This window comes from Balearica regulorum, chromosome 25, assembly GCF_011004875.1.
Source record: "Balearica regulorum gibbericeps isolate bBalReg1 chromosome 25, bBalReg1.pri, whole genome shotgun sequence".
Taxonomy (NCBI): Eukaryota; Metazoa; Chordata; class Aves; order Gruiformes; family Gruidae; genus Balearica; species Balearica regulorum.
This window is the reverse complement of record NC_046208.1, coordinates 5726635-5794837: the sequence shown is the minus strand read 5'-3', so window position 1 is coordinate 5794837 and position 68203 is coordinate 5726635. Positions and strand designations below refer to the sequence as shown.

At 56.3% G+C, this 68203-nt stretch overlaps 2 protein-coding genes across 4 annotated transcripts; both read left to right on the top strand.

Moving 5' to 3' along the window:
• Positions 1-21670: 21670 nt before the first annotated feature.
• PIM1 (Pim-1 proto-oncogene, serine/threonine kinase) lies at positions 21671-25662 on the top strand. The gene is made up of 6 exons (XM_075775718.1): positions 21671-22008; positions 22104-22210; positions 22300-22350; positions 22760-23126; positions 23768-23944; positions 24200-25662. Exons 1-6 carry the CDS (start codon positions 21927-21929, stop codon positions 24355-24357), a joined length of 942 nt encoding a protein of 313 aa, XP_075631833.1. The 5' UTR covers positions 21671-21926; the 3' UTR covers positions 24358-25662.
• Positions 25663-31947: 6285 nt separating this feature from the next.
• On the top strand, positions 31948-53328 carry TBC1D22B (TBC1 domain family member 22B). Of its 3 annotated transcripts, XM_075775680.1 has the most exons (13): positions 31948-32220; positions 36870-36926; positions 37884-38197; positions 39116-39295; positions 39795-39865; positions 40302-40430; positions 40878-40943; positions 41787-41901; positions 49681-49787; positions 50132-50207; positions 50533-50660; positions 50904-50999; positions 51533-53328. In XM_075775680.1, the coding sequence occupies exons 1-13, from the start codon at positions 32165-32167 to the stop codon at positions 51659-51661; spliced, it is 1524 nt and encodes a 507-aa protein (XP_075631795.1). In that variant the 5' UTR covers positions 31948-32164; the 3' UTR covers positions 51662-53328. The 3 variants fall into 3 exon arrangements, with proteins under 3 accessions (XP_075631795.1, XP_075631797.1, XP_075631796.1); XM_075775682.1 differs by lacking the exon at positions 50533-50660; XM_075775681.1 differs by lacking the exons at positions 31948-32220; positions 36870-36926 and adding an exon at positions 37257-37369.
• The last annotated feature ends 14875 nt before the right edge of the window (positions 53329-68203 follow it).

Genomic DNA, 68203 nt, shown 5'->3' with positions numbered 1-68203 from the left:
CACACACACACGCACACCCCCCTCTGCGCTCGTGTCACTCTAAGTCACATCCGTCTGCATCAGACCCGTCCCTTTGCAGCAGCTCCATCCCCCTGCAGCAGAACCAGCCTCCCGCATCCGACCCGTCCCTCTGCGCTGCACCTGTCCCTTCGCACCAGCTCCATCCTGCTGCCTTGGATCTGTCCCCCTCCATCGATTCCAGCCCCAGGACTGCCCTTCTCTTCCCGTACCACCCTCTGCAAGGTGGGGGACAAGCTCTGGGGACCGGCCCTGGGGATCTGCCCCCTTGGCTCCCACCTCTCCATCCCACGGGGCCCCGCTTCTGCCTCTGATCCGTGCACTGAGCTGGGGCAGTTCTCATGCCTGTGCACTTTGGGCAGCTCCACGTCATGGCCAGCTTCCTCCACGGCTGCAGGGAACGGGCTGCAGGGGGGCCATCCCGCGCAGGAAGGGGGGCTCGGCTTGGCCCGTTTGGGCCAAGCGTCCCCGGGGACCCCCCTCCCGCCCTCCGTCCTTCCTCGCTCCTGTTCTCACCACATCCCAGCCCACCCCGGCGGAGCTGCCAAAGCACAGGGCAAACGGGGACAAGCCAGGAGAGAGAGTGATTCTTGCAAGCATTTATTTTCCTCCATCAAAATCCACCAGCCAGAGAAAGCAGCGGCGGGGCGGGGGGGGAGGATGGGGAAACCCATCGGGTTTCACGGGGGATGCTGCCGCCCCCCGCACCGGCGCTGTATTTATTTCACCTCTCCCTGCACCACATGTCATGTCGGTCCCATAACGAAGCTAGGTAATAAATATTGTCGGCGCGCTGGTAAGCGGTGAATCACCACCCGCTCCTGGCACTGACACGCTGTCACCGCCGCCGCGGCACATGGCGTTTCCGTCCCCAACCCTGGCCCTCTGCCAGCCTGCCGGGTGCCTGGGCAGCAAAGCCCCCACCATCCCCGGCTCCACGCCGCAGCCAGGCCACTGGGCAGTTTTGGCCACAGTGCAAACATGTTTGGCCACATTCCCCTGGCTCCCACCCCAGGCCGGTGCCGGGAATCAGCTCCAAAAAACATGTTTTGTGGAAGGCACCCGCTAGGTAGTAACATTTCGCTGGCTGATGGGAGGCTGCGGGACACCCAGGGATGCTGCTGCCCCCCTGATGCTGGGGGCATCCCCGCGCCGAACCCCACGGTCACCCCATCCCTGCGTTGCCCTCGCTGCGCCTAACTGGTCCCAGTGGCTTCATCTGACTCTGGGGTAGAGCTCCCCAGTTTTCCAGCTCCACGTCCCCCTGCAAACGCCCCAACACCCACCAGCCCTAGGTCCTGCACCCTCCCCGCTGCCTGCACCCATCCTGCACCCTTGGGCCTTGGCCAGCCGGTCCCTGTGGGGTGGAGGGGGACCCCGACCCCGCTGCAGTTTCCCTCCCCACCGGGTCAGCACATCCCCAGTTGAAGAGCCAAAGCAACATGTCTGTAAAGTGCAACTGCTGGTAGGATGCCCCGGGCTCGGGGAGCACCTCCCACCCAGCCCCCTCCAAAGCGTCTCCCCGGGGACCCCAAATCCACCCCAGACCCCAAAATCAGCCTGGGTCCTGTTACTATAATGGGGCCAACACATCTGGGAGGCACATCTGGGGCCGTGCATCCCCTCCAGCTTGGGGTCACCAGTGGTGATGGCTGACACAGTCCATCCCAAGTGCCACTGAAGTCTCGTGGTCCCTGGGACCTGGGGGGGGGTGGCAGCAGCAGAAGCTGGAGTTCAAAGTCCCCCCGAGCGGCTGATCCCCTCCACAAGTTACAGAAGGTCCTTGGACCTCGTGAGCAGCTGGTGTGAAGCTGTAATTACCTTAATTAGCTCTGGGATTGCATTCCCTCCCTGTGCTAATTTCGTTTCTACAGTAACCAGCCCGAGAGGTGTGCGTGCGCTCAGAGCGAGACGGAGTCAGGAGCCCCAGCAGCCAAACTGGGCACCCCGAAACCAACCCCGAAACCAGGGGCCACCCCCAAAATTCCCATGCCTCAGGGGCTCAGCCAGCCCCGCTCTCCCTGTGCAGAGGTTCACGAGTCTCCACGGTGTTTTCCACCATCCCAACAGGGGTGATTTGCTGCCGGCAGCATCTGTCCAGCTCCAGGGAAGCGACAGTCGGGGGCAGCAGGACCACAGGCTCACAGTGCCAAATGCACCAGTGGGTTGAGGAGCAGGCAGAGCCGGGGCTCGTTCCTCGCTGCTGATATTTGCTGTAACCCAATATCCCCCTGATGTAAGAGCCATTTGGGAGGAAACCATAAAAGCTTCAGGAAATGGGTATTAATTCACATCACGGCAATAAAAGGAGAGGAGGGCTCCTGGGCAGCACAGCCGCCTCGGGGGAGCAAAGGCAAACGGGGCTGGGAGCACAACCTCTGCCGGGCAGCAGCCGGGCAGTCTTGGAGCGGACCTGCCCCCGTAATTGGGAATTAACCACCCCCTCTGAGTCTTTTTGGCTGGAAAGCAGGGGTCTGGAAGGTGGGAGCACTGAGGTCTTGCCCAGCTGTGGGTGAAGCATTGCCGGCCCCTTGAGTTGAGCATTTGTTTGGAGCTGGAGCGTGGCTTGGGGCAACTTTCTCGTCCTGGAAATTTGGAGTGGGTCCAGCTCTTCCCCTGCAAACGCCAAACCCTCCTCTGACCGCATCGCTCCCCAGCGCCGGCATGGAGAGCACAACCCCCCAGCCCAGGCTGCTCCTGACCCATAGACCAAGCAGGAGGGAGCAAGGGTGGGGGAGCCCCCACCCCGCACGATGGCAAGGACTGGGTGATCCCACTGCTGTGCCAGTTGGGTCCCTGCACTGCAGCCAGCACCGCAGCAGGCGTCATCCTGCAGTAAAAAAGGCCCCTGGGCAGGATCCATCCTCCTGCTTGTGGAGGGAGCAGGGCGATGCTTCAGAGAGCCCTGGGGGGGGGGTGGGGAGGCATGCGGGGTGCCCTCCCCTCCGCCGTGCCAGGATCCCTGGGCTCACCACGCGCATGGGGCTATAAATAGTGCTGGAAAACAGGTTGCGATGCTCCCATCGCTCCGTGGAGGATTTGACAGCCCAAAAAACCAGCGGAGCCCAGGGAGCGGGGCCGGGAGGGTGCGGGGCAGGGACCACGCTCCTGCCCTCTGTTTCAGCCGTGTTTCCCGGGATGGATTTCTCCCCAGCGGCGGGCACTGGCAGCAGGACGGGCGGCGGAGGCAAATTTTGCTGAGTGGTTGCTTTTTAAAAATAACTCTGCCTTTGTCAGCAGGTCAGGGTTGCTCCAGATTGAATAATCGCAGCCATCCGTCCCTCCCCTGCTCCCGGGCGCTCGCTGGCAGCCCCAGCCCGGGATGCATCGGGCGGCTGCTGGACCATGGCCTCTTCGCTGGCATTGCTGTCCCCAGGGTTCAAACATCTCCCAGGGGACATGATGCTCCGCATCCCCCGCCCCGCTTCCCCCAAAACCCAACCGCTGCCACCAGTGGTGATGCCCCAGGCTTGCATCCCCAGGGCTGGGGGGGGAACGGGGGGAGCTGTGGGAGGAATCGGGGTTGCTTGAGGATGGAGCCATCGGGCGTTTGCCGAAATGGCTGACTCACGCAGTAATTACACTTTAAATGTGAGCATGTTTGTGCAGGGATGAAAGATGCTCACATGAGCCGAGGCAGGGACCTGGCCTGCTCTCCCCCCCTGCACCGAAGGCTCTGCCCCAGCTGCTGCCGCAGAAGGGGTAGAACAGATCCAGCTGCCTTCCATCGGGAGCAGGGAAATGTCCCAGCTGTGGGGCAGCAGCTGAAGGAAGGACAGGAGGGAGCACGGGGGTGATGGGGGGAACCTGGGGAGAAATGACGAGCGGCAGGGGAGGGAAGGTGAAACCCAGCAGAGCCAGCTGCGACAGCGAGCAGCAGCGCCTTCAGCTGAATTGCAGTGAAGCCAGCGATGCTCGGACCAGGCATGGCACGGGGACGCCTGCGCGGCATGGTTTGAGGGCTGGGCTGGCTTCCAGGCGGGCAACGTTTGGAAAAAGATGAAGCAATTCGGCAGCACCAGCCTCGCCGGGCACCTGCGGCATTGCGGGGGGGGCGGGGGGGGATAAAGCACATGGGAAGGAAAAGCTCGAGTGTGAACGGCAGTGAGCTCAGCCCAGGGCCGGCTCCAGGTGGTCGAAAATGATTCCTTAAATTCTTGCAATCAGAGAAATACTGCCTGATGTGGGGAAAATGGAAACGGTCTCTGTCTCGGTGGCCAAAGGAGGGGTTCAGGGCAGGGAAGCAGCTCCCTGGGTTTGTCCTTGCTGCCGTGGGAACCGGGGATGCTGTGCTACCCAGGGCTCTGCCGCACCGAAAGGCTGCCAAGGAAAAGGCTGCTAAGGAAAGCCCCCAGCCAGGGACGTCCCCTGTCCTGTCCCAGCAGGATGGGGACAAGGGGACAGGCCACCCAAACCGCAGGTGCCTTATTGCTCCCTGCAAAGACCTGCAGGGCCACGACAGGTGGGAGACATGTGCTTGACTTGGACTCCATCGGCGGGACACAGGAGGGTGTAAAACAGAGGAGATGCTGAAAAGGAGTTCAGAATGCCAGGACCTGCTCTTTGGGCTCCTCCAGGCCATTTTCCCCCAATAACAGAGCGCTGGCATGCTCAGCATCCTCACACAGATGTCCTCACATGCCCTTCACCGAGCTGGCGGGGACGTCAGGTCTCCCCGTCGCAACGCTGTTGCCAGAGCAAATGCCAACGGCAAGGCCAGATCTCGCAGAGAAATCCTCAGCCTTGTTCAGGTCTGATTTACACCCCGGAGATGCTTCTGCGCTCGGTAAAGCCGCTGCTGATTGATAGCAGCGTGACAGCATCCCACCCCGCACCATCTGCATCCTCCCCCGGTGCCCGGGGACAGCCCCACACCACCCACCCTCCCACAGCCCCATCTGCCTGTGATGGCATCACCCCACAGAGCTGCCCCCATCACCGGGATGCGGGGAGCACGCTCCCTAGCACCCCACAGCATCCATCCCCATCGGACCACAGTGGGACTGTGTATCCCGCTGCAACCCTTGCCTGGGGGGAAGTATCACTGGGGTCCACCAAGCCCCTCGCCACAGCGCCTGGTGGGTACCAGCACTGCTGGAGGCTGATCCAGCGATGAAGCAACGGAGCCCTTCCCATATCCCCATCGCACATCTGCAGTTGCTCCCTCCCTCATTGCAAAATGCCTCCCCAAGCCCTTCCTGTTAAAATCAAACCCTTCCGCACATTTGGGTTTGGGGTGAACACCAGGGATGGGGTGACATTGGCCTCCCACCCCTCCTCCTCACCCCCCCCCATGCTATTTCAGAGCTGAGAAAGGAAATCGCAGCCTTGGGGTTCCTCCTTTTTAAAAAAAAAAAAAATAAATAAAGGCAGGGAGCAATTTGGGATTGTGCTGCTTGCGGAGGGGCTGGCGGCGTGCCGGCACTCTCCGGGCTGGCAGGGAAAAACGGGGAGGGGGGATATAAAAGGTTTCATGCGGTGAGCTGGGCACTCAGGGAAGAGGCTGAAAGGGGGCGGTGAGCGCTTTGTGTTTCATGCTTGAAGGCACCGAGGCTTTTACCAGCCTTCCCGCGATGCTTTAAGACCAGCTCTGCAGTTCAGGAGGGGATTGGCACTGCGGCTGGCAGCTCAGCGGGACCCCCCAGGTTTGCACGGGGTGAAGCCTGGTCCTGGCTTGGAAATGCCCCACACGGGCAGGTACCAGCCGTGGGCGTTGGTGGGGCACCCACAGTGTTGGTGGGGGCATCTCCGGGGCACGAGCCTGGTTTAGCCATCTGCCCCGGTCCCTGCTGTGTCCCCCCGCCCCGCATCGTTCCCCTCCTGCTCAGCACCTCATCTGCAGCAAGAGGGGTCGCATCCGTCACTGTTGGCAGAGCTCGTCCCTGCTCAGAGGGTTAATTACTGTCAGTGAGGGTGTTAATCCTACGGAGGAAGGTGGACATGGGTTGGGGGGTCTTCTCTCACCCCCAGGTCCTCCTGAGCTGGGACCCCAGAGGCAGAGCCCCCCAAAGTGGGTTATTGCCTCCTGGGGGGGGCTGCGCAAATGTGCATGGGGGGGGTGGGTGGTCACAGCCGGCTGCTCCTTGGCACAGGGATTGGGGGGCACCGGCCGCATCTCCCGAACTCATTCACTCTGGAGCACAGGGCGCAGCCCACGTTTTGGGGAGCGCATGGGGCTCGGTCGCATGCTCCAGCCACGGCAGTGATGTGTTTGGGACTGAAGTTTTCATCACTCCCACTGGCACAGCCCGTCAGCATGGGCTCCATCAGATCAGTCTGTGCCCTGGCGCTTTGGGTCCCACAGGCGCACCCCAGTTCAAGGATGTCTCCCCCAGACTCCCCCTATTCCCCACTCCCCATCCCAGCCCCCCCCATCCCACCTCCCCAGCTGGCCTGGATCCGGCCCAATCCCCTCACCCCATCCACCCAGGGATATAGAAGCCCTGAGCAGCCCCAGCTGATTTTTTTCTCTCCTTTTTGGCTTTTCTCTTTGTAATTCTACCTTAAACCAGGCTCATGGCTGCTCATTGCCTGTGCCAGGGCTCTTCTGCTTCATCCTGGGCACGATGTGGATGGGAAAAGGGCTGGAAGGCCCAGGGATGCTGCGGGGCAGGATCAGACCCTGGCAAACAAATGAGGTGAGCGGCCACGGAGGCTCCTGCTCCAGCGAGGTGTGCGGCTGCGTGCTGCAAGGGGGTTGAGGGCAGAAAAGCTCGTGAAGAGGCTGCGGGTCTGTCTGCAGCTCGGGGGGGGGACTGGAAAGGAGGAGCAAGGGTGTGAGCAATGGTTGTGCAGCACCCGAGGTCTGCTGCGGAGTGTGTGTGTGTGTGTGGGGGGGGTGAGAGTCCCGAATCCAGGTTTGGGGGTGCGAGTGGCCAAGGATGGGGCTGCAGCAGGGATGCAGGTGGGGGTATTAGCTTGAGCGTGCGGGGGAGCATCAAGGGAGCACCTTGGTTTGGGATGCACCAGGCTGGGGAATGGGAAGAGCTCAGTATCGTGGGGAAACCAGCCCCACGAGCCACCCCCAGCACTGCTGGCTCCTCCTAGCAGCCTGGAAAAGGGCACGGGTGCTCTGGGGCAGGCGTGCAGCCGTGCCTGGGGTGGCACCAGCTGAGCATGGAACCCTGTTTCCCATGGCCGTACCGAGGTCTCTGCTGCAGAAACCCCAAGGGAACGAAACGTCAGGTCACTCCCGGCCAGCAGCGCAGTGGGTGGGAGACCCCCAGGTGCTCGCCTCCAGCCCAGCCCCCCAGGGTGGCTCGGCAGGGTGGGGATGCAGGGACGCCTCGCCAGGGGGAATGGGGCCTTGCCAGGGGATGGGCAGAGCCGATAACCCCCCCCCCGGGCTGCCTTTCCCGAGCAGAGGGAGCCGCAGATAAAAGCACTGTGGGCAGAGCAAAGCTCAGCTCCAGGCCTGGCTTGGGCTGATACCGGCCCCAAAGGGCAACCTCTCCCTTGGGCTTGGCTCAGCCCAGCAGACCGGCTGCTTCCCCCACTTCACCCCAAATTTCTCCCTCTGTCCCTGGATAAGCAGCTTGTGTCACTCTGATTGACCCGGGTGATAACCCAGGCCTGCCCTTCCCCTGCTCTGTCAGGTTTGACAACACTTTTTTTTTGGGGGGGAAAGAAATCTTGCTTATTCTAAACCAGGGACCTGCAGCGATGCCCAGATCTGCTTGCAAACCCCTGCGAAAGCCTCCGGCATCGCAGGTCGAGCCAGGGAGGCCGGGAGGAGCTGGAGGGGGGGAAGCAGCTGCTTTGGGGATTATTAATGAGCAGCGAGTGATGGGAAAGGCGAGGATCAATTGAAACAAAGGAGTTCAATGGTAAAAAGAAACATTTGCGGAGTAATGGGAGTCCATTTCTCCAGCCGACTGTCGGAAATGCATCCTGTTAAACATCCATCAATTATCCCAGCTTGCAAATGCATTAAGATAATGAGGAATTATCCATCAAATACACTTAAAGCCAGTGCCCCCCTCTGCCAGCCGCCCTGCAAAGAGCCACTTCAGGAAGGGAAAATGGCCTGAAGGTGGATGGAGACGCAGGGGAGGGCAGCGAGAAGGCCCCGGGGCTGTGTTCCCCCGGAGCCCGGCCCAGCCTGGAGGATGCTTTCCCAGCTCCAGGGTCAGCTCCCGGGCTTGGCTGCCTCTGTCAGTACCCATGTTTCTCTGAGACCTGTGGTGGCACCGGCCGGTGTCCCGCCGTGGGCATCCCACGTACCTAATCCGTGCCTCGGTTTCTCCATCCCTCCTGCAGCACTGCCTGGGGCCGCCCATGGGTGCCGCTAATGTCTGCGCTGTGTCCCCCATCACCTCTTTTCCCAGGAACAGAAGTAGTGGTGAGCATGGTGTGCAGTCTGGCAGATAAGTTCCCCAAAATCCATCCTCTGTTGCTGCCTCCCCCCGCACCACCTGCGCCCCTTGCACCCAGGACAGCCCCGTGCTGGTGGCCGGATGGGGGGGGCACTGGGAAGGGGCCTTGCAGCCCCTTGGGATGCCGAACCCTGGGCTGGATGCACGGAGCAAAACCCAGAGGCGTCTGGCTGGAAGGATGCTGCTCTGCCCTCAGCGGGAAGCGGCTCTTGGAGCCTCTGTCACCCCGATGGGGGCTGGGGGGCTGCAGGTCCGGTCCCTGCGTGGGTCAGGATGAGCCCATCCCCACGTTTGGAAAGCCGCTGGAGCGCTGCCATGGGGCAGCAAATAGGAAAATGAGGGATGTGTCCCGGTGCAGGAGGCTGGGGGGGTCTGGGGTCGGCGGTTCCAGGTAATTAAAAGGGTTCAACCCCTCCAGTGCTGGATTCAGGGCCACTCCGGGAGTTTTCCAGCCCAGGTGATGCAACCTTGTGGCGAGCCCTCGGCCGACGTTTTGGTGCTGCGATGTGAGGGGACGTGTCCTCCTCCCCAGGGATGGGGCTGGGTTTATCAGGGCATTCCCCTGGCAGCAGGATTTGGGGAGTCGGGGCCACTCTGTGCTGCTTTGGTGTGGATTCTCTGATGTCTGATGCTGTGGTTGTGGGCAGGGTCCTGCTTCTCCCTTTGTGTGGGGGAAGGATTGAAGAGCAAAACTTGGAGTTTCTCCTGTCTGTGCACCTGCCTGGTGGTTCTCAGCTCTGCAAGCACAGCTTGGTTTGGGGTTGGAGATGGCCAGCAGGTTCGGAAGTCCCTGGCAGGAGGCGAGTGGACAACCAGCACAGTTGCAGCCTGCATTTCCGTAAGGAATGGGGAGGAAATCCAGCTCCTGGGCTCCCATCTCCTAAACCCCTCTGGCAGCCCCATCCAGGCTCAGCAGCACCAGCCTGGGCTGGATACCAGAGCATCCCGCCATGTATGGCTCCGTGGCAAGCTGAGCCTTTCCGGGAGAGCACTGGTTCTGATAACAGTAACTGCCATTAGGTGTCACAAGAGCATCAGGTCTTTGCTCTTCCTGGGAAGATGAGTGGTGGCATGAGAAGGAAGGGATGGGATGATGAAGTGGCCCTTGGGGTGGCACCTGGGAGCTGGCAATGCCCTGGGCAGGGGAGATGAGCTCTGGCTGCTGGGAGGGCACTGCATGTCCCTTGTGATGCCACTGCCATCCCTGGAGGTCTCCATCCTTCAGCCGCTGCCCAGCTGTCCCCTTCCCCGTCACCTCCTGGGTCTTCTGCCCTGGTGCTGGTGACAGGCAGGAGGTGGCAACAGGTTCCTGCTGTCCCCACCTTGGCCCTTTGATAACCAGCTGCATTTTACTGCACAAAAGCAAAAGCAGCGGCTGCTCTCGAGGAAGCGGCTGGTGCCTCAGCAACGCAGCTCCCGCCTCCTCCCAGTGTCTGCGAGAAGCCCGGGGCTGAGATATCTGCAAAAACATAGCACCTTCCTCCCTGTTCAGAACATATCCAGCTTGGAGGCTGCGAGGGCCCAGCCAGGCACCTCTGGGTGCTCACCTAGGGAGCGATGCTCTGGGGTTTGTCCCCTCCCGGGATTCCCACTCCATGCTCACTCCCACCACCCTGTGCCAGGGGCAGCTGCCACACTCAGATAATCTTCCAGGAATTTGCAATTCTTCCCCCAAATGCCATTTCCCTCTTTGATTTTGCAACATGACTTGAAACAAAGCAGTGTCCGGGGCTTGGCACCTCGATAAGGCACTTCTGGGAAAAACCTTTCCCTCCTCTCCAATGCTGGGCACGAAGCTGCGGTGAGCTGAAAAAGCCAAAACCGCCGGCTTTGCCGGGGAAAGGACCGGAGCAGGAGCTGCCTCGGGGAGCATCTCTGCCCCTTCCCTCCCGCCGGCCAGAGGGGATGGAGGTGGCCAAGCAGGAGAGCCCTGAGTGCTGGGCTGGGACGGCTTCCCAGCACTGGGTGACCTCCCAGCATCACGTCATCTCTCCCTGCTTCGAGAGGCTGAGTTCATGTCTGGCCTCCCCAGAGCTGGGGACTGTGCCTGGCCTGCCCGCCCCATCCCGCATCCAGACGCCAGGGTGACAGCTGCCTCCGCAGAGCTAGCGTCTCGGCTGGATGTGCATCCCAGGTGGGCTCTGCATCTCCCCTGGGCACCTCTATGGGATGTAACGGAGGTGTCCTGTGGCAGCGCACACCCCCGGCTCACCCCAAAACCCAGGGTCCAGGACTCGCAGCCTCGAGTCACCGTCCCCCTGCATGCTGTGCCGTGGGCCGGGAGGCATGGCGAGGGGCTGGCGGCGTGGGGATGCTTTCCTTGTGACTCATGGCATTCCTCGCAGGTCAGCGGCAGCCGGAGGACACCCCAACAGCCCTCGCCACCCCTCCCCTCTGCCTGAACTCCGCTGGCAAAGCAAACATCCCCCCACGCCAGATGCCGGGGGTCCTCGGCACTGTAGCTGCACTGGGCGGGGGGGGGAGGCAGCGGGGACCCCCCCCCGGGGGAGGATGGGGAGGGGTGATGGAGAGCGTGTGCGGGTATTCGCGCCGGCAAACCAGCCTCTCTGCGACCTGCGGGTTTCCTCCTCTTCTGCCACCAGTTCTGCAGAACCCCAAAGAGGAAAGGGCTTCCTGACGTGGCCCCAGCCCCAGGCACTCCCTGAGCCCTGCCCGGCTCTGTGCCTTGGTTTTGCTGTGCCGCAACAAGGGGAAGCGGTGCCGACCCCTCTGATGTCATGTGCGGAGAGGAGAGGGTTCCCATTGCTTCTCCCCGCCAGCTCTTTTTGGGCATATCCCAGCCCGTTTGCTGCTCAGATTTCCCCCCACCTGAAATATTCCCTTTGTCTTTTCAGCTTGAGCCCACTCCTGGGGACCCGTGGGGTGCTCCCCCGGCACAAGCCTGCATCTCACTGCATCCCACCGTCCCATCTTGTTGCCATCCAGGTTACATGTCACGAGTGGGTCAGTTCTCTTCCCAGCTGGGACCAGGACTGGGGCAGGATGAGTGCGGAGGAGCAGAGCCGGTGGCAGCGAAGTGGCCCCGCAACACATGAGCGCCTGTCGTGGCTGTGGCCCGCCGGCTGCCCTGGCGCTCAGCACGCAGGAATGCCGTGAGTTTGCAAAGTGGTTTCAGCGAGACGTTATCTAATGGAGGAGGAGGAGGAGGGCAGATTAAGCCAAACCCACAGCACCGGCTTTCAATTAAATCCGGCGAATTTACGGCTTCTCCTTCTGAAACGGTAAACACATGTTCTGAGCGGCCAACAGGGTCCCTACCCAGCATTTCCCCTCCATGCCCTGGCAGGCGAAGGGAGCAGCATCTTGTGGGCGCTCACCTCATGGCACTGAGAATCCCTCTGGGCTTTGCGTTATTTATCACGTGCCCCAGAGCCAGGGACCCGGACTGCAGGGACAGAGAAGGGATGGGGGAGAGCTGGAGACCTGGGAGAAGAAACACCTCAGCAGCATCCACTGGATGGGAGAGATGCAGAGAGCCTCCGGGCTTCGGGTAACGAAGCAGCAACCCTGGGATGGAGGATGCTGTGGTCCGACGGATGGGTGATACTTGGTGCAGGCAGCCCTGGTGCCAGGCTCAGTCCTCCCTGGCTGCCGGATGGCCTCCCCCCACAGCAGGTCCCCTCCACGTCCCTGCTTTGGTCCTGCGCAGCCCAGTGCCTCAGTTTCCCCCTCAGAGCAGGGAAGGGTGCAGGCTTTCCGGGGGCAGGGGGAAAAGGGCGAGCCGGGCGATCCAGATGAGCCAAGAAAGGATCTCGCAACCGAGGCTGGGAGCATCCTGCTGGCGCTGTGGACTGGGGCTGGGTGTGAGGTGCACCCGCACGTGTGCCAGGGTACGCCTGGCACCCGCTGCCAGCAGCCCAGCCCTGCCCCACCGCCTCCTCCGCCCAAGATGGGGAGATGGCAGCAGCCCCTCTCCCCTCACTCTGCAGCAAAGGGGTCCAGTGGGACCAGGACAGTGCGCCCTGCCACCCCGACCCAGCACTGCCGGGCACCCAAGGCTCCCCGAGCCCTTTTGGCCACAGTGGAGAAGACCTGGGTGTCATGCTGATCCCTGGCTATGAGAGAGGAGGCAGCGGTACCCCGGTTGGTGGCACGGGGAGCAGCGCAGCCTCCCAGCCCCGCCGTGCCACAGCAGCACCCGTGCCCTGGGTGCAGGAACCCGGCCAGGAAGGTGACAGAGGAGCCCGGCAAGGATACTGGGGTGACGTCCTGGCACCGCTGCTGACGTCCGACGGAGGGAAAAGCCCTCCCTAGAGCAAATAAGCAGCCGGGCTGTGCAAACCCAGCTCAGCGGGTGTCTCCTGGCAGGTATCTGGGTCCCATCTGGCCGCTGTTTACCTGCCCGCTGGAATCCACCCTGCAAACTTCCTCCTCACGCACCCCAGATAAGGTGAAGAACCTGTGCTCGGCCCCGTGCCGGCTTTGCAAGGAGGACGCCGGTACCCCGACCTTGCTGACCCCGAGCCAGGTGTCCTGGGGAGGGGGTGACCCCCCGGGGATGCCTTGGTCCCTGCACAGGGCGGTGCTGCGGGCAACACGGTGGATCCCAAAGGGGTTTTGGGTGATGTGAGCTGCTCAGCACCCAGCCCCTGCCCCGTGCCTGAGCCTGGGGCTGAACCCTGTCAACACCAGCCTGGCTCCGAGCAGCCCCAGGAGCTGCAAACCGGTGTCCAGGGAGCAGGCAGGGCTGCTGGGCCCCTTACAAGAGGGTTCAGATGGGTTACGGCAGCCCTGCTGCTGCCTCAGTTTCCCCCTTGGCTGGATTCGCCTGCCCCGCGCATCACTCCCTGACCCGCGGCGGCGGCTTCTGCGGCGTGCAGGGACCTGCCGCCACGCAGGGAGGGGACCGCGCTGGGTACGCGCCCGGCCATTACGCTGCCTGACTCAGGCAGGACCCTGCCTGTTGTTTCCACTGCCAGCGGCTTCAAAGGCAGCTGGGACTGCTCAGCCCCCCCGGTGCAAGCGGGGCCACTGGCTGCTCTGCCCTGGGCGTGGGGGGACCAAGAAGTCCCCAACCCACTCCCATCCTGCACCTTGCACTGAGGTCCGTACATCCACCTCACGGGCTGGGGGGGGGGGGTGGGTGCCTGGCTGCAAGCGCAACCTCGTGGTTCGGCCCCTGGGACCCCCCCCAGCCCTTTCATGGGTGCTGCCAAGGAGAAGAAGGGACAGCCCTTCTCCTTGTTCCCCCCCTCCAAGTTTTGCAAAGGGGAGATTCGAGCACAGCCCTTGCTACCGGATGAGGGGAAATGAAGCTGAGGCCTGGCACGCTTCATTACACCTTGCAGTGAAACACATCCACGCTCCCGCTCCTCTTGCAAGCACCCAGGGTCTGCGGCGCTCAGGGCTGTGTTTCCATCTCTGGCAGTGGGGGGGAAACTGAGGCAGGGCAAGCAGGTGGCTGCAGGGTGATGCAAGCCAGGAGAGAAGGACAGTGGCAGAGCAGGGGGCGAACCCAGTCCCAGCCCCGCGCTTGCGGGTGCATGTTGTGAAAGCAGCCAGTTATCAGAGCACCAGCGTCATACTCGGAGCGAGTGGCTTCCAGGAAAGGAAGGAAGTGTGGGGTCACCCAGCCCTGCTGCCGCCCTTTTCCAGCAAACAGTCTGGGCGTCCTGATAATGGGGCCGTGCCACCGGCTGCGCAGGAATTCGGGGCCAGTGGCCACACGCACCACCTGAAACGCAAGATTTTTTTCCCCCCCATAAAAGCCGGCTGCGGTGCTGGGGCAGCGATGGCTGGTACCGGTACCGATGCCGCCCGGCTCTTGTGTGGGATGCAGAGCGGCATCACGCTTCAGCAATGCCCCAGTTCCACCCCAGTGCCTCTTACTGGTAGGAACTGGGAATGACTGGGCTGGGTTTGCTCCTGGACTGCACTGGGGTGTGGGAAGGTGCTCGGGGATGCGTTTCCCACCCAGCTGCCCCGGCACAAGGCGCGTAACCCCGGCGCAAGGTTGAACCGGGACGTGGCAGGGCAAGGGGGTGTGATGGGGAGCCGCTTGCTCCCGCACGCCTGGGTCCTCTCCCACCAGACATGGTCCCAGAGGCCGGCAAACCGGCAGGTGCCAGGCAGTCCCACCAAACTAACGGGACCCCGGAGCAGCATTGGGGCAGGATCTGACCCCCTGCCACCATCCTGCCATGAAAATTGCCCCGGGGGGGGAGCAGAGCCTGGAGCCTGCTCCACCTCGATACTGAGAATAATTACATGATTATGCGATTTGGAAGCAAAGTGCAGATTAATCTCTGATCTCGTTAGTCCATGTTTTACCATCTGCTTTGTACAGGCAGGAGAAGCCCTCGCCCTGCTGCGCAACCTGGGAGAGGTGATGGAAACCCCCAGGGAGAGCCGGAGTCTCATGGCACAGCAGGACCCGGGGGCATCAGGCCATGGGTGCTTTAGGAAAGGGGTGCATCAGGACCTGAGAGCATCAGGACAAGCGGATACCACCCAAGGCACCAGCTGTCACCCACAGCTGCCTGCCCCGATTCCTGGAAGCCAAGCTGGATCCGGCTCAGTGCGGGGTAGGGCTGCGCTGGGACTCCTCCTTTGACCAACAAGGGCAAGCAACCGCAGACACGGCCCCGCACTCCCCGGGGGCTGCCGGGAGGGAGATGCCGGGGTTCAAGCCACAGGGAGAGGTTTATTACACTCCAGGTGGGATAAAGGGATGGAGGCCTTGGACGAAAGACATGCGAGGGGGGTCTGTGGCAGAGGAGGGGATGGTCCTGCAGCTCCTGGGTTCCTCGAGGGCTTCCCTCCAGCTCCTCCACTCATGGATTTTTTATTTTTTTTTTTTTTTTGCCAAGCAGGCAGAGGGGGCGAGATCTGTCTTCTATTACACTCTTGCCAAGAGAGCTGTGCCTGCCTCGACAGTCCAGGCGCAGCGTCAGGCCCAGCTTTTGCACCAGGGCTGCTCTGAACCTGCACGCCCAGCATGGGGAGAGCCTGGTCTGCAGGCTGCCCTTCTGGGACAGGGCTGGGTGTCCACCAAGATTTCTCTGGGCTGGGGGCAGCACCCTGACCCAGCTCCCTCCAGTACCCAGGGCCCACTGGGGTGATGCTGGGGCAGCGACTGATACCCAGGGACCTCCGTGTCACCAGTGGCGCTGAGCCACCAGCACCAAGAGCCAGTACCTGCGTGTTGTGGGCATCACGGGACACAGGGGATGGTGCCCCTTCGCCCCCCCTCACCCTGGGGTGTGGGAGGTCCCGGCGTCCTGCTGAGCTGCAGGAAGGGATGAAGGCCAAACCTAATTGCCCACTGCTTGGGGGGGGGGGGTGTGGGGGTGTGGGGGTGTGTCACCACTGTGACCCATCCATCCCTTCTCCACACCGTCTGCTCCATGTGGCAATTCAGCCTCCTCCAGCTTGGAAACAGCATCCGGCCTCCCAGGAGCCTCCCCTTTTCCAGCCACAGACAAAATGCTCTTCTGCTCGCCCCATGCGCTCCCTGGCCGCGTGTCGGCTAAAGGCCCGGGAAAAGATGAAAGGGATTTCCCGGCTGACCTCCTCACCCCCGCACTATTTGCACCTCCTTTCCCGCACGCAGACAGATATTTTTCCCATGCACACGGGGTCAGCACCCTCCCTGCACTCCCAGACAGAGCAATGCCAGGAATGTACCTGGGAATAGGCAGGACTTTGCAGGGCAGAGGGGGAAGAGGATAGCCGGGCACCCTCCGGTCCCCCATCAGCCACCAAAATAATTTTTGTAACCTTTAAAAGGTGCTTTTCTTGTGCAAACCCTCTGCAGAAAGAAACTCGTTCAAGGCAGGCTGGGGTGCCTGGGCACCCTGAGCCTTGGATGTATCTATATTTTGTGTCCTTTCCCCCAGCTGATGCCACCCAGGCTGCCAGCCCACGGTGCTGGTCACCGGGCCGGATCCTGAATCCTCAGGCATGGTCAGGGGGTCTCGTCTGGGTGCAGAGTCTCCCCCAGCACAGCCAACGGTGCAGGTGCACCCACTCAGCCTCCTCTAAACAGCACTCGGGCTGAGCCCATCCACATCTGCCCTGGCTTGCAAACCTTTATTGCCCTTCCATCCCCTTTTTGGGGGGATGCTGGTGTCTCTGCCATCCCAGGACAGGCAGCCGGATCGGATCCTGCAGCATCCCTTGGCCCAGCCTGGGGGCTGCATTTCCACCCTGCACCAGTCCCTTCCCAGCCATTGTATCAGAGACAGAGGATAATAGGGAGTAACACAGGAGAAAAGCATTTCCCTCCCCTCTTTCCCACCTTGACTCTGCATCACCCAAAATAACAATAAAGGGGAAATGAAAAATTAAGTGTTTTGGGACAAAACCTAGTCCCTGGGCTCGGGAGGTAGCGGGGCGATGCCCAGGTCCAGGGGCTACTCCCATCAGCTGGCAGGGCGCAAACCCCATGCCCACACCCAGCACCCAGCCTGTGTCCCCTGCACAGAGCCCTGTGGCTCCAGCTGCCCCCTCCCCGCTGGGCACCCCCTCTCCTTGCTCCTTTCCTGGGACACCCAGCGGGTGGCACAAGCCCTCTCAAAGAAGTGGATTTTTTTTTTTCCTGCCTGTGCATGGGGCCGATCCAGGCATCCCCAACTCAGGGGGACGGGAAGGATGGGAAACCTCCTGGGACCACAGGAGGACACAGCGGGGAAGCCGGGCCGGGCACCCCAAGAACACCCCATGCGTGGAGGGGACCGGCTGCCGGGACCTCGCTGCGGAGGGGCTCTCGGGGAGGAAACCAGGCTGGGGCCGGGGGCAATGGCCCTGCTGTGCTCGCTGGGGAAGGGATGCAGGTGATGCACGGCGCGGGGGCCCCACCGTCACCCCGATGCATCCCTCTTTCCCCTCTTGCTCTGCAAGAGGTTTTGCTTGTAAACAGAAGTCCCCGGGTAACACTTTTAATACCTCACCTCTTGGGTATTATTCATCCCCGGCTAACCTTAAAGCCTCCCCCTTTTTCTCTGCGAGGCACCCCCAGAGCAGAGGAAATTCCTCAGCCCTGACGTGATGTGAAACACGAGCGGCTCGGCCCCAGCCACCCCCTTCCCTGCCCCAACCTCGCCGGGCCATTTCCCAACCCAGGTTTCCCTGTAGCATCCCACTTTCCCCCCCCCCGCCCCCTTTCCCCCCCCCAACCACCCTTTTCTGCTTTAGACATTGTAACCCGAGAGGCTGGAAATGCAGCTCCTTTCATCTTCCATTTCCCACATCCTGAGAGTCTGGGGAGAAGGAGCCCACCCAGATGAAGGAATCTGAAATATGTGGCTCCCTCCACCTCCCCGATCCCCTCCGCCGCCCCCCGTGCGGTTCCATTCACAAAGCAGATTAGCCATGCTGCTGCCTCCATGCACACCTCTCCCAAAAAGCCTGCGTTAAAAGCCAACCTACAAAAAAAAAAATTAAAAAAATAAAATTAATAAGAAGAAATCCCCATGTCTGCTCCTCCTGGGGAGTGGGATCTGCATCTCCTGCCCTTCTCACAGGTCCCATCACCGTCCTAAGCTGGCAGGGATTTGCACCCAAAGGCCGAGGACTGGGTGCTGGCTTAGAGAGGTTTCGGGGTGCTCCAGCACACCAGCGAGGACTTTTCCTCTCCCTATCCTCAGGTGGCTCGAGCCCCAGGATGGGATGTGCGGTTCTCAAGCTGTCACAGCTGCGTTGGGGTCTCCGCTGGGTCTGAGGGAACCCTGAGATAGAGAGGATGAGGGGAAGAAGCAGCACCCAGCTAGCACCCTGTGGCTGTGCCGGATCCCAGCATCCACGATCCTGATCCACACCGGAGGGGGCAGCACCTCTGCAGCCCCCCCGGAGCCTCTGTGCACCCCAGGATCGGCCACATCACGCAGAGTGATGCCCATTGCTCGCGCCATGATGATGATGCTGGGGAACGCGCACACATTTTATTGCACTTCCAAAGTCACCGGTGAGACACCAAGGTGCGTTTTCGCTGCTGTAGAGGTGACTTCAAGCAGGTGACAGCACATTGGGGGTGTCCCAACCACGGCACCCACTGCCTGGCCGAGGGCAGCACCCACTTCCTCGCCGGTGCTGCCAGGGGTTGCTTACTGTGTGCACGTGGGAGCACCTTTGCTGGCCCGATTGAGGAAGGTTTCATGCTTTCCTCGAGGACAGGCAGGTCCGTGCTGCCGCTTCGCCCCACGCCCTGGGCCAGCCGGTTCTGCAGGCGACCGAGCCCGAGCAGAGGGAGCCACGGGCAGACACAGCCAAGGTCACGCAATGACTCAAAGCTCATGCTAGGAAAACCACAACCTTTCTGTGTGTCACAGCTTTAATCGCCCTGCGATCCTCCCCTCCCTCCTCCAGGGATGCTGTCCCCTCCGGAGGGAGATGCTCATGGGGCTAATATGGGGTTGTGCTCCTGGCTTGGCATTGACCTTGCTATTTTGTCGCAGGACACCGGTGGAAACCTCAATTTTAACCCTCCGCGGATTGCAAATCTGCTCCCCTTTCACCCCAGGGACTCCCGGGCAGCAAATTGTCCCTCTCCCCTCCCTGGGTTTCGCCCTAGCCCTCCCCATTTTCACCTATTTGCTAATTGTGCTGGCGGGGAAGGCAAGGGGGAGGAAATACAAAAAGTAAACTGCGAAAACAACACTGCAGTTCCAAGGGCCCAGCACAGCAATCAAGCGATAAAGCAGTAATTAAGCCTGATTATCATGCAAGGCAGCCCCGGTTAGACTGGAATGCCGCTGAAGAGCCCTAAAGCTGCCGGGATTGTTTGCAGGGATGAGAACTGATCTTTTGATGTCTGCTGGGAGCTCCTCTCCCGCAGACCTGTCACCGGCTCCATGTGCCACCCTGGGGTCCTGCTTCTCTCCAGGCGTGGTCCCGCTTGGGTTTTTTTTCCTCCTTGCAAGCCCTGTGCAATTTCTCCGAGCTGCAGGCTGCTCCCCGGGGCCTCACGTCAAGGATGGGGTCTGACCCAGGAGTGGAAAATGGGCAGCCTGGGCCAGGGCTGCTGCTCCCTGGTTGGGGCAGGACCTGCAGTCCTGCTTGGACATCCCCATGTCCACGCGAGTGCAAGACATGCTAAAAGATGGGGGCTACTCTCCTGCACCCGCCGTCTTCGGTGGCTTTCATCCGGGAGGAAGAGGGTTGGGAAAAGAGGTGATCGCTAGGGACGAGAGCAAAGCGGGTAGCAAGCAGGATGGGGTTTGTTTCATGTCAGCCTGAATGTCTGACACATCCCAGTGGCCTCACCCAGGCTGGCAGGGGAAAGGTGAGTATGTGGGATGGGCTTCAGGGGAAAAGGTGGCTCCTTGCCCTGGTTTTGGGGTCATTTGGGGAACGGGGATGAGTCTGGGTGGGTTGCTCTGGAAAGAGATGGATGCGGCTGCGAAACAGGGCTCCACGCAACCGGGGCATGGAGAAATGCCTTTCCATCACCTCCAAGACAGGGGGTTCTCCCCAAGCCCTCTGCGCCCACAGGAAGAAGCAGCTGACTCAGTCTCCCAGGGAAATTAGCAGTTGGGCAAGTTTACACACAAGGATGATTTGGCCCCAGATCATCCGGGTTGCAAGACATGCTGCTCCCTTCGACGCTAATGAAAAGGTTTGGGCAGAGCGAGGAAGAAGGCTGCACCTCCCAAGGAGGTCAGGGGAAGGCAGTCCCCAGGAAAGCCCTGCTGCTCCCGGGGTAAGCTTTGTTTGTCAATAAAGAGCCTGGGTTTCCAGGGCAGCCCCTTCAGCACCTTTCATGATCCCAGCAAAGAATTTGATAATGAGTTTGGGGCCAGATGCTGAGTCACCCCGTCCCCTGGCTGAGATCCGACTGGCAGAACCACTTGTCCCAAATATGCCCAGGCGTTGGGTGGGAATAAGGCAGAAGAAAGGCGCTGCCCGCCCCCCCTCCTCCACCGTCAGCTTGCATCACCCCAAATATAACAATATATTTAAAATTTAAAAAGTAAACGTATGAAGGCTGCTGAGTCGGATTCCCCATACTTTTCTCCAAATAAAAATATCACCTTCTGGGTAAAAAACAATGTAGGTGTTTCAGTTTTCAGTTGTCTCAGCCCCTTGAAAGAGGATGTGCCACATTCTTGGTAAATCTAAAAGAGGCAACGGCAGTGGTGAGCCCTTCCTGGCCAGCGCGAGGGCTGAGCTGCAGCTCCACAACTAATTTTGGGGTTTGCATTTTGGTTGTTTTATTAATTTTTTTAAAGAAGAAATACTAAAGGAGTTGGGAGCTCACCAGCATTTCCAGTAAACCCCATTCGATTTCAAGCGATTCATCCCACAAGTATGTGTGGGATGCTGGGAACTCCTCGGTCTCGCTCGGGCGCGGGAGCCCAGATGGGCTTCGTCTGGAATAATTCAGTTCCCGGTGGCTGGAGCTCTTTGCTCTAAATGCTAATAGAGTGAGTAATCAGAGACCTCCATCCAGTAAATTATTTATCTTATCTCTGGAACTCAGGAAAGCATCTCAGCCAGCAACTTCCGTGGAAAAAAAAAAAAAAAAAAAGGAAAAAATCATAAAAAAGAGTTGTTAGTCAGGACTCCCCAGCTGGGATCACCACTTTTACTAGAAAAGGGAAAAGTTCAGACACCGGTTTGCCCACAATGAAGTAACAGCAGCGAGGGCGAGTGGGCAGGATGGGGCCCGGGGGCTGCCGAGCACCACCGGGAACATGTGAGATTGCAGGAAAAATAATTAAGTGAAGAATAAGCTAAAAAATTTGGGGATTTTCACGTGAATGCAGAAGGAAGAGGAGCTGCGTGACTCCCAGCCGGCAGAGCTCTGCCACCCCAGCCGCGGGGATGCTGCAGCTGGACGGGGAGAGCCACGGCCGCGGGGAGCCCGACCCTGGGGTGGCGGCAGGGCCGGGACGAGCCCCTCGTGTCCCCGCACCGCCGCTCGGGTGGGTTTCCCTCTGCCCCCCACCCCCGCCTGCCTACACGCGCTTAACGAACAATCGCGCGTTCTGTCAAAGCCCTGGCAACCGCGGGACGCGGTGGGACTCCCGCTCAGAACGGGGACGCGAGCAGCCGACTGGCCGCACCGGCGGACGGTCTCAGCGCCTCCCCACATCCCGCTCTCCCTTTTCTCTTTTTATCCCGTACTCCATGTCGTCCCCCCCTCAAACCGCCAAGACGGAGCCCCGAACGCCTTTGGCGCCTTTTCCTTCCCGCCACGGCGCGAGCCGCCGCGGCATTTCCTCGCCGGGGCTCTCTCCCTATTGGCTGTGGCGGCGCTGGGCGGGCCGGCGCGGTTGGGCCTGGCGAGGCAGCGCCGCCCCCCGGCTCTCCCTGGCCCGCCCCTGGCCCCCGCTACTCCCGGGGCCGGCTGGGGGCGGCCCCGCCACACGGGTGCCCGGCAGAGCGCGGAGCAGCCGCGCCGCGGCCGCTCCTTATCCGCCCCGCTGCCGTCAACCTACAGCCTCCGTTTCTCCGGGCTCCCCCGCCCGACCTCTGCCGCTCGGCAGCCCGACCGCCGGAACCGAGCCACCGGTGCCCGGTCCGGTTCGGGAGGTGCCGGGACCGGCCCCGAAATCGGGCGAGGGGGCCGGGATGCTGCTCTCGAAAATTAACCCGTTGGCCCATCTACGTTCCGGGACGGGTGGGGAGCTGCATACTGCTAAACTACAGCCAGGTAAGAGAGGAACGGCCCGGTTCTGCTCGGTCCCGATCGGTTGGGGGACGGTTGGGGCCCCGGGCGGAGCGCTGACGGCCGTGTGTCGCCCGCAGGGAAAGAGAAGGAGCCGCTGGAGAATCTATACCGGGTGGGCCCGCTGCTGGGGAGCGGCGGCTACGGCTCGGTTTATTCGGGTATCCGCATCTCCGACAGCACCCCGGTAAGTGGCGGGGACGGCGGAGGAGGAGGAGGGGGGGGAGTCGGCGGGGCGGGCGGTGTGCTCAGCCCGCCGTTCCCCTTGGCTTGCAGGTGGCCATCAAACACGTGGTCCGGGAACGGATCTCCGACTGGGGCGAGCTGGTGAGTGACCGGGGGCACCGGGGGAAACCGGGACCCCACGGGCGGGAGAAACCGAGGCGGGGGAGGGTGGAAAGGGGGACACCGTGGGGGGGAGCGGGCGTGGGGTCACCGGGGAACGCGGAGCATCCCCTGGGCGGGGTGATGCCCAGGCACCGGTGGGGCCGGGCAGGGGGGCACCGGAGCATCCCCCGGGCGGGGTGATGCCCAGGCACCGGTGGGGCCGGGCAGGGGGGCACCGGCGCATCCCCCAGTGAGACTGGGCAGGGGGGCACCGGAGCATCCCCCGGGCGGGGGGGATGCCCAGGCACCAGTGAGACCAGAGAAGGGAGCACTGGAGCATCCCAGGCAGGGGCTACCGGACCCCCAGCGCAGCATCAGCTCTGCTGACGGCATTTTTGTCCCACCGCAGCCCAGTGGCACCCGTGTGCCAATGGAGATAGTGCTGCTGAACAAGGTGGGCTCTGGCTTCCGTGGCGTCATCCACCTCCTGGACTGGTTTGAGCTGCCAGACAGCTTTGTGCTGGTGCTGGAGCGTCCGGAGCCGTCGCAGGATCTCTTCGACTTCATCACGGAGAGGGGGTCCTTGTCCGAGGAGCTGGCGCGGGGGCTTTTCCGCCAGGTGCTGGAGGCCGTGCGGCACTGCCATAACTGCGGTGTCCTGCACCGTGACATCAAGGATGAGAACATCATCATCGACCTCGCCACCGGAGAGCTCAAGCTCATTGACTTTGGCTCCGGCACCTTCCTCAAGGACACAGTCTACACCGAATTTGACGGTGAGCCTCCACCCCAGGGGATGCTCCTGGTACCGGGCATCGCAGGGCCCAGCCTGGTGGGACACCAGAGGTTCTGCACCCTTTGCTGGGGGTGGTGGTGGTGGGGAGATTAATTATTCAACCGGCTGCCAAGTTGCTTTTTGGCGCGGAGCGGATGTTGTGAAACAGGAGCCGGCTCCCGGCCCTGCTGACACCCTCTGCCACCCACCCTGCCCCGGGCTGGGGCTGGGGGAAGCCAGCCCGACAAAAACAAACACACGGGGGGGGGGGGGGGGGGTTGCAAAACCCGTGCGCTGGCCAGTTTGGTTTGCAGGTGCGGAAGGGCTTGGACTGCTCCGCTCCCCTTGTTTGCCTTGGCTTATTTTTTATTTTTTTGGGGGGCCAAGGCTGAGGGGGGGGAAAGGCGTGGTCTTTCCCCACCGGTGGGGTGTTTGGTTTTTTTTTTTGCATGTAACGGTCGGGCCTTCCCCGGGCCCGTGCTGCCCTCTTCCGGCACCAGCGGCTTTTTTTTACAACCCAAAGTTTGTAAACAAGAGTCACGTGCTGGCGAGGGGGTGGCAGGTCACACATCCCCGGGGATGCTCAGACAAGGATCTGGGAGCAGGCAGCATCCACCTGACAGCTCTGCCTATATCCCGTAGGAACACGGGTGTACAGCCCACCAGAGTGGATCCGCTACCACCGCTACCATGGCCGTTCGGCAACGATCTGGTCCCTGGGCGTTCTGCTCTATGACATGGTCTGCGGGGACGTCCCCTTTGAGCAGGACGAGGACATCATCGGGGGCCAGCTCTTCTTCCGACGGCGGGTCTCTCTAGGTGAGTACCCGGCTTTGCAGGGATAATGGGTTTTGGGAGACAGCACCGAGCACACAAGTATTTCGCTCTTACAGCGGTGAAGGCGGTTGATCTCCCATGGTTAGCTGGAGGAGGTGGCACATCCTGCCAGCCTGCTGTCCTCCAAAACGGATAATCGATTGGGTGCAGCTCTGAGCACACCCAGCATGGCCCAGCAGTACAAGGCAGACAGGAGCCTTCTCTGACTGACCAGCGGTTTCTGGTTTCTCTCCCCAGAGTGCCAGCACCTCATCAGGTGGTGTTTGTCTATGCGCCCCTCGGACAGGCCATCTTTGGATGACCTTTTCAATCATCCGTGGCTGCAAGACATTCACCTGCCCCAGGAGACAGCAGAGATCCACCTGCACAGTTTGATCCAGGAGCCTGGCAAATAACAGCTCCATGTATCTCCTGGCCAGAAGAAGCAAAGACCACCAGACTTCTTCCTTGTCACCATAGCGCTGCTTCCTTGTCACCATAGCGCTGAGCGGGGATCATCAGATGGGAAGGCGCACATCTTGTCCTGGAGCTGGGCTGGAGACCTGGTCTTCCAAGTGATGGTGGTCACCATCCAACCCAGCTGGCCTGGACTCCCATCTGAATGACCCTCTCTCATTGGATGGTTTGCCAGTAAATTTTTTTTGGTTTGGTTTTTTTTTGTTTGTTTGTTTTGGTTCTGGTTTTGGAGGCTCCCAAGTGTCTTCCTGACCTGCTGAATTCGGGACCGCGAGAAGATCGGAGACCTTATTGCGAGAAAGTCTTCAACGGGGGAAAATTGACTGGGGGGGAGGGCAGGTACCGCAGCCGAATGGCTGTCTCTTCTCCGCTGTCACCGTGCTCGAGTGCCTTCAGTTGCGATCTGGGCTGTGCTGGAGGAAATACTTGAATTTTCCTACACTGCTGCTTTTCCAAGACTCACCTGGGTATATAGTTCCTTTTCCCTTTTCAAAAACAAAACGGGTCAGAAGATGCTTAGGAGCCAAGCGGGCAATGCCTCGCCTCCCGTGCCTCCATCTCGCGTGGATTTTCTGGGGTTCTTTGCTTCCCTGTGCCCTCATGAATGCACAAACAATGCAAACCAACAGAGCTGTAAATGTGTAAAAAGTTATACAGGACCGAAGTTTGATGTACAGTTGTTAATAGCGATTACATTTACCTGGTTTTTTTTCCAGTTTTCGTTTTTAATTTATTTTCATGAATTTGTTTTTTGTTTTTTTAAGAGAGTTCTAGCCAGTAGGATAACTTATTTATTTATTTATAATTCATGTGGGTTTCCAACCCACGCCTTGCTTCTACAGCTGCTGATCCCCCCGGTTTTCCATTCGAGTCTTCCCTCTGTGTCTGTCCTGTGTCCATCCCTGGGTCCATAATGTTCCTGTCGGATGTCTGGTGGAGGTGCGGAGCGGCTGCCTGCTTCCCAGCTGTCTGTGTGCATAGTTCTGGTTGATGTTGTTTCCTCGCCACGTGCAGATCTCAGTTTGCAGATGAGTTTTGGTTTTCCCCACGGGTGTCTTGTCGGGCTGGGGAGGGGGGAGCCAGCCCAGGCTGTCCGCGCTGTTGAGTCTTTACATGTAACCAAGTGTGTAGCTGGCAGGTTTGTGGTTTTGGTTTTTTTTGTTAATAGTTAATATTGTACAGGGGAATTCAGAAATCTTATTTTTTTTATGCGGTTTTAAATAAAAACGAACCACTTGACGTGATGGAGACATCCCTTCATTGCGGTGTGGGGTGAAGGATGCTGGGAGTTCGTGGGTAAGGTGACCACACCGTGGCTACTGAGAGGACTGCCAGCTTGTCTCCAGCTGAGACTTAACTCCAAAGTTTTGCTGAGCGGCGTTAACCAGGACCAGCCAGCTGAAAGCACCATGGGGAAGGCTGGATCCAGCCTTCGGTGGGGTGTTTCCAGTGCTGACTGCTTCTGGCAGGTCTCCTGGGAGAGATCAAAGGAGTGTGGAGCCCTTGTCGTTTCCATTCATCCACAGGCTGGTGCGGAGCATGTGCTGGGGATGGTGAGTAAACAAAGATCAAAGCAACCTTATGAAAGGCCGGATGTTGTCAGCCAAATTAAATTTTGGTAAGGCAGATCCTGTTGCTCCGGCTCTGTTGGCGCGGAGCGGGTGTTGCATGCTGGGTGCCGGTGGGTGAAAAAAGCCGCCGGCGGGCTGTCCCCACCTCCAGCTCGGCTGTGGCAAACGCGGAGTGAGAGGAAGTCGATCTTCGGATTACAAGAAGTTGGTCGCTATCAGTCAGCAGTGGTAATGCTTCGCTCAAGCTTTTACCCTCCAAACTGTCAAACCCCATTTCCCAGCTCCACGGTGCTTCAGCTTTAGGGTGTTGGGTTTTGTTTTTTGTTTCTTGGTAATTTTTTTAAAATTAATTTAATATGCTCAGTTTTGAAGCTCTCTTCCTGCTTGACCTCATGGGGCACTTGCTGCTGTGTGCACACAGGGCTGTGTCTCCTACTTCAAGGAAGGCGCACATTTCCCTTTCTGCAAGTTACTTTGCAAGGCCCCCAGCCGGATCTGACACAGATCAGGGCTTTCCTTGGCTTGCCCCATGGCTTTTTTGCTTAAACCCCCCATGCCCAGGGAGTCCCCTCTTTCCCTGGCACACCTTGGGCTTGCCAGCACCGCTCTGAGCTGTGGGGCTGCTGTCGGAGGGAACCAGGGGTGCTGGAGCCATGTCCCAGCCTTGTGGGGTGACCTGGTGTGCTGTGTCACTGCAGTGCCTCTGCCTTCAGCAGAAAGTGTTAACTTGGTCGGTTTGTTTTCCTTTTTTTGCTTCTTTTTCTCTTTTTTTCTTTTTTTCTTTTTTCGTCCTTCTTTCCTTTTTTCGTCCTCTTTCCTTTTTTTGTCCTTCTTTCCTTTTTTTCGTCCTTCTTTCCTTTTTTTCGTCCTTCTTTCCTTTTTTTCGTCCTTCTTTCCTTTTTTTCTGTTTTTCTGTCTTTCTTTCTTTCTTTCCTCAGCTGCATCTCTCATCTCCTCCTCAGGGCTGCTAGAAGCAGGAACCGCAGCTCCAAACGCCTTCAAATTTTAAGCCTATTTTGAGATGTGGTTTGTATTTAACCTCCTGTCTTGCTTTTTCCCCGGACCATCCAGGAAGCTGCTCTTACACAAAAGCAAACTTCCCCAACATGCCACCTGCTACCGTGAGGAGCCCGAGCCCCTTGGGTGGCCTCCGTCGTCCTCCCCCCGCCGGCACCACCAAAATGCTATCGCGGCTGTCCTGGCTGCAGGCTGAGCTCGGCCCACCCTTCCCGTAAATGCTTGCTAACTGCTGTGGTGTTTCTTAGAAAACTTGCCGCAGAAAGGCCGAGCAGGTCCGGCGTGGGGCTGGGGTGCTGATAGTCACTTCATTTCCACTTGTTGCTGATGATTTTGTCCCTGCACGGCTTGTGTTGCAGGAGGGGAACCGTGCCATCGTGTCCCCCAGCAAGATCCTGCTGCCTGGGTACTGTCTTGTCCTGCCAGGGTGCATTTCCAACTGGGTATTGGAAAAGGATGCGTGCATATTTGATCCCCTGTGCACCAGCCTTCCTGCACAGTAATACCTTCACGAGGCTGAGAGCCACCAGATTTGGGTCCCAGACCTCTGCCATGAGGAAAGGACCGTGGTTGATGTGACGGGAGACCTGAAGATGGGCAGCCGCAGCATTGGCTGCTTGCTGCTCCCCTCCACGACGCCCATCACTGTCACAGCATGGCCTGAGGACTGGACACAGGGGCTGGAGGAAGGGAAAAGACCTTTTCACCCCTCATTTCTCCTTGGCAGAGGGTTGTTCGCTGCCCTTCAGGGCTGTCAGCTATGCCAGGAGAGGATGAAACCACCGGAGTTACCCAGTGGGAAGCGATTCGGAGCTAGCACCGCTCTCCCACCTCCCTTTTACAACTTTTTATTGCTCCATGGTGTCAGCAGGGGAAGTATCTGTAATTCAGAAAGTGGGGAAAAAAAGGATGAAGCAGGACCAGGATGAGCTTTCAGGCCGTTAGACCTCCCGTTCTGGGAGCACTGGAGTCTATCCCATGTATGACTGAGGACTTGCAAAGCACCAGCACTCATCACACCTGTGACTTTCTGTACACTAAGGTGCTTGGTTGTGCAGAAAGGACCAGCCAGGGCAGCCTGAAGCCACAGCAAAAGGGACGTTTCTATTTTCCACATCTCTTTCTGGGAATGGGAGATGAGGAACAGCCAAAAGTCTGACACTGCTGGAAAAACACAGTTGAGCACAGAGGAGAAAAGCCACCCGGGGAGCGGAGGTCCGGCTCGCCCCAGGGACCTGAAGAGCAGCAGACTTGGAGGTGGCATCTCACCCCACGTCCCGTTGCAAGGAAAACATCCAGCTGCCCCCGAGGTAGCATCTGAAACCCTTTGGCCCTTCTCGGCATAGTGAGTCAGTCACAGGAGCTATTTTAAACACCTGCCTTAGGACGAGGTGAATTATCAGCAACCAGCTGTCTGGCAGCTCTAGCTCCTCGGTAATGAATCCTTGGGGAAGTCGGTCTCCGAATCCTTTGCCGATGGCCTGTGTGGCAATAGCATTATCTCCATGGGGCATGTGGGGAAACTGAGGCACAGTGCCCCGACTCGCTAGAGATCTTTTTGCGGTGGAGCTTGGGCTTGCCTGCCTTTCCCTGCCCTGTCCCTCCTTGCGCTGGGACCGGCTGCAGAGGAGCTCCCAGCTTCAGAACCCCAATGTCCCCATGTTCCCTGGGCAGGGGATTGAGCCCTCCAGGAGCCGAGAGCAAAACCCTGCGCTCCTCAGCATGAGCTGGGGGTGAAACGTGTCCTTTCCCAGATCTCCTCCAAAAAAACCCCTGCGCTGTGACGGTGAGGGGGGCCAGGTGTTGGTTTCAGGCACATGGAGCCCCACTTGAGACCAGAGTCTTGTGTTTTGGGGTTTACACTGTCCTTCCCGAGAGTGGGATCTGCATTAACCCTGCCTCCATGACACATCGAAACTGCATCGCTCGGCCTGAGAGTTGGTGGGGGGTTTTATGAGGAAAACCAATTTATTCACCGTAAAAAAAACCCCCAAAAACCTGCAAAATCTTTCCAGTGTGTAAAGTTGAGCCAAATTTAGCAGCTTTGGCTAAAGAAATGTATTTTTAAAGGGGGTAATCAGAGTGTTTCTTTCATCCTTTTCCAAGCTTTTGGTCCCTTTCCTCCAGGGTAATATTTTTGTGTCCTTAATCACCATGTTTATAATGGTTAAGAGGGGGTTAAGTGATTTGAAAAATGAAACAACAGCTCCTGTTTCAAATTCAGTTAACCTGAAATGACACACAGGCATGCGTGTGCATTTGAAGGGTGAACAGAGATCTCACCCTGCTGCGAAAGCTGTGAGAAAAACAGAAGCGGCAAAATGTCACTTCAGGTCAACCCCTGCCGAAGTTCTTCATCTTCCTCCCCCAAAATGAGCAGGCAGGGCTGGGCCCCCTGGCACAGGCGCGTGGCCTTGTAAGCCATTGGTACCGACCCCAACGGAAACCGCCTCCGCGCTGCCAACCGCACAGGCACGGATGTGCCACGGCAGCCGTGATCTCAGTGCCAGGCTACTACTCGTAGTAGATTGCTTGCTGTAGCTTCCCTGCGCACATGCATGGTTGCAGAAACACGTGGGTGCATGTAGATCCCCCCAAAGCACAGGGATTTGTCTCAGTTTGGCCCAGGTTGGCTCCTGCCATCGCCTGCTAAGACCTGACAGCCATTGAAGCACAGCCGTGGATGCCAAGGAGTTGGACTTCAGTCCTTTCCCCCACTCTCCGGGTGGGTTTTCTCTGTTTTTGGGAAGAGGAGCAGGATGTGGGCTGAGCAGAGACAATGAGCCACCTTCCCTTGCCAGGGTGGAGTGGTCACTCTCCTGTTGCTCTAGCAGTGTCTTTCTAAACAAAGTCTTTGATAAAGCCAATAAATGAAGCATGAGAAGATGATGTGTGAATTGCTGTGGAAAAGCAGGAGGGGAAACTCCTCCAAGGATGATCTACCCCTCAGGCTGAGAGGGAATGGCAAAGCGAACCCACCCTGCCTAGGTGAGGGGACAGCAGGCTTCCAAAGGAGGCTTTGCAGGGATGCACAAACACCAAAAGTGACTCTAGGACAGATGGACAGACTCTCCAGCGTGCTCAGCCTCTCACTGACACCAAGGGCTCCCGCTTTGATGTGGGATGGTTTGAATTCCTCAGAATTTCCAGTCGTGATTCTATGATTCTGTGAAGTGATTTGTGATAACCCTGTTTATTGTACCTTGCAGCCCAGGGTTTTTAACTCTGGGTGGAAGGAGCGGCCTTTCCACCCTGGATATGTCCCTGTTGGGACCAGCTCCTTTCTGGGAACTTTCCTAGACCAGGAGGGCAGCGATCTCCCTGCAGCTGGGTACTTCAAAATGCTTTATTTTTGCCAGCTCTTAAGTTTCCCTTCTCCGCTTCAGCTTCAGGATGGGAAAAGGAAGTGACTCTTCTCTCTCGGCTTTCGTTCTCGTTCAGAATTGAAAGCTGTTAGAGAGCCTGGGCTCGCTGCCACGTCTTGAGCTCGCTCTGCCCCCGAAACATCTTCTTGGGAGCAGCTGCTGGAGAGAGAAGGAGCAATGGCACGTTGGGTCAGGGCAAGGCCCTGTGGTGAGCCTGTGCTGCCCTCTGCCGTCAGCCCCGGCCTTCCAAAACAGGCAGGTTTTACAGAAATGCACCTGAATTTTTCATTTTTCTTCCCTTTTTTTTTTTTTTTTTTTTTTTTTTTTTGAGCATTCCTGGCCTTCTCGTGTCCCAAAAGGCTCTCCCAGCCTCTCCCTGAGAGGAGGAGCCATGATCCTGTCGAGCCGGGACTCCACTCTGAGGGGATGGTGGGAGCCCCATATGTCTACCCTGGCCTGCAGGCTGAGCTGGGGTGATAATTATCCCTTTTCCAATGTCCCAAACACCCGGGACACCCCGAGGGACGCCCAGCTCCCAGGGAAAACAGGGGAAACAGAGATGCCTCGTGAGGAAATGACTCGTGGGACATGGCCATGCTGGCAGCCTGACCACTGGAGAGGTGGCTGCTAATTCACCAGGGGCCATCACACGTTTTCGCCAGGAGCAGGAGGTCCCCATGTCCCCATGTCCCTGGCAGGACAGTGACAGCACGTCCTGCTCTGCCCACACCTGTCGCCATTAAGGCCTTGATGGCTGCCGGCCACCTCTGTGGCAGTTTCTCTTTAGGGTACAAGGGGGTGGCAACACCTCAGGGGCTGGTGGGGTGCTATGTTGCCCAGAAATCTTGTGTGGTTTTGACATCTGTGGGGTTTTTTTCCCAGTTTAGCCCCGTTTATTCAAGGAGTGACCACTCGCGCCTCATGGCTTGCCCCATCATGGCGGCTCTTCCCTCAGCCTGGTTGTTGTTATGAGGGGACACCCCAGCACTGGGGCTCAGCTGGGGGCTGGATATGGCACCAAATGGCCCTGAATCCTTCAGGGGACCATGGCAGCGGCAGGTGCCAGCAGAGCCACCCCAGGGTGCCACAGGGACCCAGCCAGGCCCTGTCACCACTCAGTGTGTGTCCCCCGCCCCGCGCATGGTTCTGTCCATCGTTTCCCCTCCCCCCCCCGCCCCGGCCGCCCCGTGGGTGGTTTAACCCCCTTCCCCCCGCCCTCTCCCGATGGTTTCGCCCAGGTGCTTTTGCTGAGTGTGTTTCCCCCCCCTTCCCCAGCGTGAATGGTCTCTCCCCTTCCCCAAGGCGCTGTTTAACCCTCCCCGCCCTCCCCTCTGCAGGCTCCTTGCTGTCCCCCGGCCCAGGCAGGCACCGCCGCCTCAGCTCCGCTTTCGCGCCTCTCCCCGTGCCCCTCAGTGCCAGCGGTTCGCTCCACAGTCCCCCCCGCCCGAGGCGGGATGGTTTATCCCCTTCTCCCCCCTTTAGATGGTCTCTCCCGCCTCGCACAACCCCGCCCCGAGCCCTGCCGGCACCGCCCCTTCATCTTACGTCTCTCCCCCTCTCGCTCGCGATTGGCTGATCCGCAACGCCTTGCCCGAAGCGGCCAATGGCGGCGCTCTCCCCGCCCGGACCCAAGATGGCGCCGCCGGAGGCTGCGGGCGGGCGGCCCTGAGGCGGCCTGCGTGGGGCCACCGCCTTCCTCCGCGCTCCGCCGCTGCGCCGCGGGGCCGGCCGGCCGGTGGGCTCGTTCGCTCGCTGGCTGGCCGGCCGGGCCCGCCCCGCCTCTCCCCTCCGCCATGGCAGCTGAGAGCGGTAGGCAGTTCTGGAAGCGGAGCGCCAAGCTACCGGGCAGGTGAGCGCGGGCTCGGCCCGGCCGGTACCGGCTGCTTCCCCCTCCCCTCCCCCGCCCGGGGAAAGGGGTGCCGGGGGGCGGTGGGCATCGTGTCAGGGCCGCGCTGGCGGGGTGGCAGGAACAGCCCCCTGGGGCAGGGGAGGTGGCGGGGCGGCCTGAGGTGCCCCTTTTAGCGGGGGGTGCCGGAGCCGCAGCCCCCCTTCCCCAGCTGGGGGGCGTTGGGTGGGGGAGCCGGAGCAGCCCCTGTGCTTTGGGAAGGGGCTGTCGGGGGTGGGGAGGAGATCCCAGGGGTATCCACCCCAGCTGTGGGGCAGGGGAGCTGGTTGGGGGCCCCGGGGTACCCCCTGCAATAGGGGGGATGGCAGGAGCCCCCCTCCCCCCCCCCCCCGGCTATGGGGCAGGGGAGTTTTGCTGGAGGGAGCCCCCCTGTACAAGGGACAGGGATAGTGCCAGGATTGTCCCCTCATCTGTAGGGCAGGGCAGGCTGTGTGGGGGCTGCAGGGACCCCCGTGTGCACCCTCTCCCCGTGGGAAGCAGGGTGGAGGGGTCAGGGCCTTGAAGGCTCCCTGGGGTGGCCCCAGAGCCAGGGCTGCACCGTGCTCCTTTCCACAGGCGTCACAGAAACCTTGTCCCTGCCCAGAGTCCTTAGAGCTGTCACCTTGGGTGGCAGCAACTCTGTCCTGAACGGGTGCCCCTGCCAACGCGTGTGTCCCCCTATTATCCACCCCCATGCAGGCTGTCAGTGCTGGCCCCCCTCTGCTTGGTATGAGGGGCTGGGACTCTCTGTGTGCACCCCACCTGCTTAGCTGCTTCTGGCCGTGCTGTCCCGGTTCCTGTCGAGGCACCTGCACTCACCTGGGGATGGAAGAAACAAGTGAAACGTCTGATTCAAGTGGGGTTTTGAAGAAGGGGCTGATGGTGATGAAGGAGATGCTCCCTACGAGGTTTTGGGAGCAAAGCTCCCATGGGGAGAGGGCACCCACCTCTCTGGGGAGGCTTTCACAAGTGCTTTTTCAGCTTGGTGCTCCTCACGTTTGCTCTCGTTTGCCTTATCTGAACCCTGCCCTTCCCCTCCTGGTGTGCAGACGCAGTCTGAAATGCTTAGTTGGCTTTAAATCCTGCTAGGCCAGTTAAATCTCTCTTTCTAATGTGCTTTCACTTGGTCTTTGTTGCTGCACCGGCTCTCTCAGGTTGGTGGGACAATCCAGATCTGCAGCAAGCAAAGGAAAAACAAAGAGCACTAGGCATTCCTCCTGTTTCGATCATGGGGAAAGAAAATGCTGTGCTCTCCAGGGGTCATTTTGTCTCCCGATTGCTCCCATCCCTTACCTGGAGGTCACAGCCATGTTTCTAGCCAGTGGTCTTACACAGCATCTCTCTTCTGCAGTGGGTGACTTTGAGCTTTGGCTTGGAAAGCTCAAACCAGGTGAACCGGTCTGGGAGGCAGCTGGTCCTGCTTAGACGATACGCTCCAGCATCAAGTTTTTGGCAAAGTTCTCCTCTGTTCCTAACTGCCTGCTTGGCAAATATCCTGCCGTCCAGGAGGCTTGTTACCACCTCTAAATCCCCTGCATGCCTATCCTTTCCAGCGGTGGTTATCGATGAGTCTCGGGCGATGCAACCACGAAAAGTGGAGGTGGGATGTGCTGCATCTGTGGTCACTGGATGTGAAGGTCCCTTTCTTCTCTTTTGTCTGAGCTTTGAGAGATCTTCCCGTACGGATTCTTGGCTCTCTCCTTTTTTTGCCCTGACAAGCTGGCAGAGGGAGGCTTTTTAAAGATTTGGAGACTGTGTTAGCTTCCTTTTCCATGATACTTTGTGTGTTTGCTCACTTAGTTGTATTAGCTTTCAGCTGGTGTCTTTTCTCCCTGTAGATTTAGGGTGGCAGAACTAGTAAATGTTGTTTCATCTTTCCAGTACTGCTCTGTGACTTTTGCATTGGGAATTCTCGCCCCAGTAATTTTCTGGGGATGCGTTGGCAGGTAGGTCTAGTGTGTTATCCTGTGCGATGGGTTTTTTATTTCCTGTGCTTTAGAGAGATGAGCAGCCAGGCTCTGGGGGAGAGTGTTTAAATGTTCTTTAAAAGGGAAGAAACAGAGTCTACTAGAAATAAATATGTTCTGTGTCCAAAGTGGCACTGGGGTTTCGTGGATGTGCTTTCTGCTGCAACGTCAATAACCCGCACCCTGCGATGATCTTGTGAGTAGTGTAATGCAGATACCACAGCCGTTATATCAGACACTGAACATATGGGTAACAAGAAATGCCTGTCCCAAAGAGCTTAAACCTAAACAGGATAGGTTTGGGAGCATAGCATCAGCTTAGGTCTCAGCTCTTGACCCAGCAGTGTGTTTGTTGAGATGTAGTGCCTGCCCCGAGCTTTCTGTCCATGCAAAAGTCAGGTGAAGGCAGCTTTGAATGGAGAGTTAAGCTTGGAGACAGCAGATGCATCTAGCTGAGCTGCATCAGGGAAAACCAGACAAGAGTGAGTAAATAAAGTTACTGAGCATCGCTTGGCATTATTGCTCCCCTGCCTCTATTTTCTCAGTAGGATGAGCTAATGCACCTTTGTGTGGAGTTGTAGGATCTGCTGGGAGTCAGCTACAGGGATGTGAGCTGAAGGAGTGGGATCAGATGTCAAGGCTACCACAGACACTACGACACAGACTTGCTGTCTGGCAGTTGTGCGTGTGCTCGTGTATCTTAGAAGTCACCTGTTGCACACCTTGGAGCATTTGCACTTCTCCTGTCCAGCCTGTAACACCCTCTGCATGGGTGGATAGGGCAGAGAATCAGCAAAGGTGGGGCAAACATGGGGAGAACCCATTTCATGCAGCGGTTTGAGCTCATCAATGCAGGAGGGTGGTATTCAGCCCTGCCTCCGTAACCTGCTGGAAATGAGACTGTCATCTTCAGCTGCTTGTGTGGGAGCGCAGGCTGATGGGCTGTGCAGTTAGATCAGTTTGGGGGGAGCCTGAATTCAAACTCTTTAAAAAGAGCTGCTTGGGAAGTGGGAGACTCTGCTGTTGTGTCGGCCGTTAGCCAGTGAAGGCATTGGCTGGTTGCTTCAGAGCTCCAGGAAAGGGTTTCCTCACCCAGACCTGGCTGCCACATCCCCTCTTCTATCTCTAACACACGTCATTCGTTTGGCTTGCGAAGTTCAGGCCTTCTCAAGTGAATCGAAGCGGTCACCCGCATGTGGATCCCTGTGCAGGGAGGAGCAGGATTGTGACTGCTGTCATGAGACGGTGCGAGCTTGGTGCTGGGTGTTGGAGAGGCTTTGCTGGCTCCTCTTCTGCAAGGAGTCGTCGTGAGTCATTGGGAAGCAGCGCTGATCTGGAGGGATGGTTTTTCTCACTCCTGATAATCTGCTTGCTATGCCCACCCACGAGAGTGCCTCTGCTTAATAGCTGTCCTGACTCCTAGATGCTAATTAGTCAGCAAACTCTTTCCTAGGCTTGATCGCTGGTGGGTAAACACAGTGAGCCTTTTCAGCACTTCCAGCCACGAGGGACGGCTGCTCCAGCAGCAAGCCCACCCCTCGCCGGGCTTCACCACCAGGATCTCTGTGCTGTGGTTGTTTCCAGCCTCTGCTCTGGATCTCTGCGTCTCTCCCCAGCATCAGCTGGTTCCCAGTGCGCTTTCCAGCTGCACCAGGCTGCTGTCCCCTCCTACACGGCTGGGCTCTGCTCATTTTACTGCCGGACACCATCTGTAGCTCCTGGAAACCAGGCCAGCTCTGTTCACCCAAGAGGAGCCTGTCCCTTGTGTGCCAGCTCTGAATGGGCCCTTGTCCCTGCTGTGGGATGCGGGACCGTGCTGTGTACCAGGGGATGGGGAGGACTTGTTTTCCAGAGATGTTTTTTCAGGGTGGGGTGGCTGTGAATAGTTACCCAAATGGAGGTAATAACTCAGGATCCCTGTCTTGCATCCAGAGCCTGTGAAACTAGTGATGAGAACTTGTCTAGGAGCTCTTCTCTGAGGTGATGCTCCTCATGTAGTGCCTGCAGCCATCGGGCTCCCTGTCCCACTAGTCCCATTCCATGGGGAGGGGAGCCAAGGGACTGAGATGTGGTGACTTCCTTCAGGCCACATAGGAAGTAGTCAATTAAGCTGGGACTTGGATGCAAGTCAAACCGTGTACTGTACCAGATGTGGATTCACTGTAGCATTGGCTACGAGCCTGAGAGCCAGTGTGGTGTTCAAACCCTCAAGTGTGTTGTGGAGGAACCCCAGTGTCGCTGGCTAGAGTCTTTGCCTGTCCCTCAGGGCTTGGAAGGGTGAATTCCCAAACTGGGAAAACCCCTTGATGAAAACGAGAATGAACGTCAGTGTATAAAGCAGGGGACTGAGTGGTCACTCAGAGTGGTGCAGAAAAGCGCAGATCTCAAATCCCATCTCAGGCTGGAGAGAGCCTAAGAGTTTAAACAGGGCTTCTCTTCGCTGCTGCAAAGAACAAATCTTCAGTTGAATGTGGCACTTTGGATCTAAAGCTTTGAAGACAGAAGGTTATTGAAGTTGCTTTTGGTCCGTATTCAGCTCCTGAAAGCAGGCAAGAAGTGTGACCCCAGTTTAGGCTGAGGAGATTATTCGTGTGTGTTCTGTGGCTTTTTGCACTGTCATCTTTTTTTTCTTTCCCCCTCCTGCAGCATTCAACCTGTGTATGGAGCACAGCATCCTCCGCTGGATCCCCGGCTCACTAAAAAGTACGTGTTTATCTCCTGGAAATGCAGGCCACAAGGCTTTGCGGGGTTTTGGCTCAGTCCTGCAGTAGGTGGAGGTCTCCAGCATCCCCTGGCACTGCAGTATTGCAGTGGAGAAGGACAGCAGTGGGGTGCGGTGCTATCTTGAGCTCTGCGAAAGCTTGCAGGGCAAGCTTATCTGCTGGTGCCCTTTATGGCCTGAAATCCATATCGTACCAGCCACATCAAAGGAGACGGGCGTATTTTTTAGCAGTGGTGTCTGAGCCCTCTGTTCTCCTTAGGAGACAGAAGAATTAAGGGAAGGGGAGGTAAAGCAGCCTGGCAGCTGCAAGGCTGCAGAATCGCAGCACCCTTCCCAGCAGGAAAAGGCGGAGCTGATCTGAACTGTCTCCTTGTCGTGATCTCTGTGTAGCGGTGAAGGTTCCCCCTTTTCTGTGACGCTTCAGGTAGTGGACTTTGACTCCTGTAGCTTAAGGGTAAATGCGAAGGTTCCTCCTGTGCCTGAGAAAAGAACCAGGCTGGTCTGTTTGCTGGCAGCGATTGCAGCTGTATTGGGAGCGTCCACAAGCACAGACTGGTTCCATCTAACCTCTGACATGCCTCTCCCCAGGTCACAAAACCTTTTTCGGGTGTTAATCTACCAGTTTTCTATAGAGTGGGGGGAGGCGGAGCTGGAGGAACTAATGCGTCTCTCCACTTTGCCCTTCTGAGCCAGGAAGCCTGGCTCCTCTCCAGCTGTCTGCTGGCACTGTGGCCTCCGTGCCCTGCCGTCGTACCAGCTCAGGCTCTGCCTCCCGGCAGCGGGCAGCCCAGGGAGACTTAACATGTTCCTGGGGTTTAGGGGCATGAACAAGGAAATTGGAAAAAGGGACTGGCTGGTTGGAGCGAGGACTTAGGGAAGGAAAGAAAATGGACTTGTCTAACAGCATGGCTCTGATACTGTTTCTTTCTGGCTCCCAGCTTCATCAAGGACCGCTCCAAGGCCAATGCGCTGCCTATGAAAAGCAAGAAGGCCTCCAGCTTTCACGAGTTTGCCCGCAACACCAGTGATGCCTGGGACATCGGTGATGATGAAGATGAGGACTTCTCTTCATCTTCTTCCTCTTTGCAAACTCTGAACTCTAAAGTGGCCAAGGCCGCAGCAGCTCAGGTTCTGGAGAACCACAGCAAGCTGCGGGCGAAACCTGAGCGGGCTCAGTCTGCCCTCAGCGACATGCCCACCAACTGCAAAGTCATCAAGTCCAGCAGCGAGGCCCAGCTCTCCAGGACATCTGGTAAGAGCTTTGGAAGCAGCCTCCTGCTGCAGAGCTCTCCTGGTTGACCACTGAACTCAGCTGCTTGCTGCTACTCACACGTTATGGGTGAGAGGCTGTGGCGTGGCCTTGTAAGCTCAATGGAGGCTTTTGCCTCCTTGTAGTATCCTGATTCCAAGGAGCCGGTTTTGGAATCCTGACCTTAACTGCTTCAGCCTCCTCTGCTGCTCAATATCCTGCATACAGGCATGTTTGTCCCAGAGGATCCCATGTTCTGGGTGCTAAGGGATTTTGGAGATATGTTAAGTTCTTGCTCAGGATTGCTCACCTTCTGCTTCTTTTGTGGCCCAGTGTACTGCTCTTAGGAAAGGTCTGGATGAGGCCCTGTGGAGCCCAAGTCGGTGCTGCTTGGGCAGGGATCTGGACAGCATCAGCCCTTGCTCACTCTGCCTTGTCGCAGGCAGACGGCTGCCTGTGCTGTGAAAGTCACACAGCAGGTCCCTGCTGCCAGCAGGTGGCATTGGCAGCCCATTGCCTCCTGTCTCTGCACTAGCAATTAGCTTAATCACTATTTAGATCAGAGACGAGCAGGGCAGATCTGAAGGTCAGTTCCTCTGGGATTCTCACAGGCTCCTCCTACCTCATCCCCTGTATCCTTCTTCCCATGGGAAGAGGGAACTCTTATCCACTGGCAGCTAGGTGTCTGGATGAGGAGGAAGAAAGGGAGGGAGGAGGGAGGAGGTGATGGGAGAGCCACCACAGATGCCTGTGACTCAGCTGATCCCTCAGAGTGGGCCAGCTGTGCTCTGTTTGCTGGGGCAGGGGAAGAGAGGGGTGAAGTCTGCAGCGGCAGGTCTCTGACAGTGGCCAGAGGAGCGGGGTAGGGTTGGAGAGGTGCCGTCCCCTTCCCCACCTCACTGCAGTGTCTGCTCCTTGCAGAGGAGGCCTGTGTGCGGAACCCCCTTCAGAAGCAGCAGTCCCTTCCCCTTCGGCCCGTCATTCCACTTGTCGCCCGGATCTCTGACCAAAATGCTTCAGGTGCTCCCCCCATGACAGTGAGGGAGAAAACTCGCCTGGAGAAGTTTCGGCAGCTCCTTTCCAGCCACAACACGGACCTGGGTGAGTGTGGCAAAATGGGGGTGCCTGCGGGTGGGAAGGGGAAGGCAGAGGGGCCCTGCTGCCTGCTTCATGTTGCAATTGGGGCAGCTGCAGGGTGGAAAAAATGACTAGCTGCAGTTGCACTAAGTGGGATAGTTGCACGAACTGCTCTGCTGGGAGATGGTGATGTCCTCCACCAGCTATCTATCTGTTCCCCATCTTTCTCCATCTCGTGAATGATGGTTGTGATCACTGGGGGCTGTTGGGCTCTGCATGAGAACTGAGACTCCGGTGTGTTGGAACCCCTGCAGCCACCAGTCCTGTGCCCAGGCTTAGCTGAAAGCATCTCCACTACCTTTACTGCAGACCCACATCCCCAGTCGTTGCTGATGTGGAGCCTTTCTGGAGGTTCAGTGTCTCCAGAGCCTGCAGGAGCAGACAGGGGTTTCCTCTCCTTCTAGGTGTAGTGGTGCCTGGACGTGCCTAGGATCTAATCCTTGCCACCACTGTCCGTTTGCAGATGAGCTGAGGAAATGCAGCTGGCCTGGTGTGCCCAGAGAGGTCCGGCCCGTGACGTGGCGTCTCCTCTCAGTGAGTACTTGGAGCTGTGACGCAGGAGTTTGGGGGGAATGTGCCAAGCCAGGGATGCACGCTCCTAGACCTTCGTGTGTCCCATAACCAGGTTTGCTCATGTTGTATCTGTGCCTAGCCTATGGGTGAGCTGTGGGATTTTTTTTTTTTGTCGGGGAGTGTAATTGCTACATTCTCTTTGAGCACAAAGCCCAGACTGGTGCTGGCACTATGTGGTTCACGCTTTTTTGGGAAACTGAATCCTGCAAAGTCAGGTTGCCCTGAAATGAGAAAAGGCATCAGTGGCTGGGAAAGCCAAAACCCATTAAAGCTCTTTTCCCAGCTCCAGAGTCTCTGTATCTGATGCTTCCACATGCGCAAGCTGCCTGGCAGGATTTCAGGGGATGGTTTGTGATGAGGGAAGACCCATGCCCTGACAGGGGTTTTTCTGCCATAGGGTTATCTCCCTGCAAACATGGAGCGGCGAAAGTTGACTTTGCAGCGCAAGCGGGAGGAATACTTCGGCTTCATCCAGCAGTATTACGATTCCCGGAACGAGGAGCACCATCAAGACACCTACCGACAGGTACGAGTCCTCTGCCTGTTGCCTGGCTTTCTGCCCGGGTTGTCCCTTTCCTCCCTCTTGCTGCTGCTTGTCCATGCAGTTGGGGTCATGCTATGACTTCCTCTAGCTGTAGCTATTAGGAGTCTTCTCCTTGGGGACAGAGCACCATGTTTCTGTCCATCTTCTTAAGGATATTAGTTTAAGCCTTCCCTAAATTGATCTAATAACTAGATTTCAGACCCCAACTCTTTCCCAGCTCTGCCCACACCTGAGCAGAGGAGACTGGAGATAAAACTCTAGATGATTTTCTCAGTGCAGCTGCCATCTGTAGCCCTCACTCTGCTTTTTGGAAAGTGCAGCTCTCACTTGGGGGGACACTGAAGGGTGGATTCCCCTCTGTCAGCCCGTGATGAGTTATTGTGCCCCTGAAAAGCACAGCTGGTGGATGTAACCCACGCTCTCTTCCAGATCCACATTGACATTCCAAGGACCAACCCGCTCATCCCCCTTTTCCAGCAGCCACTTGTCCAGGAGGTAAGGGGGAAGGATGCTTTGGGGCATGTGTGTGGAGTTAAACCAGCGCTGCCACTAGTGAGTTAGCTTTGCAGGGAAACTTCTCTGGCTGACAGCTGGTGATGCCAGTACTTGCTGAAACTGGTCTTGTCCCATGTTTCTGAAAGACCTCGGACTTAGAGCTCAGGGATTATGAGATCAGCTCTTTTGTGGCGAGATGTAGCCAGTTGGTAAAAGACCTGAAGCTTTTGTTTTGAAACAAATTCAAGGCATCTGAACCAGAACAGATCAGTTCTGGTTTGCTATGAAACCTCGGTGAGCACCTGTCCTCTTTAGAAACAAGCTCAGCGTGTGTATGTGGTGTCTCAGATCGTGGTGTCTGGGGCTGGGGCAGTCTGGAAATAACACATTGATGGTTGCGGGGTGGCTGCTCTGTTGGGAACTCTCCTGCTTGGTGATGTTTTGCTGGGAGTATTGTGCTGATGGCTGATACTCGATGGTATAACAGATCCACGTGATGTTCAGCAAGGTGTGATGCTCTGCTAGTAGGCAGCCCTGCCTTATGGGTGGGAGGGTCTTAAGCCACCTAATCTTGCAAAGCTGGTGTCTGCATTTCTTCAAGGGGAGGCTTTGATGAGGAGGCTGGGCTGCCTTGTTCTGGGAAATGTGGGCTGGCCTTGTGTGGGATCTGTGGATCATACAGGAGTCTCTCCTAGGACTTGTATGCTTCTTATCTTACCCATATTGCTGCAGAAAAGCCTGTCAGTGCATGATCTCTGCTCCCTGAGCTTAGCAGTTATGCTTTTCTGCCTCTCCTTTGTGCACGGCTAATGCAGGTACCTGCTTTCCCTCATTCTTCTCTAGATCTTTGAAAGAATCCTGTTTATCTGGGCCATTCGACACCCAGCCAGCGGCTACGTACAGGGAATCAATGACCTGGTCACTCCGTTCTTTGTTGTGTTCCTCTCTGAGTATGTTGGTAAGTGACGTTTGCTGTTTGAAGCACGGTGCTGTCTCTTGACCATGGTGTTTGAAATGGAGTGAGGTGCTGGCATCAGGAAAGCTTGCCTTGCTGGAGGGGATGATGTGTGCTTCCTTCAGCGCCCATGCCAGGCTGGAGATGCGTCTTGACCTCTTACTGTATCTTCGCTGCCTGGTTGAATTGACTTCCAAGTTTCATAACCTTGCTGAGCTCTAGGAAAGTTGAAGTGCTAAGGGTGGATTTGCATCTGAATAAACTTAACATCCTTGCAGCTTGGAGGACAATGGGGTCTTCTAGGCACTGAGGGAGTTTAGGCAAAGCCCAGAGGTAAAGAGTTGAGGGAGAGGAGGGCCTTACTCTCAAAGCTTGGGCTTGGAGCTAGTCCCTGCTCTAGGAGGAGTGAGTGAACTCTTCCTCATTCTAGGAGGAATGAGTGAAGTATAAAGAGAACCTGCAGAGAATGTAAAATAAACTATTTAAATAAAGATTCCTGTCCCGTGGTGCTAGTATAGGTGTGTTTTTCAAGCTGAGAGTTTCACAAAGCAAATTGACTTCTCCCTGCTGCTTTTAGCTTTCTTGTTTGCTTGTAGCTGGAGATAAGTCATTTCCACCCATAGCATTTTTATTCTTTCTCCAGCTCTAGCTGTTCTGGGGTTGACATTAATGCTGGGATGCCATAATCCCTATTTCTAAAGGCTCTTAGTTTTCATTGTAAACAGAAGGAAAAATGCATTTAGAAGACTCTATTAGTGACAGAGAAATCCTGTTGAACAAATATTTTTAAGGTCTGATCCAAAGCTTGTTGAAGTCAGTGGAAGCCTTCTACTATCTAGCGAAGGCTTTGTAAACTAGTACTGATCTGCGCCTTCTGAGGACGTTGTGAAGAGGTAAGCCACCTCGGTTTCCACTGTGATAGCCGCTGTGGTCAGGATTGATCCCTGGGAAGTGCTGTTGCTCCTCACAGCCTGAAGGAGAAGGCACAAAATGTTTGAGAGGTGGGCCCGTGCGAACCGCATGAAGTTCAACAAGGCCAAGTGCAAGGTCCTGCACGTGGGTCAGCGGAATCCCAAGCACAGCTACAGGCTGGGTGGGGAATGCATTGAGAGCAGCCCTGAGGAGAAGGACTTGGGGGTATTGATTGATGAGAAGCTCAGCGTGAGCTGGCAGTGTGCACTTGCAGCCCAGAAAGCCAACCGTGTCCTGGGTTGCATCAAAAGAGGTGTGACCAGCAGGTTGAGGGAGGGGATCCTGCCCCTCTCCTCTGCTCTGGTGAGACCCCCCTGCAGTGCTGCATCCAGCTCGGGGGTCCCCAGGACAAGAAAAACATTGAGCTGTTGGAGCGAGTCCAGAGGAGGGTCACAAAGTTGATCAAAGGGCTGGAGCACCTCTCCTATGAGGACAGGCTGAGAGAGTTGGGATTGTTCAGCCTGGAGAAGGCTCCGGGGAGATCTAATTGCGGCCTTCCGGTACCTGAAGGGGGCCTACAGGAAAGATGGGGAGGGACTGTTTATCAGGGAGTTGTAGTGACAGGACAAGGGGTAATAGGTTTAAGCTAAAGTAGGGTAGATTTAGATTAGGTGTTAGGAAGAAATTCTTCCCTGTGAGGGTGCTGAGGCCCTGGCACAGGTTGCCCAGAGAAGCTGTGGCTGCCCCTGGCTCCCTGGCAGTGTTCAAGACCAGGTTGGATGGGGCTTTGGGCAGACTAGGCTAGTGGAGGGTGTCCCTGCCCATGGCAGTGGGTGGGACTGGAGGGGCTTTGAGGTCCCTTCCAACCCAAACCATTCTATGATTCTACGAATGTGGCTCTGCTACCAGCTGGAATGAATTCCCATTCCTGGGAGGTCAAGAGCCTTTTGGGTCTGAGCAGGTTCCCTTTGAGTGGCTTCTTCTGTGCCTTATTGCTCGAGAGGCGTTGATGGCACTTAGTCTTGGCGGAGGCTGGTTGCTCAGGATTGATTTATCGAGTCAGAAGCAGAGTTGTGCACAGTGAGTTACTTGTGCAAGAAGGGAGCTGGTCTGAAGCATCGGAGCTGCCTGTGGGTACCTGCTGTGGCTTCTTGCAGTCCTGCACCCTGTTGGGGCTCAACTCTCTCTACATGTGGCTGCAGAGTTCGTGCTGCATTGGACCTGTCCATCTCACTGGAGCTGTGCCTCTCCCCATCTTCCAGGCCTGTTTTCTCCTCCAACTGAAGCTTTCTGTCTGAATGTGGTCTTCCTGTTTCCAGCTATTTCTGAAACGTGTGGGAGGGAAAAAACCACCTCTGCATGAGACCTGTTGAGTTGAATTTGACCGAGCAATATCACATATTGCATTCTGTCCCCAGAGCCTGGGACTCAAAGCCAGCCTTTAGGTCACAAGTTGTCTCGATGGCTACCTGCCCTGGCTATATAAGCAGTCAGAATTTAAGGGCAAGATCAGTAATTGCCTTGAATGTATGTGGGAAAGAACTGGTAGTGCTCAGTGTTGTGTAACCCCTTTTGCAACAGGATTTAAATCGCTGGTTTGTAGCATTGCTCTTCTCTACAGCTGCTTTGGTGACAGCCCCCTGAAGACCTGGTGCTGGGCAGGGCAGGAGGCTCTCCGTGTTGGATCACCAATTCTCAGGATCCCTGGATCAGCCAAATCTGCACTGCATCCGAGTCCTTGCAGCAGGAGAGCCAAAAGAGGCCTTGCACAGTTTGGTAATCCTTGTGCAGCACGTGCCAAGGGACAACTCACCTTTCTGTGGGAAGCCTTTTGCTCAAAGGAAATCCCATTTGTATTCTTCAAGCTGTATCCCCCTTGGGAAAGGGAACAATCTGTATGGTGCAGGCAGCCCCTGCCCACGGAGCCGCTGCGGGCTCATATATCTGTGTGTCATCTGAGGGTACTTCCACATTCAAAGGTGTGTGTACAACGGGCCTGGAAAAGTTTCCCTCACCTTTCCTTGAAAGCTGGCTCTGGGAAGTTGGCACCAGCACTGGCTCCATCCTCAAACCTCTTGGGTTTGCTGCCCCCACTCTCCTTTCAGAGTGGGTGTTTTGTTGACTGCAAGATGCTCGAAGGGACCCGCTGTGCTGCCACCTGGCTCCTCTACTTAGCTGCCCACTGTCTTCCCTGGGATGTTTGTGTTGGAGCTTTTGGAGGACTGTCTCCTGCAGCAGCTGACTCAGCAGGACACTCGCAGGTCTCCAGGGACCATGGGGTGTGCGTGTGTGTGTGATGCGGAGCTGACAGGCAGAGGCGGGGGTTCACAAGCTGTTGACTTTGGTTAGCTGTTCAGCACAAGGTGAGGCTGACACCCTGGTCTTCTGCTGTTCAGTCTAATGGCTTCTCATAAAGCAGGCTCACCTCTAGGAATGGGCTGGTTTGTTGTAGACATCTCGAAGTTTGTTGCAGACTGCTAACCCATCATCCCATGCTTTGCGCAGGCACTGTATTTGCAGGCAACAAGTCAACTTTTCTACAGATCAATTAAAATCTCTCCTTGGTGCTCATCAGCTGATTCATGTGTATGGTTGATAGTGTCTCCATTATGTATCAGTTACTAGAACAAGGCCTAAAACATTCTTCAGGCTTGTCTGGCTTCTCACTGAGGGCTAGAATGTGCCCCTGGGGAAAATGTGGGTGGTTTGTAGTACATCAGGCGCATTCAGAGAAGAGTTTGGCAGCTCCCTTTCATTGAAGTTGACACAAGAACAAACCAACAGTCAGTAGCAACCCAGCAAACTCCCAGGCCCTTGTGTGCAGAGCGATTAAACACAGCTTGCTTGGGGTAGTAGTTAGAGCAGTTTGGCTGGCTGTATTGCTGTGTCTTTGACTTCATGCCTTTGTGTTGTCACTGTAGAAGGTGTGGGGAGGAAGGGCATATGCCTCTCCTGGTCCTGAAGGAGGGAAACAGACCAGTGAGTGAAAAACATTTGCAGGAAGTTATTTCTCCAACTGCCCTGGGATGCTTTGGGAACTGGATGACACTGTTACTGATCTGCACCTCCCTAGCCTGACTGAAAGGGTCCTGTTGATATTGCTTCCCTCTTCTGAGCAGTGCTAGTGTGTGTGCCCCTTTGACCAGCTTCAGAAAATCCCAGCTTGGCTGAAGCAGGGAGAAGCAGCTCTTCCCCAGAGCCTCCCAGTCCCCGTGTCTGAAATCCCCTGCCCCCTTCTCCAGTGCCAGTTGGGACCAGTTACTTTTCCCATACTTGCACCGAGTCTGGATGCAAAACTCATCCTCCTTCCAGGTGCTGGGCAGGCTGCTGTGAGCCCTTGGCAGATGGGATAGGTTTAACTGCTGTGTTTTCCCCTTTCCCCCAGCGTGGCAAGCTGGCTCACCTTCTGTGCTGCTCTACCTGCCTCCTGCGCGAACACGGCTGCCTCAGCTATGTGGCAGCAACTATGGATGCTTTGGGCTCCTGCCACTGACAGATCCATAGCTGGAGCGATTCCTCCTCCCAGCTGATTGATGGCTTCTGCCGCAGACTGCTGAGCGCTGCTTGTTTTCAGCTGGTGCTGCTGTGAGGAAGAGCTTGAGGGAGGTGTTGAGGCTGCAGCAGCAGCTGAGCCTGTTGTTGCTGCCCTCCGGGTGGGATGGGTGCAGGCTGCCAGTGCCACTGGGGAGGCAGAGCTTGAGCAGTGAGGATGGAGAGAGGCAGTCTGGTGTCCGAGGAATTGGAGTAAGGGATGACACCTCAGTATCTGCTGGAGGGAAACCATGTGTCCCTTTTTCCAGGTGATCAGAGAGGGCCCAGAAAGCACAGGGATGCTGAGCTGTCAGTCCTGCTAAAACTGCCTTCCAGCTCAGGTCCCACAGCTCCTCCTGCTGCACTGAGTCGCTCCCAGCTCTCAGGGCTTGTGTATGCATTTACAATGCCAGTAATAGAGCTCAGAAATGAGTTCAGCATCCCCAGGTAGCGTCAGTGCTGGGCCCTGCACCCTCTCCCAGTGCTCTCTGACCATCTCAATGTATGACACCGCTTCCATCCCCCATCCAACACCTTGCATGAGGGATTGTCCCAGCTTTGGGAGCCGTTTGACATTTTATCAAGTCTGTAGAGGGGAGCAGTGCCATGGAAAGTATTGATCTTGCTTGCTCTGATCTGGCTTTGTTACTAAATCCTAATCATGGTTAAATTAAGTCTCTGTTTCCCTGTAAGCAGGAGCAGAAGTGGAGCTTAGATGAAGGGAAGGGAAGCCTTGTACCGGGTGTTACTAGTCACACTGCAACTGACCCAGCTTGTTCTGAACTCCAGTTTTGCCCTAGGCCGGTTGCTCACTGCACGTGGTGCAGACTTGCCCGTTACTGTGCAGAGCTATGAGCTGAGACTGCGTTCAACTGTTCTCCAGGTGTCTAGTCCTGCACTGAGCCCCAGCTGCTGGAATATGGCGTGTCATTAAAGCTCTCCTGCGGAAAGCAGGGATGTGGGAGGCTGGAGCCCTGGCTCCTCTGATCTGCTCTGAGCTATGCCCTGCCTGGCATCTGAGGCAGAGGTTCAAGTGGGACTGTGATGCCCCTTCTCCTGTGTCAGCCCTGTCAACACGTCACTCACAAGAACTTTGCTCTCTCCAAGCCCCAGCTGCCCTTGGGCACCCTGTGACAGTGGCCACGGTGTCCTGGCTGCCCCCAGCCCATCCGCAGGCAGCTGTCACTGTGCCGCTGGCTCCTTTTCAGTGCCTGTCAGAGCCATATGTTGAGTCTCTCTCTCCTTTCCACCGGGCCTCTTTAATGATGCTGCTGAGCAGATGTTTGTGCTAAGCCCCACACTCCAGAGACCTGGGGTTTTTTTTTCAAAGCTTCTCGTTGTGTGTTGGCTTATGCTGGGGATCTCCTACCACAGTTTAGCTTTGGCACCGGGGTGCTGGCAGGGTTGCTCCTCTTCTCCCCGTACTGGTGCAAGCAGCAGGGTGTTCCCCGTCACCTGGGCAGGTCACCACATCCCCTTCTCCATCACAGTCCTCAGGAGCTGCATGGGGAGGTCTTCTGCATGAGGCTCATTGCTGCATGGCTGAGCCTGCCTCTCCCACCAGTCCTGGCCGTATGCATGTCCTGCTCCTTTGCCTGCCCATCCTCCTTCCTCTGTGGGGGAAGTTATCTAGAGAAGGAGATGGGTATTAAACAGATTTTTGCCTGCCTTTCTCATTACCTGGAACATTTGAGAGTGGCTGCAGAGAAACCAGCAAAAGAGTGATAGTTTTGGATGACAATCTGCAGCTGGAAAACAGCTTTGCTGCTCTTTCTGCAGTACAAGATTGCCACATTAATGCAGAGTTAAGCCCTTGCTTGTTCCTAAAGCTCCCAGTGGCAGTTTGCTCTGGAGCTGAGCTCTGCCCTGGAGGAGAAGCAGAGGTGGGAAGAGTGTTGGAGTCAGTGGCTCCGCACTTCTCATCCTCCTGCGAGCAGGATCTGTTAGCATCAGTTTTCACAGTGCTGCCAGCCTGCGACAGCTGCCCTGCGGTGTATCTGAGCCAAGAGGGTGGCCTGGCCCGAGCCCCGAGTCCTGTCTTCTCCCTTTCTTGCTCTTTTCCAAGGAAGATCAAAGAGTGTGTTAGAATTTCTGAGCCTCTGGGTTTGGAAATGGGCCAGTTTAGCCCTGGTATCTGTTGATCCGATTTAGCAGTGTGACAGGCACTCTCCTCCTGAGGAGGAAGGGAGGGAGCTGCTGGGTCGTCTTCCACTACCTTCCCATGCCTGTTGCCTGCCTCAGCCTCTAGGGTAAGGTGGGCCTGGCCTGGAGCAGGTGATCTCTGCTTCCAACTCAGCCAGCGTCACCACCATGCCACCATCTAGGCCTCAGCTTTCTCCCCCTTGCCCTTCCTGGGAGTTCATAAGCTCATTTAAGAATGAGGGCAGCTTTTGCACTCTGTGAATGCCCTTTGGGGACAGAGCTGCCACTAACCCTTGTGCCCTCCGACCCCAGGTTCACAGGGTTTGAAAGCCAAGCTTGTACAAATCTCTTGCTGCTTATGCCGCAGCAAGGCTCTTCTGTGCGTGGGGCTGCTTCTGGTTGCTGGAGCTTTCCTGTCAGCTGGGCTCAAGGAGGAGGAGAGGCTCTGTGAAGCTGAGCAGGCTCTCTGCTGCATGGCTCTGCTGTCAGGCTCATGCTGGATTTAACTTGGAGCCTTTTGCTCTCCAGGAGGATGTTTGTGTGCTTTTTGGGTTCTTGCAACTGTGCCCAAGAGTTCTGCTGTCCTATAGAAGTTTCTGAGGCTTTGGCTGTTCTTCCTCATGGGTTCTCAGAGTTGGCAACTGCTTTTTGGGTGCCTCTGTTGTGCTTCAGTCCTAGGATAATGCTGATGAATCTGACTGGGAGTGGGAACTGAGCTCCCTTGTGCTGCCCCAGGCCAAGGGCAACGTTTGCTTCCCTGGTTTCTGGCTGCAGTGACAGATGCACCTCTCCCGGTTCTCCCTGGGGTGCTGCCAGCTGGCAGAGACCTGCTGTCACCCAGGGCGGGATGTGCTGCAGCAAGAGGTGTCCCACATACTCGGAGCTTTATCCGTGCACAGCCCTCACCCCAAAGGGACAACAACAGTGGCAGTGCTGTGGGATCCCTCCCATGGTCCCCTGGGGCTGCGTTCAGATCATGGCCACTGAGTCTTTTGGGGTCCTTCAGCCCTTTGCCTGGGTTGGAGAAGTTGGTCAGTGCATGGGTGCTGTGCTCTGTGCCAGACAGGCCACCCACGTCATGCAGGGAGCCTTGTAGTGCCTCTTGCCCTGCCTTGGCTTGATAAAGCCCCTTGGTGTGTCCTGTGAGCTGCCTGGTGTCCCCTGTCCTTCTGATGCTCTTCCTTCTCTCTTTTGCAGAGGAGGATGTGGAGAACTTTGATGTGACGAACCTGTCACAGGATGTTTTACGGAGCATCGAAGCCGATAGCTTCTGGTGCATGAGCAAGCTGCTGGATGGGATACAGGTGAGCCTCTGGGGCCACAGAGGTTTCTCCCCTCGCTGGGGTAGCAGTGCAGTCGTCTTCTCTGTGTTTGCACGAGCTCTCTGCATGTCCTAGCATTAGGGAGACTTTGCTACTTCACTAAGCTAAATCTGTGGGTAAAATCCTGGGGAAATAAGATGCTGTGGCTGTCTGACCAGCGCTGTCCTGACTAGGGACTTCACAGCAGGTGGATGATCCTGGTGCTCAAGAGCCATGTCTCCTTGGCTCATGGTGGTCTCAGCTCCCTGTGGAGCTGGGGATCTGGTTTTGGTTCTTTCTAGCCATTGTTAGAGCTGCTGCTTCTGACTTGTGGCCTCTCCCCACAGGATAACTACACCTTTGCACAGCCAGGGATCCAGAAGAAAGTCAAAGCCCTGGAGGAGCTTGTCAGCCGGATCGATGGTAGGTGACAAGGGGATCTGAGCAGGTTAGAGGCTCTTTTGTCACAACAGCAGGAGGCCTCCTTTGCAAGTAATATTCTCAGGGCAGGGGTAGACACTTGCCTACAACACGTATGGAAGCAGGGCAGGGCAGGGTAGGATCAGCCAGAACTCTCCCGGGGACAGGGTTTTTCTGGCCAGGTAGCACAGGGTGAGGAGTGGAGGCATTTGGGAGAGCAAGGTCTCAGCCTGAAAGTGCGTGAAAGCTGGTGTGTTGGGGGCAGTGCCGTGCGTGGGAGCTGGGACACTGTGGTCCCCAGGTGTGTAAGTGAAATGTGCTGTTCCAGAGCAGGTACATAATCACTTTAGGAAGTACGAGGTCGAATACCTGCAGTTTGCCTTTCGCTGGATGAACAATCTGCTTATGAGGGAGCTGCCTCTTCGCTGCACCATCCGCCTCTGGGACACCTACCAGGTACGCAGGCTCCCACTGCCTTCCGTGCTTGGCTGGTCGCTGTGGGACCAATTCTGTGTACATGGTGGGGATGGAGGTCTTCTGCAGCACCGTGCAGCTGGGGACGTGAGGGAAGCAAAGCAGCGTGGCCCCAGGGCATTTATAGCCGGTTGGGTGATGGGTGGCCCAGTAGGACATCTGTGTCTGGGGAAGCCATGCTCCAGCTGAGCTGCAGGAGCTGACCCAGAGTTTTGTTGTCCACAGTCGGAGCCAGAAGGATTCTCACATTTCCACCTGTATGTCTGCGCCGCGTTCTTGATCAAGTGGCGGAAGGAGATCCTAGATGAGGAAGACTTCCAAGTAAGTCCTTGGGGCTGAGGGTGATTCTCTGGGGGTCAAGGGGAGGGAATTGCTCTGGTTGGGATTCCAGACATCAGTGGACACAGTCCACTTGTGGACACAGTCATCCATCGTCTCAGAGCTGGCTCCAAGAGCATCCAGTCTCAGGATCTTTGCTGAAAAGTAACTTCTGAGCTTCAGTGCTCAGGACAGAGAACTGAGCTGTTGGAGGGTTCAAACATCAAATAACCAGCTCTTCCCCAGGCTGGAGCTTTGATCATGGTAAGTCCCTTCGTGTTTGCCTTCTGGTGTCCAGTTGTAACACTGAGGTAGCACCCTTTATCTCAAGAGGTTTGGGGGCATCTGAGGTGCTTCACATATTCAGATCTAGACATGAGCACATCTTAATACTGACTCTGAGCCTTTCAGATCTGCGAGTGTGGTGAGCAAAAGTTACTGAGTGCTGCTGCCTCTGGTCGTGCTGGCCCCAAGCCTGCTCTGGAGCTGTACCCTGCCTTCAACCACCCCAAACTAAGCACCTTCCCCTCTTTCAGGGCCTTCTAATGTTGTTACAAAACCTGCCCACGATACACTGGGGTAACGAAGAGATTGGACTCCTGCTCGCAGAAGCCTACAGACTCAAGTACATGTTTGCAGACGCCCCCAATCATTACCGCCGATAGGTGCCAGGACTCGACTCCCTCCTCTCCCCCATGCCCACCCCCTCGTCCTGGCCCAATCTGATCACTGTGGCATTTTTGTCGTCCCAAGTCCTTGGACACTCTGGCCAGGAGCTGCTTCTCGCTGTACAAAGCTCACATCGACTCCTGTCTTAACTCTTAACGTGTGCCTGTCTGCCACTCCATGCTCCTGGATGTGCCACTCCAATGACTGTCAGTATTTCACTCCGTGCCGGTGGCTTGAGCCAGGGAGAGAGGCTTGAAGGGGCTGGGGGAGGACATGGGGCACAGATAAACTGAGCCGAGGACAAAGCCCTCCTGTCCTCTCCACCCCCTGCCCTGGGCTTGTCCCGCTGGGCCCACCTTGGCTTCGCTGCCTCGTGTTAACCTGCCACCACCTACGCTGACCCATCTGTGCCCTTCCTCTTCCGACACCACTCGCTCCAACTCCCCGATGAAAATGCCTTATCGGAAACCCGCCTGGCCGGAAAATCCTTCCCCTCCCCGAGGACGGCAGGGCAAGAAGTTTCTCTCAGGGCCTAGCTTCGCTCCCAGGGTCCAGAGACCCCCCCCAAGCACTTTCTGGGTTTGCAAGAGAGCCCCTCACACCTGCCCTCTCTCCTCTCCATCCTCTTCGCCTCCCTCTCCCCTAGGGCAGCAGGGCAGGCACAACAGGGGAGACCACTCCATCCACGTGCGGTTCGAATGATGCGCGCCAGCTTGACGGGACTTTTGATGACTGATGTGCTGTCGGTACGGCCCCCTCTGGCCCTGGGGGAGAGGCGTGGGGGGAGGCTGGCAGGGGAGTGGCATCTCCCGAAACCCCCTTACAAAGCCCCTGCTCCTCTGAGGCGTTCTGTGTATATTGTGTTCTTGTGTATATGGGTCAAAGATGTACAATATACGTCTCCTGTTTGTAGCAGATAATGATTTTATATTTATAACGTGCATTCCTTGTTCTCCCCCTCTCTATGCCTGGGAAGGACACCTGGGGACGGCAGCGTAGGGCTTTGGACTCCTCCGGAGATGGGGTGCATTTCAGAGCCACAGGTATTTCTGCCCCAGCGTGGTTTTGCAGTGTTGGATCTGCCAGGAAGAGGTGGATAGAAATACGTCTCTGGAGGCTTCCCCTATAAAGAGGATTTGGGCGTTTAGCGGAGATGGGAGCTCCCAGCAGGAAGCGGGGAGAGCTGTGTTGAGGAAACAGGGTATCTGGGCTTGTGGCTGCTGGCACGTGCCCCTCAGCGCTGCAGGGCAGAGCCGTGCCGTTGCCGCCAGCGGGACTCTCCGGGGATGAACAATCCCAGATCTGGCACTGGCTTCCCTGGGGCTTCTCCCATGAGGAAAGGACCGGGCTGGCCTCGCCACCCTCTGCTTTTAAATCGTGAATGTTTTAACAGGCCATTTTCTTCCTGCGGGCAGGCGCTGGCCACGTCGTGCCAAGGGCTGGATGCGGGAGGGCGTGGGGGGCGGACCCGGGTCACCCTGGGTTTCTCCCAGTGCTCCCGCGGGGCGACGTGGGCTGTCTCAGCAGGGTGTGGAGCCTTCCGGTCCCTCCACTTTCCATTGCTGTTCCCAATGGGAAAAGGCAGTGGGCCGTGAGGCCGGAGCCAAGCATGTGAAAGGCAGAGCCTTGTTGCCAATAAAACTCAAAACAGTGTCTCAAGAAATCGTTTTCCTAACCTGGAATTGTTTTTCTCAGGCATTTGGACTTTTATTTTTATTTTTGTGTGTGCCTTTTGTTGTTTTCTCCGAGAGACAGACCTGGTGGTCCTTAGTTTAACACGATGAATTAAAACAAACAAACAAACAAAAAAACATCCCAAAAAACCAAAACCCACTGTCTGGCAAGTGTTTGCGGTGGGGTTGGGGACGGTGAGTCCTTGTTTGGCCTCATGAGGGGCTTTGGGCAAGTACCCCCCCTTGTGCCTCAGTTTCCCCACCTGCAAAATAAGGAGATTCTCCTCTTTGTATGGTACTGGGAGACTCAGTGTTGTCGTCTGAGCTTGCTGTTGGTCTGCTCAGCCTCCCTCCGTGCTGCTTTAAATGCCCCCCAGTCACCTTCTATCCCTTATTAATTACTTTTTAAAGTTCAGTGGAGAGGAACTAATATCATTACTTCTGGGCAAATCTAATTACCTGCATTTGTTGCCCAGGCTTTGTTTTCATTGATTGCGAAGGGCTGGCTCTCCAGCTTCTTCCCCTGGGTGGCACCGGGGCCGTGCAGCCCCTGTCCCCATCAAAGGTTTGTGTCCCCAGCACCCCAGGACACCTCTCCTGAGCTCTGCTCCCCGTGCCCCCTGCTTTGCAGAGAGGTTAAATAGGGGAGACTTCAGTCTGGTGGGGCAGGAGAGCCCATCAGGGCTGTTTCTGACCTTAGCGCCGGCAGCAGCTGGCCCACGTTTTGGACTGCCTTGCCTGGCCGCAGGTCCTGCAGCCCCTTTTTGCAGTGAGGGTCCTTTGGAAATCAAGGCTGGTACCCCTCATCCTGCAAGGTGCTGAGCATCCCTGTCCTGGGGCAACCCAGGGGGAGGCCCCATCCTGCCTGAGCGGGATTTCTCCTCCCAGCCTGGGAGCATTGGCGTGGCTCTGGATGAAAGTTGGGGTCCCTGTGGGGAGGGGAGTGGGGTGTCCTGGTGGCACTGGAGGGTGGCCAAGGCTGCAGTGCTGCAGCAGGGCCCTCCCCGCTGACCTCTGCATCAGGCACAGCATCGCCTCCAGCCCGGGGGGGGCCGGGGCGCTGGGCACCTGCTAGCAGCTGTGGATAGGGTTTGACCCGGGTTTTGGGAGCTGCAGGTCCTGCCTGGGATGGAGCAAAAGAGGCAGGGAGCCACTGCAGGAAGTTTATTAGCTGCAGGGCTTGTTATGTCTCCCTTTTAATTATCTCTGTTAACACAGCACCATGGGTTCGCACCTCAGCCGAATGTGGTCCAGCAATCAAAACACGATTACCTCCGTCTGGGGCTGCAGATGAGCAAACCAGCAGCTTGGGGAGGGAGTAGGTCCCCAGCATCATCAGGACCAGCCACCAGTGCAGTGCCAAGGTTTGAGTGCTCATGTCCTGGCATGTCTCTACGGCTGATCTGTGTCCCAGCATGGTGCAGCCCTTCTCCTGTCACCCGCTTCCAGCGCAGCCATGTGAAATAAAACACTTTCAGGTGCTAATGGAAGCAAATTCTCCAGTCCTGGGGCTGGCAGCAGCAGCTTTTCTCTGCAGCAAAGCCGGGATATTTGAGGGCTGTAAACACCTCGCGAGGGTTTTGTGGATCCCTCTAACCCAGCAGTGAATTTTTGGCCCCCCCCCCCCCCAAATGAAGCCTTTATGGAATCCCTAGGCAAAATTGCATTTTATTCCTGTGCCATTTGTGACTGTATCTGCAATCCTTTTTCTGTTGGTTGCAACCAGGGCTTTTATTAACTGCAGTAACAGAGCCCTGAGTGATTGCTGTCGGTGCAGGTAAGTGGGCTGAGATACGTCCTGAGCACAAAATAAAATCAGGAGGAGGGTGGAGGAGAGAGGAAGCTGTCATGGTGAGACCACGGCCACTTTGAATTGTGGTCCATGTGGGATGAGAAATGGAAAAGAGCTGTGAAGAGAAGCTGATGGGCTGGAGGAAGGAGGAAGAAGAGAAGGAGGAAGGGCTCCCCAACGCCGTGCTGGGGACATGGGACAGTGGTTCACATCCCTCCCACTCGCAGACTTGCAGGTTTCAAACCAGGCGAGCTGAATGGTCCCCCCGGGAGTGGGGCTGCAGCCAGCCCAGAGCCAGAGAGGGGTTTCCAAGTGGCTTAAAAATCCAAGGACCCCACTGCGTCTCCTCCCAGCCCTTCCTCGGAACCAGACCCCATCCAGGGACGTTCAGCTGGCTGACTGGTTTCCCTGGCCAATGCCGCGTGCACCGGTCCTGCCGCAGCCTCGTCCTCCCAAGCCACCCCCTGCCTCGCTCCCGGCACGCGCTGGCTATGCTGACCAGTTACTGGCTCTTTCGGAGCGTTTTTGGGAAAAGTTTTCCAAAAGCTCAGGATTTTTAGGGCTTCTTCCTGGGAGGTGGAAAGGGCCAGACCAAACACCCAGTGTGGAGATGTGGAGCAGGGACCTCGGCTCTTGGGGACAGCCGTGCCATCCGACTGCTTGAGGACAAGTGGACAGTGGCTCTGGTTTTCTTCCCTTTTTCTGTTTCCAATGGCCCTGGGGTCCAAGGGTGGTGGTGGGGGCGTGTCTGTGCTGCCTCTCCCTGGAGCATCATCCCCATCCCCTGGGACAGGGCAGGAGGGGGCAGCTCCCAGCAAGGGGGAGCAACTGGGGAGTCAGGGGGCAACTGGGGATAGAAATGGGGGTTGGAGGGAGCTGGAGACAGGGATGGGGATGAGGACTGGGACAGGGATGGGGGCACTGGGGATAGAGGAGGGGCTGAGGACCGAGCTCGGGACAAGGCAGGATCCACCCCGAGGGGCTGAGACCGGTGCTGCAGGATGGGGGGCACCTGCCCGGGATGCGGAGGGAGATCTCCACTGGGGGGGGGGGGGGGAACCTGCACAGAAGGGGGGGGAGGCTGCACCTTCTCCCCTGTGCTGGGGGTGCGGTGTGGGAGTGTCCCTCCCTCTCCTCCCTGCGGCCGCATGGAGCGTCCCCTCCAGCGTGGGGCGGCCTCGGGGCCGGGCGGGCCGCAGCGCGGGATGCCGGGCTGGAGGGAGCGCTCCGCCGCCGCCGCCCCCGTTTGCTGCTGCTGCCGCCTCCTCCTCCTCTGCTCTGCCCCCCCCCGCCCCGGAGCAGGTAACGCCGCCGCCCCCGGCCCTCCCCCGGTGCCCCCGCTGCCCGGGGGGAGCCCCCCCCAGAGAACCCCGGGGGGGGAGGGGGGCGCACCCCATTAGCAGCGTGCGGAGCGGGGCACAAACTTCCCGGGGGGCTGAGCCCCACCCCCCCGCTGGGCTGGTGTTTGGGGAGGGATTCAGCTGTGTGCGGGGAGATGCACATGGGAGCTCCCCGGGAGGCTGAGCTGGGCTGGGGGGCTCTGGGCAATGCACCCCTGCTCCCTGCAGGGTCCTCACCCCCCCCAAGAGCTGCTTGTGAGGCTGTGGGGACCCCCAAGGTGTCACTCCAGGGGAGGAGGGACATGCACCAAGCTGGGGGGACATGGAGGGTTGGGGCAGGGACCCCAGCCATTGCAGCCACTTCGAGCCACAGGACCCTTGGGATGGTGCTGACCCCACACCCCAGAGAGAAAAATCCCCAACAGAAGCACCGCAAGCCCCAGAAAACACCACCCTTCTCTCCAACCCAACTGAACTTCACTGCCCTCAAACAGTCCCATGTGCGACTGCAGTCCCCAGTGTCCCAGCAGGACCTGGAAACTGGGAGAAAAGTGGTTTAAATCCATTCCCGTGTGGCCGGGAGGGTGCTGGGCAGTAGGCAGGATTGCCCCAGCCCCAAAAGGTGAGTGATTGGGGAGGGGGGTGTGTGTGTATCCATGACCATTTCTGCCCCAGCAGATCCCACCCCACCCCCACCCTCAGTCCCTTCTCCCCATAAGGTTTGAGAGCAGCAATTTGTGCATAAGAGATCAGTTTAAAAGCAGAAAAAAAATTAACCCAAAAGTTAGCTGAGGAGGAGGTCAACCAACCCGGAGATGACACATGGCATCGTCTTTGCATTGCACAGCCTTTTGCATGTAGCCTAAAAATAACCAAGACTGATTTTGCTGGAAAATTTCACCTAATGGGGTAGTCCCAAGCCCAGCTCCAGGCTGGGTGGAGAATGGATGGAGAGCAGCCCTGAGGAGAAGGACTTGGGGTGCTGGGGGACGAGAAGCTCAACATGACCCAGCAATGCACGCTCACAGCCCAGAAAGTGCCAACCACGTCCTGGGCTGCATCACCAGCAATGTGACCAGCAGGTTGAGGGAGGGGATTCTGCCCCTCTGCTCTGGTGAGACCACCCTGCAGTGCTGCGTCCAGCTTGGGGGTCCCCAGGACAAAAAGGACATGGAGCTGTTGGAGCGAGTCCAGAGGAGGCCACAAAGTTGATCAAAGGGCTGGAGCACCTCTCCTGTAAGGACAGGCTGAGAGTTGGGGTACCCCTAGTGACAGGACAAGGGAGAATGGCCTGAAGCTGCAGGAGGGGAGATGGAGATGAGATCTGAGGCAGAAATTCTTCCCTGCGAGGGTGCTGAGGCCCTGGCACAGGTTGCCCAGAGAAGCTGTGGCTGCCCCTGGCTCCCTGGCAGTGTTCAAGGCCAGGTTGGATGGGGCTTTGGGCAACCTGGGCTAGTGGAGGGTGTCCCTGCCCATGGCAGGGAGGTTGGAACTAGATGGGCTTTGAGGTCCCTTCCAACCCAAACCAGTCTGGGATTCTATGATTCATTTGAAGTTTTCCCTCCTGATTTCCAGGGTTTGCCATTAAACTGCAAACCTTCCCGGATGGGTGGAAGGGGAAAAGGGTTTTCCAGCCCTGGCTAAAGCAGCACATCACAGTGCAGGGGATGGGTGAGCCCCGGCCCCAGGGCACTCATTCCAGCCCCCCTCCGGGTGCACTCAGCACTGTGGGAGCCCTCCTGCCCCTGTCCCCTTGCAGGGCAGGAGCTGCTGGTGGGGATGTGTGAGATCATGGTGCTGGATCAGGACCTGAGCCACCTGTGGCAGACGATCACCCGGCAGACAGCACGCTGCGCCTGCCACCGTGGCCAAGCCGCCAGCACTACCTGGGCCAAGCCAGCCGGCGTGGATGATAACGGCAGTGCCAGGGGGGTCAGTGCTGCTCGGTGGGGCCCCGCAGGACAGGGGGTACAAGGGCCCATGGCTGGAGATGGGTTTTCTTTATCTCCTTGCCTTATTTCATACAAGTTAAATAAATTTTTGGGTTTTTCTACTCCCTTTTGGATTCCATGCAGAATTAGTTCTTGGTATTCCTTTATTACCTGTAATCCTTTCTCTGTATTAGGATCCCACTTTGGATCTTCCCTCAGGAGATACACGTCAGCAGTAGGTACTCCTCCACGCTTCTGGTACAATCCTTCCCTAGCTTTTTCTAAGACTGTCCTCCTTTCCTCATGGGTAAACAAATACTGCATAAGGGCTTGTATATGTCTCCAATTAGGATTATGAGTCGTCCTCATCACAGTCTTAACTGTGCCATACATTCCCTCTGGATTATTCCGCTAAGACCTGAGTCCCTGTTTCCAGTGTAAGAAGGCTGAAATGGTAAACAGGACCCGATGGAGCCCCGGTGTATGTTCACGTACTACAGCCTCTCTAGGAGGGGCATGGAGTACGGTGCTCTGTCTCTGTCCCCTAGTTCTTCCAGGAACAGGACCAGTAATTTCCTTTTCCTCCTCACTTGTGGAATCTGATTCTAATTGTTTCAGGGGGGCTACCAATAGCTGAACATCTTCCTCCACATCTTCTGACCTGGTTTTTCCTGTCTTACAATCGGTACAACACATACCCTCTTTTTCCCTTTTCTTTCTTTTCCTCGGTTAAAGGATATATTCCCTTCCAGTATTCCAAATCCATCAAACCATATTTCTTTCTAACATTCAAATCACTTCTCAACGCAAAGAACAAATCTGCACATGCTATCTCATCCCATTTCTCATTTCTTTGACAAAACAACATTAATTGAAATATAGTATGATATTTCAAAGACCCATTTTTAGGCCATTTTTCACCATTATCCAATTGATATTGTGGCCGCCACTCATTACAATACCATTTGAATTTATCCCTAGTCATGGGGTTCCCCCGAAATTTACTCCAATTCTTTAGGATGCATCCCAAGGGAGAACAAAGAGGAACCTCCTTGGAAGCAGTGGAACCCATTTTGGTACCGAACAAAGAATTTCCTAACCCAATGTTTCATGCACCAAAACTCCAAACAAAAAATGAGGGATATCTCCCCTACGTTACTAAAAACAACATGCAGAAACAAACCAGCGCTGCTGCTGTGTATTTTTCTGATGTGTCTTATGCAGAGCTTAAGCAAAGAACAACTCCCACTGCTCCCTTAAGAAGTCTCACTTCCCCCCCCTCCTTTTCCTCTTAAAGACCTCTTTCAAATAGCGTTGCACTGTTGTGTCACTTACCGCCTGACTGTGGGAGAGGGGCCGCTGGAATCCCTGATCAACAGGTCAGTGCGCGCTGGAGTCCAGTTGGTCTGCTTCTCCTCGTTGGGTACGGCAAGACGATCTGGGCAAGGCTGTCAGCGCGGTCCCATCTGGGTCACCAAAAACTGTTGTCCCAAAAGTGGGATCGTTTACCTGGTGTGCAGTACGCCAACAGACACACAGAGCAGAGGTATTTTATTTATTTCATGTCTGCACAGAGATGGGTGCTAGGTGGTAATTCCCCCAGGCTAGCACACCACCCACAGAATCTACCATGTATTTACCTTGTTACAGGATTAGAAAAACCTGCCTAAATTTACACTAATTGGTTATTTACCACATCATCTACTATTGGTCAAGCATCTTTAAATTAGCAGGCATGCTCCTTGAGAGTGTGGTGGGTGTAATTTGCACAGTCCTTTAATTGGGTAGGTGGTGGTGAACCTGTCCCTCCCCCCCCAGCCACCTTTCCCTTCTGCTATTTACTGCTGATTCCTGTTGACTTCAGGCCTCTCTGGCAGTCACCCAGCTCTGGGCACCTTCTGGGGCAGGATGTTTCCTTTTTATCAGTTTTTCAGCTCTCCTTCAAGGATACTCTTTAGCAAAGCAAGCTTTTTATCAGTCTTTCGGCTCCTCTTCAAAGGTATAGTTGTCAGCAAAACAAGTAGTGCATTTAACCCTAAATTAAACAGTGTCTAAGCACTAACCCAAACACATTCCTGTCCCTGTAAAGTGGAAAATTCTACTTTATGGCTATCAAGGGACCATCGCACAGCCCCACCCACACTGGGGCTGCAGGCTTGCCTAGCCGAGCAAGGGCTCAACATAGCGCCTTACGTCCCTCTCACCCAAAATCAGCTTCCATTCTCAAAACTGTAAACGTCGAGCCCCTGCTCCCAGGCCAAAGGCACCAGCCCCAAAAGGGCTGCCTGCCCTCAAACCTCCCTCAGCAGCCCTCGCACAGCCCCACTCACATTGGGGCTGCGGGCTTGTGCCGTGCCTGCACGGAAAGGGTCCGAACGGTGGTTTATTATCCATCTCGCTCTTGACCACCGTCCAGCCTCCAAACTGAAAACGTAACCGTAACCCCAGAGCCCGCCCGCGGCTGCGCCTGTAATTTTAAATGCTCACAACGGCTTGCTTCCGGGTGTGTTCGTGCACTTCCGGTTACGGGATGTCGTGTTTCTAGTCGGAATGAGTACTTCCGGTGCCCCATGATGACTTCCGGTCACAGAGACTTTTTGTTGGCGTTTTGGAGGACTTCCGGGTAATTGGGACAATGTTTCTAGTCGGACTTGGCGGAGCTCCGCTGTGCTGCAGGAGGACTTCTGGTCATAGAGTAGCCTTTCTGGTCATAGAGGTTTTTAAATGGAGGCCTTGGAGGACTGGGGATCATGGAGACTGGCGTCGTGTTGCTGGACGGGACGAGTTTTGCTTCTTGTCTATGGTGACTGCCGTTGTATCTATGGCTCTGTAGGTCTTAGTAGGTTTGTATTGCCTCTGGTTTTTATGGTGGTTAGTGGAGTTGTGTGTTGCTGCAAAAATGCTTTTTTGTTGGTTTTTATGTTTTTTTTCATTACATGTAGTGGTTTTTTTGGATGATGTTCCCATTGTTGGATGGTTGTCATTTTTTCACACCTGGGCTGTGTGGGTTTTACAGGTGGTTTGGGTTTTTTAGTAATTTCTGTCTTGGGTCCTGGCAGTAATGACTTGGGTCACGTGGGCGAGTTGTTCTGTGGTCATTATGACATACGTGATGAGCTGATGGTGTAATTTCCATATATTTGTGGGGGGTGTGCATGTGTGTTTAACAGCATGCTGTGGCTCCAGCTGCTGGTGCACCGTGGTGATACCCGTGAACATTGAAATATTAAGATCAATTCAAGCCATCGCTCAATTGATGGAACCAAACAAAAGGGAAACCATTGTCACTTACAAAATAATTAGTTGTAAGGTAAGAAGCTCTGGAACAATCTCATTTGAAAGAGCTGGGCCTTGGAAGAACAGATGCGCAAAGATCAGAGAGTTACAAGGGGATCCCAAAACCAGCCTTGAGGGATAAGGTAGATGGGATACCAGGACTGAGTCTGAAGACTTTTGGGTGTGCACCTTAGGTGGAGTTATCCCCCCCTGCACCCAGCGCTGCAATAAAGAATGCCTGCTTGCTAAAACTTCAAAATAAGTCTTAGGGAGTGAATTCTTTTGCTGCTTTCCGGTAACAGTGGAAGCAGTGAGTGGCAGCAGCTGCTCACAGTGATTCTGGGTTTGGGTAGTTCCAGGCCGAGTAGTTCGTGTCTGGTGAGAGAGTCTGATGAGGGTGTCCGTACAGTACACTAAATAAATAAAACATGAAAAATAATCAGACTGGTGCAGCAGTAGAAAATTGCATGCAGCCTCAGAGTAGGTTTTTTAATTTTTTTTTAAATTTTTCTTATCACTCACAGGGGAGGTGGCATTTTCTACTGCTGCTTTTTTAAAAAAAGCTAGCAGGAAACATTATCAATCAACAGAAAAAGAACAAGAAACTAAACGAGAGACACACAAGCACAAAGAAACCAAAAAGACAAACACAGAGACACAAAATCGGGGGGGGGGGGGAGGACAACAAAGAGAAACACAGAAGGCATCATCAACTCCAAGGACTAGCAAAAATAAATTATACCACAGACAGAGGAAAAAAACCCCAATCTTTATTACACCTTTATTATTATTTTGTTTTTCCTTTACTTAAAGTACTCATTAGTAATCAGAGTTCCAGTGTTTAACCACCCCTAGGCTCTCATGGCAATTGCAGTGATTAACACAGCCGGTAACAGTCAGTCTCGACTGCTTCACTCTACGTGTCGGTCTGCCAGGAGTTTCCTGCTTTGACGCAATCCTGGTCCTCCGTGGAATCCCTGGCAGAAGTGATGTGCGGAAAATCGGACTCCACAACTGGGAAAGTTGTAAAGTAGGTATGTTTATTCAGCGCTGGGCAGCACGGGGGGTCATCCCACCAAAATCGTGCGCACCTTGCGGCAATTCCCTTTGAATTTTATACAACAAAATGTTACATATTCAAAAAGCGCCTATACATATTCATGATCTTTCCGTGGAAAGGCGGTCTTATTACAATGAGTTCATTTCCATTGTCTCCGCCTTTAACTCCTCTCAGCTGCGCACGCGCAGTGCCTCTTGGTGGTCGTGGGCCGGGGTCTTAGGGATGAAGGCCGTATGTCTTCTTCACTGTGCACTTTTCACCTTCACCATAAAACTTACTCAGACCGGTTCCTAATTAGCAGAGAATCCTCCGTGTTCATTCCATTCTCATTTACTACCTCCTTATCTTGTGATTGGTTACAAAAATGCAAGCAGAATGAAGGGTCATCTTGACCCTTCCTTACGCTAGTTCTTGTTAAAACATCTTACGTAAGGGTTAAGATTACTAGATATGTGGCTTAAGCTAGTTAATGGTTCTGCTATTTCCCTTAAGTGTTAGTTCCCTCTATCAGAAGGCAGGGACCGAGCTGAAATCCCCTGGCCGCTCCCTCAGGGCCGGGGATCGGGTGATTCCCTCCGGTTCTGCCTCTTCCTCCTGTTCGCGGGGGCGGCAAACTCCCCTTTTTGGGAGCAGCCGGAAACCGTCAGGAAACCACTCGACCCCCCCGCCCCTCCCGCTGCTCCCCGCCTCTGACACGGACCCTGCCGCCTCCCCCCCACCCTCCTCGGGGCTTTCCCCGGGACCTGCCGGTCCATCCCGCTGCCCCGCTCACCTTCTCCCTCTGTGCAGCCGCAGCCCGGCGATGCCTCCACTCCTCCCTTGGCTCACACCGGCTGCAGGCAGCCCGTTACAGGGAGGGGCCGTGGCCATCAGCCTCACCACCCGCACCTGGGGCCCAGCAGGAACAGGGGGCCATCGCCTGACCCCCCCCACACCTCCTCCCCTGCCCTCCATCACAGCCCCTCGCCCCGTGCAAAGGAAGCGCAAATGCAGCCAGGAGAGCAAGAACACAGCAAGCGTTTATTCGGTCACACATGGACCGAGTCCCGGGAGTGACTCTGCGCTGGGGCTCGGGGCCCACCCATGGGACACCTCAGCAGTCATTCCCAGGGCCACGCTTGCCGGTCCGGCAGGGAACGGACGGTCAGTCCGTCGGGCTTTTGGAGAGCTGGGCTGCTGTGCAGAGGTGAAGGCCGCTGCCAAAACGGAGGAGTGGGCTGCAGGACACCAGAAGAGAGGAGAAAAGTGGCAGCCAGCTGGACAGCAGGGGTATAATGAGAAAGCACAAGGCAGGGAAAGGGACAGCGAGTGAAAGACAGGGACAGGAAGCCCGACAGAGATGGTGAAAGAAGCGGCAGGGAGAGAGGAAGAGAGGCAGCAGAAAGAGGGAGCAGGACAGCGACCAGCAAACAAGGACAGGGAGCAGGATGGAGATGGAGAAAAAACCTGGGGCGGGCAGCACCACAGAGAGGGAGGAGAAAAGAATAGGGGCAGGGAGCCAGACTGAGAGATGGAGAAAGACAAAAAAGCGACAAAGAACAGGGCAGAGAGGGAGGAATGAAACAACAAGGACAGGGAGCCGGGACATCGAACGATGGAGGGAACGGGGGGAGGCACATGGATGACACATGGACAGACACCAACACAAACCAAACCACACAGCTACATGCTACAGGGCAGAGAGGGAAGAATTAAGAAACAGGGACAGGGAGCTGGAAAAAGACCTGCAGAGCAAAAAGAACAGCAATGCATGCAGAAAGAAGAGGGGAAGGAATTCCAAAAGAGGGTCATCGGGGAGACAGAGACAGTGAGACAGAGCAAGGACAAAAGTGACAGGGGGGAGAAGGAAGAATTAATGAAGAGGAACCAAGCACCGGCCAGAGAGAGACGGAAAAAGGCAAAAGGTTGCCAAGGCTATGGGGCAGAGAGGGAGGAATTCAAAGAACAGGGACAGGGAACTGGGCAGAGAGAGAGGCAGAAATAAAATGAGAAAGAGCGACAGGCCTCAGGGCAGAGAGGGAGGAACTGATAAACAGGGAGAGGGCCACAGGCAAGGTTCTCCTGAACCTGAGAAAGAAAAAAATATCGACCGGTTACAGGACAGAGAGGGAGGAATGAAAAAACAGGGATCTGGCACCGGGCAGAGAGACGGAGAAAGAAAAAATAGTCAGGGGCAACAGGGCAGAGAGAGTGAGAAAGGAAAAAAAACAGGGATCTGGAGCCGGACAGAGATGGCAAAAGGAGACAATAGCAATGGGCTATAGGGAGGAGAGGGAGAAATGAAAAGATAGGGCTGAGGAGCCAGATGCAGAGCGACACGTACAGGAAGTATAGCAACAGCTAGAGAGCGGAGAGGGAAGAATTCAAACATATGGACAGGGAGCCAGGGAGGGGGAGGAAGATAGATGAGGGGAGGTATGTGGGGTATGAAGAAAAAGACAGGCTACAGGGAAGAGAAGGAGGAATAAAAAATTGGGATCCGGAACTAGACAGAGAGACAGCAAAAGAAGTGAAATTGCCACAGGCTAAAGGGCCCAGGAGGAAGAAACTTAAAAATAAGGAGCGGGAGCCAGCCAGAGACAGATGGAGAAAGGAAAAACCGCGATGGGCCACAGGGCAGTGCAGGAAGAATTAAAAAGTAGGAACAGGGAGCTGAACAGAGAGCAATGGAGAAAACAAAAAACCTCCTACTAAAACAAATACACCCCCACCCCCCAAACAAAACAAACCCCCACAAAACCAAAACAACTGTGACAGGCTACAGGGCAGAGAGGGAGCAATTAACAACTCAGGACAGGGAGCAGGACAGAGAATGGAGTTAGCAACAGGCTGCAGGGCACAGACAGAGGAATTAAAAAAAAACAAGTAAAGACAGGGAGCCAGACAGAGAGACAGGAAAAACGGCAATGGGCTACAAGACAGATAGGGAGCACACAAAAACATGCCGGCAGGGAGCTGGACGGGGAGAGAAGGCGAAAGAAATGAAATCATGACATGGCACAGGGCTGAAAAGGACAAAATTGAAAAACAGGGCGTGGGAACTGGAAAGAGCGAGCCAGAGAAAGAAAAAACTACGGAGAGGCTCTAGGGCAGAGAGGGAGGAAGGAAAAATCGGGGACAGAGGGGGAGAGAAAGAGTGAGTGTTGAGGGATATTAACTGTTTAATGTAGGTTTTAATTAGAATAAATGACTTAGGATGATAACAGCCAAACAGGATGGTTTGATTTGTGCTGTTTGCCTAGCTTTACTTAGCATGAGTAGCTAGATTTGCTGAAGCCTTTAGGCCACAATAGAGATCTTTTTCTCAGTAATTTTCCTAGTAGTTTTCCTAACAGCTCATACAGTGCTGTATTTAGTCTTTTAGTATGCGAAAGTATTTTGATAACACACTGATGTCTAAGTAGTGTTTTTCCAAGTCTGGGACTCTTCAGTTCTCTATGTTCCATCAGCAAGGGCGGGTGCACAAGAAGCATAAACCAGAAGATAAGGAGGCTCCAACCTTCAGGGAAAACAGCGGAAACTGCAAGTCAACGAGATAAGAGCCTGTCTGCCTGGACACAGAAGAATAATCCAATTAGATGTTAGAAGACCCCAGAGCAAAAATCACCATTGGACTAAAGGATGTGCGGACAGCACGTATGGGACCCAAGGGTGTAATTGCCCCAGGATTTCTTTGGTCTCGGTCCCACTCTTTGGAGGCGCCCAGCCCAGGCTGATCCTGATGCTGAAACTTGCAATTAAATTAATTATTTTATAAAATCCAATGCCAGAGACTCTGCTGCAGGAAACCTATGGTTGAGCCTGAAGGAGGAGGAAGCACGCCCAAGAATAAGCGTGCGCGTGTGTGCGTGCGATACCATGAATGGAGTGTGAATACTCAGGCAGCAGCTATGCCTTTAACGGAGACAGAGGGAGAAAGAAGAGGGGGAAAGACATGGGGTACAGAGGACGGAAATGGAAAAGAGGGGCTGGGAGCCGAACAGAGAGAGGTGGAGAAAGAGGCCATCAGAAGGGACGGGCTGCAGGGCACAGAGGGACTTGGTGGACTCAGCAGTGCCGGGTTCACAGTTGGACCTGATACTCTTAAAGGTGTTTTCCAACCTCAATGATTCTGTGAATTTAAAAAATCAGGATCTCGAGCCAGACTGAGAGAGACAGAGAAAATAAAAATGGTCGCGGGTAACAGGGCAGAGAGGGAGGAATCAAAAGATAGGGAGAGGGAGCCGGACAGGGAGGCTGAGGAGGGGAAAAAGTCCCAACAGGCTTCCACAGAGAGAGGCAGGAATTGAAAATTCGAGAGAGGGAGTTGGACAGAGAGAGATGGAGAAAGATAAAATAGTGGTGGGCTACCGGGCAGAGAAGAGCTTAAAGACAGAGACTGGGAGACGGACAGAGAGGGAAGAAGAAAGGAAAGAAGGGACAGGCGACGCGGCAGAGAGGGAGGAACGAAGAGAGACAGGAAGCCAGACAGACAGGGAAGGAAAAAGGTAATGATAGGCTAGGGGGCAGAGAGGGGAGACTTCAGAAAAACAGGGAGCAAGACAGAGTGAGATGCAGAAAGGTAACAGTAGCAATGGGTGACAGGAGAGGGAGGCCTTCAAAATGAGGGGCAGGGAACAGAGAAACAGAGAATGGAGAAAGAAACTCGCAACGACGTGCTACAGAGCTGAGAAGGAAGACCTCGAACAACAGAACAAGAAGCCAGCCAGAGAGAGCCAGAGATTGCAGAAATACTGACAGGCTACAGGACTGAGGGGGAGGAATGCAAAAATAGTGGCCAGGGGCCAGAGAGAGAGAAGGAAAAAATAGCCATGGGCTACAGGGCAGAGAGAGGGAGGACCTAAAAATGATGGCGACAGGGAGCCTGTCAGAGCGAGATGGAGAAACAAGGTACAGGGGAGCAGAAAAACAAACCAAAAAACCCCACAGTGGTGTAGGAAAGCGAGGGGGGCAGGGGAGGGCCTGGGATGCAGAAGAGAGGTGATGGGGTTCCGAGGGCCTGGGACTCACCGCAGCTCTTGCTCTCAGCACTGATGGGAGAACTTGCCAGTGCAGATGCTTCTTTCTTCTCCTCTCTGCCCTTCCTTTTCTATAACTCTGGTCACTTGGCTGTCCTCCACCTAAGAGGATACGCGGGCGTCTTACAGCTCTGAGGAGATGAGTCTTCCTAGACGCGTAGCCTCACTTGCTCAGTACGTGACCATCCTGTGCTTTGGGTTACGCATACCAACCCTGCAGTGCCCATTGGCAGCCTGACCTGCCGTGGAGCACAACGAGGGATCTTTCCTCACACGGCGAGGCAGGCTTTTTCTTGCCTGCAGCGGGAGGCAGCTGCTGGCTGGAGAGCCTTCCATGTCTTCTTCACTTTTCTCTGGCCATTCCAGCTTCCCTTAGGGCAGCTCCTGTCTGCGGCCGGTAAGCGCTCCGCCGCCCGCCCCTTTTTGCCCCCACGCCACGAGGAGAGCC

Excerpts from the sequence above, each read along its gene's own strand:
- PIM1 (XM_075775718.1), top strand. The coding sequence starts at position 21,927 with ATGCTGCTCTCGAAAATTAACCCGTTGGCCCATCTACGTTCCGGGACG. Across the intron at positions 22,211-22,299 it reads GCATCTCCGACAGCACCCCG|GTGGCCATCAAACACGTGGT; the intron begins GTAAGTGGCGGG and ends CTTGGCTTGCAG. Across the intron at positions 22,351-22,759 it reads TCTCCGACTGGGGCGAGCTG|CCCAGTGGCACCCGTGTGCC; the intron begins GTGAGTGACCGG and ends GTCCCACCGCAG.
- TBC1D22B (XM_075775680.1), top strand. The coding sequence starts at position 32,165 with ATGGCAGCTGAGAGCGGTAGGCAGTTCTGGAAGCGGAGCGCCAAGCTA. Across the intron at positions 40,431-40,877 it reads ATCAAGACACCTACCGACAG|ATCCACATTGACATTCCAAG; the intron begins GTACGAGTCCTC and ends GCTCTCTTCCAG. Across the intron at positions 51,000-51,532 it reads TAGATGAGGAAGACTTCCAA|GGCCTTCTAATGTTGTTACA; the intron begins GTAAGTCCTTGG and ends CCCCTCTTTCAG.